The sequence below is a fragment of the Homo sapiens genome, chromosome 5, assembly GCF_000001405.40.
Source record: "Homo sapiens chromosome 5, GRCh38.p14 Primary Assembly".
Classification (NCBI taxonomy): Eukaryota; Metazoa; Chordata; class Mammalia; order Primates; family Hominidae; genus Homo; species Homo sapiens.
The window spans coordinates 181,022,133-181,092,472 of NC_000005.10; the positions used below are offsets into that span (position 1 = coordinate 181,022,133).

General features: G+C 45.6%; 1 protein-coding gene, 1 non-coding gene and 1 pseudogene across 14 annotated transcripts, besides 4 other annotated features; 2 read left to right on the top strand and 1 right to left on the bottom strand.

Moving 5' to 3' along the window:
* Positions 14,028–14,406: a silencer, noted in NCBI's record as "fragment chr5:180463160-180463538 (GRCh37/hg19 assembly coordinates)". NCBI's record gives its function as "represses an EF-1alpha promoter that drives an FKBP-Casp9 reporter gene in an ReSE screen in phorbol 12-myristate 13-acetate-treated (for megakaryocytic differentiation) K562 erythroleukemia cells {active_cell/tissue: K562(+PMA)}" and the evidence as "EXISTENCE:reporter gene assay evidence [ECO:0000049][PMID:32094911]".
* Positions 14,651–15,577: an enhancer, noted in NCBI's record as "H3K4me1 hESC enhancer chr5:180463783-180464709 (GRCh37/hg19 assembly coordinates)". NCBI's record gives its function as "activates a minimal SCP1, AML or CMV promoter by ChIP-STARR-seq in naive H9 embryonic stem cells {active_cell/tissue: H9 hESC(naive)}" and the evidence as "EXISTENCE:reporter gene assay evidence [ECO:0000049][PMID:30033119]".
* Positions 18,134–39,389, top strand: BTNL9 (butyrophilin like 9). 13 transcript variants are annotated; one of them, XM_024454380.2, is made up of 11 exons: positions 18,134–18,300; positions 23,335–23,466; positions 25,795–26,139; positions 27,956–28,237; positions 31,068–31,184; positions 31,337–31,369; positions 32,107–32,127; positions 33,301–33,321; positions 33,857–33,883; positions 36,220–36,246; positions 37,018–39,389. In XM_024454380.2, the coding sequence occupies exons 2-11, from the start codon at positions 23,358–23,360 to the stop codon at positions 37,728–37,730; spliced, it is 1,695 nt and encodes a 564-aa protein (XP_024310148.1). In that variant the 5' UTR covers positions 18,134–18,300; positions 23,335–23,357; the 3' UTR covers positions 37,731–39,389. The 13 variants fall into 13 exon arrangements, with proteins under 13 accessions (XP_024310148.1, NP_689760.2, NP_001295174.1 ...); NM_152547.5 differs by having other exon boundaries at positions 37,105–39,389; NM_001308245.2 differs by lacking the exons at positions 36,220–36,246; positions 37,018–39,389 and adding exons at positions 34,406–34,530; positions 34,723–35,037.
* On the bottom strand, positions 21,271–21,352 carry MIR8089 (microRNA 8089). Its single transcript, NR_107056.1, has one exon. It is a non-coding gene; the product is annotated as a microRNA 8089 (primary transcript).
* Positions 23,750–24,277: a silencer, noted in NCBI's record as "fragment chr5:180472882-180473409 (GRCh37/hg19 assembly coordinates)". NCBI's record gives its function as "represses an EF-1alpha promoter that drives an FKBP-Casp9 reporter gene in an ReSE screen in K562 erythroleukemia cells {active_cell/tissue: K562}" and the evidence as "EXISTENCE:reporter gene assay evidence [ECO:0000049][PMID:32094911]".
* Positions 31,278–31,842: an enhancer, noted in NCBI's record as "H3K4me1 hESC enhancer chr5:180480410-180480974 (GRCh37/hg19 assembly coordinates)". NCBI's record gives its function as "activates a minimal SCP1, AML or CMV promoter by ChIP-STARR-seq in naive H9 embryonic stem cells {active_cell/tissue: H9 hESC(naive)}" and the evidence as "EXISTENCE:reporter gene assay evidence [ECO:0000049][PMID:30033119]".
* Positions 43,023–43,548, top strand: RPL13P10 (ribosomal protein L13 pseudogene 10; annotated as a pseudogene).

Sequence of the window (70,340 nt, forward strand, 5' to 3'; positions counted from 1 at the left end):
ACATTCAGGTACAGGAAGCTCAGGGGTCCCCAATTAAATTTAAACTGAAGAAGAGTTCACCAAGACACATAATAGTCAAACTACCAAAAAGCAAAGGAAAATTCAAAGCAAAGAGATTAGAAACATACCACATACAAGGAAATATCAATACAGCCATCAGCAGATCTCTCAGCAGAAATACTGCTGAGGAGAGAGTGGGATGATACATTCAAAATGAAGAAAAAATAACCAAGAATACTTTACCCAGCAAAGTTGTCCTTTAGAAATGAGGGAGTGGCCTTTCGTTTCAGTGTAAAGCACTCTCTTTCCTGTAAGTCAGGCATAGTAGTGATAAATTCTCTTAGCTTTTGTTTGTCTGGGAAATATTTTATTTCTCCCTCATTTCTAAAGGACAACTTTGCTGGGTAAACTAGTCTTGGTTATTTTTCTTCACTTTGAGTGTATCATCACACTCTCTCCTAAGGCACAGTAGTGATGAATTCTCTTAGCTTTTGTTTGTCTGGGAAAGATTTTATTTCTCTCTCATTTCTAAAGGACAACTTTTCTGGGTAAAGTATTCTTGGTTATTTTTTCTTCACTTTGAATGTATCATCCCACTCTCTCCTCAGTAGTGTTTGTGCTGAGAGATCTTTCCCAGACAAACAAAAGCTAAGAGAATTCATCACTACTATGCCTGACTTACAGGAAAGAGAGTGCTTTACACTGAAATGAAAGGCCACTGATGAATACCATAAAACACATGAAAGCACAAAACAATGGTACTGGTAACCGAGTCATATTCAGAAAACTCTAGGACTAGAAAGGTGGTGTTAAAGCAATTTTATCTCTAGTATGACGGTTAAGAGACAAAACTATTAAAAAATAAATTGTTAAGGAATACAAATTACAAGATTACATAAATTCTGATATCAAAAGATAAAATGTGTGTGTGTAGGGGACAAAAATGTACAACTGTTAGATATTTTAGTTAAACCTCATGATAACCACAAAGCAAAAACACATAGTAGATGCACAAAACAAAACATAAATAGGATTCAGAGTATACCACTACAAAAGAACTATAAAACTACAAAGGGAGACTAAAAAAGAAAGAAAGAAAAAAAGGATCTACAAAACAAAAATTACAAAACGGTAATAGTAAATACTTAACAGTATTTACTTTGAATGAAAATGAATTAAATTCTCCATTCAAAAAAAGTAATGGCTGAATGAATTTTTTTAAAAAGGCCCAACTATATACTGTGCTATAGTTTAAATGTCCCTGCCAAAATTCATGTTGAAACTTAATTGCCATTGTAACAGTGTTAAGTGATGGGACTTTTAAGGGGTGATTAAGTCATAAGGACTCTCTGGTCTCATGAATAGATTAATGCAGCTATTTTTAAAAATTTATAATTGCCTTGTCTTATGGTTCTGAGATTAATGCTATTATCACAGGAGTGGATCAGTAATCACAGCAGTGAGTTCCTGATAAAAAGGATGAGTTCAAAAGATGGTTTGCTAGAGGACCCTAATGCCTGTACTCCCCACACCAAAAAAAAAAAAAAAAAACAGGACCCAAATGATGAATAAATAACTACACTTGCACTGTAGTGTATAAGGGAGAATGCTGGCGTACAGCAGGAAAAGACAGGAAACATGATGTAACTAGACCGTTTGGAAGGGCTGCATAGAAGCAAAATGAGGACACTCAGCCTCTGCTACACTGTCTTCCCAGCCAGGATTAACTCAAAAAAAAAGGCACTTCCCCCAGCAGGAAAAAGGTAACCAGGAGGCCCCCAGGAATCCCCACTGATATCACAGATACCTGCAATCTTTGCTGCTAGAGAATCCTGCAGCGCCCACAGGCCCTGAGCCCCGTTGGGGGAGCTGCCTGGCATCCCTGAACTGCACTACCCCAGAGAAGGAGCCCACATTGTAGCCCACTCCCTAACACATTACCAAAGCTGCAGCTGTATGGCACCATCTTGATACTGGATCCACAGCCACAGTGCATCCTGCTGCAGGAGCCTGTAACCACTGCACCTTTTCATCTCTGAGGGTATGCAGCCATTACATCATGTTTACACATAGTACTGCACCATTCCCCAGCCAAGCTTCTACAGGTTACTACTTCCTGGGAATAAGCTACCAAGGAGGTGCCCCACCTTCTGCATCCTAATGACTGCAGAGCCCCAACTTCAGCTCTTCAGAACCTAGGCCCAGCACCCCAGCACCAGAATCCACATGACACTCTGCCTGTAAAAGTAGAGACAATCCTGCTCAGCAAAGAAGCTGAGTCTTTACCAGCTGTGTACACATTCAGCACACTCAGTAGCCAGGTGAGCTGGTGAATCTGAGCCAGGAGGCCCTCATGTATCCTGGTGCAATCACCAGTCTGGTGCACCACTTCTAGGGGGACCTCATCCCCAAACTGGCAAACTAGCTCCTGCATGCCACCTGCATGTTCACCAACTGTGCACATCACTTCCAGGGGGACCCCACCCCAAGCCAGCAAATGGCATATGGATCCCCATATGCCACCACCATGCTCACCAGCCAAACATGCCACTTCCACGGGAGCCTGGCCCTGAGCCAGTAAATTGGCCCCCATGCACTGCAGGCATACTCATCAGGCCAGTGTGCTGCTCCCAGGGAAGCCCTGCTATGAGCCAGCAGACCTGTCAATGCATGCAGCCAGCATGTTCACCAGCCAGGCACTCCACCCAGGGGAGCCTGGCTATGAGCTGATGGACCTGTCAATGCCTGCAGCCATGTGCTCATCAGTCAAGTGAACCACTCCCAAGAAAGCCCCACCCCAAGCCAGCAGATCAGCCCCTGTGCACCACTAGCACACTCACCAGCCAGGGTGTTGCATCCCTGGTGGTCCCAATCATAGGCAGGTTGGCCCCTGCACTTACTGGTGAGGCACACAACTCCCAGGCAATCCCCATTCAGATCTGGCAGACCAGCTGCGTAAACTTCTGCAGCCTAGACCACTACAGCTGAAAAACTGCACAGAGACTACTGCGCCCATTCAAAACCAAAGCCAATGAACCCTACCCAAATGACACTCTAAGACATATCTGCAGGCAAAACTTTCCCTGCAAAAGCCACTCCATAATATCAGAGAAGGCAACCATTGCACCAGATCCACAGGTGTTAATGCAGGGACACAGGAAACATGAAAAAGGAAACATGAAGTCAATGAAAGAGGACAATAATTCTCTAGTAACTGACCCCGAAGAAATGGAAAGTTATGAATTGCCTGAAAAGGAATTCAAAATAATGATCTTAAGAAATGCAGTGAGAAGCAAGAGAATACAGATAGACAATAAAATGAAAAAATAAGCTATGACCTGAATAGAAAATTCAACAGAGATAGAAATCATAAAGAACCAAATAGAAATCTTGGAACTGAAGAATTCGATGACAAAAAAAAAAAATGTAATTGGGAGCTTCACAACAGGCTATATCAAACAGAAGGAAGAATTTCTAAACTCAAAGACAGGTCTTTTTTTTTTTTTTAATCATACTTTAAGTTTTAGGGTACATGTGCACAACGTGCAGGTTTGTTACATATGTATACATGTGCCATGTTGGTGTGCTGCACCCATTGAAGTAACCTAGTCAGAGGAATGAAAAAGGAAAAAAAATGAAAAAGAACAAAGAAAGCCTACAGGACTTAAATGACTATTAAGCAAAGAAACTTTTGCATTATGAGAGTTCTAGAGGAAGAAGAGATGGTGAAAGGCACAGAAAGCTTATTTAACAAAATAATAGATGAAATCTGCCCAAGCCTTGGAAGAGATATGAACGACCAGACCCATAAATCTTAAAGGACCCTTTATAGATTCAATCCAAATGGATCTTTGAGGTATATTATATTCAAACTGTCAGAAATCAACAACAAAGACAGAGTTGTAAAATCAGCAAGAGAAAAGTAACAAATTACATATAAGGCAAGCTACAATAGACTGTCAGCGCATTTCTTAGCAGAAATCTTGCAGAATAGGAGGGAAAGGGATGATTTATTCCAAGTGCTAAAAGAAAAATGTTAGCCAAGAATAATAGACCCAGCAGAGATATACCTCAGAAATAAAGTATTTCCCAGACAAGCAAAAGCAGAGAGAATTCATCACCACAAGACTGGCATTACAAGAAACGTTTAAGAAAGTGCTTCATCAGCCGGGCACGGTGGCTCACTCCTGTAATCCCAGCACTTTAGGAGGCCAAGGCGGGAGGATCACGAAGTCAGGAGATCGAGACCATCCTGGCTAATACGGTGAAACCCCATCTCTACTAAAAATACAAAAAATTAGCCGGGAGTGGTGGCGGGTGCCTGTAGTTCCAGCTACTTGGGAGGCTGAGGCAGGAGAAGGGTGTGAACCCGGGAGGCAGAGTTTGCAGTGAGCAGAGATCACGCCACTGCACTCCAGCCTGGGCAACAGAGCAAGACTCCATCTCAAAAAATAAATAAATAAATAAAGTGCTTCATCTGGAAGTGAAAGGACAATAACTACTAACATGAAAACATATGAAGGTATAATCCTCACTGGTAGACATAAATTAATAATCAAATTCAGAATACTATATTACTGAAATGGAGATCTTTCAGATCTCCAGTATAAAACATCAAAACGATCAGTGATAACTATAAATTGTTAAGGAACACACAGTATAGAAAGATCTAAATTGAAGCCACAAGATTATCAATTGTGAGAGAGGAAAAGTCTAGAGTATTTGTGACAAAAGTTAAGTTGGTATCAGTTTAAAAGTCTATTAAAACTGGAAGATTTTTATGTAAGTCCCAGAGTAACCACAAAGAAAAAATTACAGCAGATACACAAATGAAAAGTAAAAGGAATCAAAGCTTATCACTACAGAAAACCAACAAATCGCAAATGGAACTAATAAAAAGAAACAAAGGATCTATAAAACAATCAGAAATTAACAAAATGGCTGGGGCAAGTTCTTACCTATCAATAATAACCTTGAATATAAATGGATTAAATGCTTCAATTAAAAGATATAGAGTGGGCCGGGCGCGGTGGCTCACGCCTATAATCCCAGCACTTTGGGAGGCTGAGGTGGGCGGATCACGAGGTCAGGAGATGGAGACCATCCTGGCTAACACGGTGAAACCCTGACTCTACTAAAAATACCAAAAATTAGCCGGGGTGGCAGGCACCTGTAGTCCCAGCTACTCGGGAGGCTGAGGCAGGAGAATGGCGTGAACCCGGGAGGCGGAGCTTGCAGTGAGCCGAGATCACGCCACTGCACTCCAGCCTGGGCGACAGAGCGAGACTCCGTCTCAAAAAAAAAAAAAAAAAAAAAAAAGATATAGAGTGGCTGAAAGGATTTTTTTTTAAAAAAGATCCAACTATATGCTGCCCACAAAAAACTCACATCACCTGTAAGGACACATATAAATGAAAAATGAAGGAATGGAAAATAATATTCCACATAAGTGGGAAACAAGAATAGGAGTAGCTAAGTTCACGTAAGATAAAAAGAGACAAAGTCATTATATAATAATAGAGGTCAATTCAACAAGTATAACAATAGTAAATACATGTACACCCAACAGTGAAGCAAATAAGCAATCATTATTAAATTTAAAAAGAGATGGCAATAATACAGTACTACGATACAATAATAGTGAAACGGGGAAAACGCCCCTTGTCCCCAAAGCAGGGCTTGTGGCTCACTCCTTCAGTGCCCCGCTGCTCATACCTCTAAGGGAGCATATGAGACGGGCAGGCTGTGGGGCTCCGAACCCAGGCAGTGTCTAGAGGTGAACGCTTACAGCTCCGGAAGCCCCAGTGGACGTGTGTTAGAGGGTGTTCTTTTAGTTTTGCAGTCTATATAGGCGGCTTGTGTTAACCAGCTCAACTTGGAGTGGGAAGGTTTTCCCCTGGAGTCAGGCCACTCAGCGTCCTGGGCTCATTTCCAACTGCCCCAGCAAAACTCTGCATCACTGTGCTTCTGCTGGTCACTGGCCTTCCGCGCCAGTTTCTCCAGACGTCCACCCCACCTGTGTGTCTGCCTGCTGGGGTCTGGGAGGTTTATAGGCACAGGTTGGGGGCGTGGCAGGCCAGGGTGGTCTTGGGAAACGCAACATGTGGGCAGGAAACGCCTGTCCACACCTAGATCCTTAGGGGTGGAGCCCTAGTCACGCCCTCCTCTACCCAGCGCTTCCCTTCCCCCTTCCGTATCATTTAAAGGGACCATGCTCTTCCCTTCCCAGCACTTCCCTTCAGTCTCAATAGCGGGAGACTTCAGCATCACGCTCTTAGCAATGGCCAGATCATCAGACAGGATACAAACAAAGAAACATCAGATTTAAACCACACACTAGACTAAATGAACCTATCAGACATTTACAGAACGTGCCGCTCAAGGCCGGGCGCGGTGGTGCATGCCTATAATCCCAGCACTTTGGGAGGCTGAGGCAGGCGGATCATTAGAGCCCAGGAGTTAGAGACAAACCTGGCCAACATGGCGAAACCCCGTCTCTACTAAAAATACAAAAATCAGTTGGGCATGGTGGCGCACTGCTGTCATCCCAGTTACTTGAGTGGCTGAGGCACGAGAATCGCCTGAACTTGAAAGATGGAGGTTGCAGCGAGCCAAGATCGCACCACTGCACTCCACCATGGACGACAAAGCAAGATTCTGTCTCAAACAAACAGACAAAAAAATGACACTCAAAAGCTGCAGAATACACATCTGTCTCAATAGCACATGGAACATTCTCCTGAACAGATCATATGTTAGGCCACAAAACAAAGCTTTAACAAATTTAAGATCTAAATCATTTCAAGTATATTTTCTAACCACAATGGTATAAAACTAGAAGTCAACATCAGGAGGAAATTTGTAAACTTTGTAAATACATAGAAATTAAATAGCATGCTCCTCAACAACCAATGGATCAATTAAAAAATTAAAAAAAAATTTAAACAGGTAAAATTGAAAACACAACATACGAAAACCTTTGAGATGCAGTTCTAAGCAGTTCTAAGAGGGAAGTTTATAGCAACAAACACGTATATTAGCCATGTGTGGTGGCTCACGCCTATAATTGTAGCAGTTTGGGAGAGAGAGGCAGATGGATCACTTGGGGCCAGGTGTCTGAGACCAGCCCAGCCAACACGGCAAAACCCTATCTCTACTAAAAATACAAAAATTAGCTGGGCATGGTGGCACATGCCTGTAATCCCAGCTACTTGGGAGGCTGAGGCACAAGAATCCCTTGAACCTGGGAGGCGGAGCTTGCAGTGAGCCAAGATCCCCCCACTGCACTCCGGCCTGGGCAACAGAGTGAGACTCTGACTCAAACAAACAAACAAACAAACAAAAAACCCACATTAAAAAAAGAAGAAAGACCACAAATAAACAACCTAATATGCACCACAAGGAACTAGAAAAATAAAAACAAACTAAATCCCAAATTAGCAGCAGAAAAGAAATAATTGCTATTAGAGCAGAAATAAGTGAAATAGAGACCAAAAATACAAAAGGTCAATGAAACAAAGGCTTAGTTTTTTGAAAACATAAACAAAATCAACATACCTTTGGCAAGACAAATACAAAAAAAAGAGAGAAGACTAAAATAAATAAAATCAGGGATGAAAAGGGAGACATTACAATTGATACCACAGAAATACAAAGAATCATGACAGAGTGTTATAAAAAATTGTATGCTAAAAATTGAATAACCTAGAAGAAATGGATAAATTCCTGAACACACAACCAAGACAGAATAATGAAAAAATAGAAAATCTGAGTAGACCAATAATGAGTGAGGAAATTGAATCAGTAATAAAAAAAAATCTTGCATCCAAAAACAAACAAACAAAAAAGCCCAAGACTAATGGTTTCATGGGTGAAATGTCTTTTTTTCACAGAAATAGAAAAAATATCCTAAAATGTATATGGAACCACAAAAGACAAAACCCAAGGCAATCTTGAGCAAATAGAACCAAGGTGAAGGCATCCCAATAATTGATTTCAAACTGTATTACAAAATGATGGTAATTCATCATGGTCCTGGCATAAAAATAGACATGTAGACCAATGGAACAGAATAGAGAGCCCAGAAACAAACCCATGATGTTATGGTCAATTTATTTTGGACAAAGGTGCCAAGAACACATATCAAAAAAACAACCAGTCCCTTTAATAAAGGCTATTAGGAAATCTGAATACCCACATGCAAAATAATAATAATAATAATAATTAGACCCCTGTCTCACATCATATATCAAAATTAACTCCAAATGGGTTAAAGTTTAATTATAAGATCTGAAACTATAAAACTACTAGAAGAAAACATAGAGGAAAACTCCACAACATTGGTCTGGGAAATGATACTTTGGGTATGACCTCAAAAGCATAGGATAACCCAATTTAAAAGTGGGGAAAGGACTTGAATAAATGTTTCTCAAAAGAAGACATACAAATGGCCAAGTACATGAAAAAATGCTAATCCTCGTTAATCATCAAATAAATGCAAATTAAGACAACAATGAGATATCACTTTCTAGCTGTTTGAATGGTTATTTTCAAAGAAATGAAAGATAAGAAGTGTTGGAGAGGATATAAAGTAAATGGAATTTTTCTACACTGTTGGTGGGGATATAAATTACTATAGCTATTATTAAAAACAGTATAGAAATTCCTCAAAAAACTAAAAATACAATTACCGTATGATCCAGCAACCAAGGAAATCAGTGTGTCGAGGAGATAGCTGTAATTGTGTTTATTGCAGCATTATCCACAATAACCAAAATATGGAATCAACCCAAGTGTCCATCAACAGATAAATTGATGAAGAAAACATGGTGTATATATATATTATATATATATAATGGAATATTATTCAGCCATAAAAAGAAGGAAATTCTATCATTTGAAACAACTGGATGAACCTGGAGGGAAATTGTGCTACATGAAATAAGCCAGGCACAAGAAGGACAAACATTGCATGGCCTCATTCACATGTGGCATCTAAAACAGTTTAACTCATAGAAGCAGAGAGTAGAAAGCAGTGGTTACTAGGGACTGGGTGGGGGATGATAGGGGAGATGTGGGGTCTCAGAATACAAAATTTCAGTTAGATAGGAATATGTTCAAGGAGTCTATTGTACATAATGGTATTTGCAGTTAATAACAATATATTGTATATTTGAAAATTGCTAGGAGTTTTTAAGTGTTCTCATCATAAATATTTGAGATGACAGATATATTAATTAGCTTGATTTAATCATCCTATATTGTCTATGTGTATTCCTATGCAATATATATGCAATGATTCTAGGTATGTGATATATATAACAACCTCACTTTGTACTCCATAAATATATAAAATTATAATGCTACTCTACAATAAAAATAAACTGAAAAAAGTAAAACATGATAACATAGAGTGTGGAATAATGGACATTGGAGACTCAGAAGGGTGGGCAGATAGGAGAGGGACGATGGATGAGAAATTCCTTCATGGATACCGTGTACACTATTTGGGTGATGGCTACACTAAAAGCCTACACTTCACCACTGTGCAATATATCCATGTATGAAAACTGCACTTCACCCCAAGTTTATATAAATAAATTTTTTTAATTGAAATAATTTTTTCAAAAGGAGTTAGGCCCACTTATTGTGCCTGGGGAAGGACAGATGGCCCTGAGGAGCCTCAAGGAGAGGAAGCAGAGTGGGTTGTAGAGGCTGGGCTGAGTCCAGGGACCAGAGGGAGCAGAGAGTCTAGGAGCATGCGGTGAGTGGCAGAGGTGATGGCCGGTTCCCTGTGTGTCCTGCAGGGAGTGGTAAATATGAGTCCAAGAACTGGCAGGTGATAGTCACGAAGGACATGAGTGTAGGCTGGGGCAGGCAGGGGCATTGTGTAGGAACAAAATGGTCAGCTCAGGGAATGTTGCTGAAGGAGGCATCAGAAACTTAGCTCCTGGGAGGAAAGGAAGAAAAAAAAGGTCAGGGAGGGTCCTGACCAGGGAACGGGCTGGCTACACACATACAGACACAAACACACATACAGAGGTATTTGTGTGTTTGTGAGGAGAGATAGAGAGAGAGAGAGAGAGAGGAGAGAGAAAGAGAGGAGGGAGAGAGGAGGGAGAGAGAGAGAGATTGATTTTGTGGGCTCTTCTGCGGTTTAAGCTCTCTTAATACTGAGAGGTGACAACGTGCTAGCAGCCCTGGTTCGCTCTGGGCGCCTCCTCCGCCTCGGAGTCGGCTCTGGCCGCGCTGGAGGAGCCCTTCAGCCCGCGCTGCGCTGTGGGAGCCTGTCTCTGGGGCTGGCCGAGGCCGGAGCCGGTTCCCTCTGCTCCGGGGAGTTGTGGAGGGAGAGGCCCTGGCGGGAGCCGGGGCTGCGTGCGGCGCTCGCTGGCCGGCGGGGGTTCCGGGTGGGAGCGGGCTCTGCGGGTCCCCACACCGGCCGGCGCCTACTGGACTTGATTGGGGAACTAGCTCCCTCTGGGCTGCTGGAGTGCCCGGGCTGGGTGCCGCAAAGTCTGCGCGGAGTGCCATTGAGAGGTGAAGCCAGCTGGGCTTCCGGGTCCGGTGGGACTTGGAGAACTTTTATGTCTAGCTAAAGGATTGTAAACACACCAATCAGCACTCTGTGTCTAGCTAAAGGATTGTAAACACACCAATCAGCACTCTGTGTCTAGCTAAAGGATTGTAAACACACCAATCAGCACTCTGTGTCTAGCTAAAGGATTGTAAACACACCAATCAGCACTCTGTGTCTAGCTCAAGGTTCGTAGATGCACCAGTCAGCACCCTGTCAAAATGGGCCAATCAGCTCTCTGTAAAATGGACCAATCAGCAGGATGTGGGAGGGGTCAGATAAGGGAGTAAAAGCAGGCTGCCCCAGCAAGCAGTGGTAACTCGGTCGGTTCTCTTGGACGCTGTGGGAAGTTTGTTGTTTTGCCGTTTGCAGTGAATCTTGCTGCTCACTCTTTGGGTGCATGGTGCCTTTATGAGCTGTTACACTCACAGGAAGGTTTGCAGCTTCGTTCCTAAAACTAGCCAGATGGCGAACCCACTGGGAGGGACAAACAAATCCAGATGGGAGGAACAAATAACTCCAGACGCGCCGTGTTTGTGAAGTGTAACACTTTGAAGGTCTACAGCTTCACTTCCTAAGGCTAACAAGACTACGAATCCACCGGAAGGAACGAACAACTCCAGACACAGCATCTTTAAGAACTGTAACACTCAGCGCGAGGGTCTGCAGCTTCATTCTTGAAGTCAGCGAGACCAGGAACCCACGAATTCTGGACACCGTACAGCCAACAAAAACCTAGCTGAGTTACTCACCTAAAACCTGACTTGACATCCTAGATTGGCTAGGACTAAAAAGTCTCATTGAATTACTGGAAACTTATTCCTATGAAAGTAATGCATGCTCACGTTTAAAGAGTAAAATTTGACAAAAAGCACTGTAGTAAAAAGCAACAATCTCCTAACCATGTTCCGTTCTGCATCTTTTCCCTATCTTTCCAGGTCTTGTTTTACCAGAGAAATAATTGCATGGCTTCTGTCTTGTGTTTGTCAGGTACTTCGTTATCTTTAAGTTATCTGTTTATATCACCACTTTCTGTTCACTCGTTTTGGTGGTTTTGTTCACCACCGGTTCACGTGTTATATGTCTCATCACTTTATTTTGTTACAGGCTCATTTTGCTTGAAATGTTTCAAGTATTTTATTTCCACAATTGTTAATGAGTAGTATAATTTTTTCCCTTCTGAAGTTTTGTAAAAGTTCCTTAGTTGAAAGGTATTTGTTCAAAAATGTAGCTGTAACCCTGGAGGAAGTGTAAATAGTAAGGACCCAGTAAGTCAGTGTTGATGACTCGCAGCCCTGACTCTCACAGCGTGGTGGTGCACACCTGTAGTCCCAGCCACTGGGGAGGCTGAGGCAGAAGGAGCACCTGAGCCCAGGAGTTCGGAGAGTGCTGCGGAGAGCTAGGATCACTGGACTGCATTACGTACAGCCTAGTTGGCAGAGTGAAATCCTGTCTCTTTAAAAAAAAGCCAAGGCCAGGTGCGGTGGCTCACGCCTGTAATCCCAGCACACTGGGAGGCCGAGGCAGGTGGATCACCAGGTCAGGGGATGGAGACCATCTTGGCTAACACGGTGAAACCCCATCTCTACTAAAAAAAAATACAGAAAATTAGCCGGGCATGGTGGCGGGTACCTGTAGTCCCATCTACTCGGGAGGCTGAGGCAGGAGAAGGGCGTGAACCCAGGAGGCAGATCTTGCAGTGAGCCCAGATCACGCCACTGCACTCCAGCCTGGGCGACAGAGCAAGACTCCGTCTCAAAAAAAAAAGCCAAATGATAACTCCTAATCCCCAAATCTAACATTTTAGAAAGTAATAAAATAATAACAGTACTCTTTTAAATACTTTAAAAAGTACTCTTTTAAACATTTCTTGCATTAAAGGACCTCTAGTATTTAGAAGGAAGGCACTGTTTGAAGCCCAGTTGACAATATTTTCCATATGATCTTATTTGATCCTGGCTCTGCTGGGGGTGTATTGGGACGCAGGGAGCACACAGTCCTGGTGAGGCCAGGCCGATGGGTCCTGACAGGCACTGCTCATTAAGACCAGGGTCAGAGGACTTGTAAGAAAAGCTGTTTCTAGGCTGACAACTTGTCAAAGTACAATTTTCAAAAAACTTTTAAAACATGACTCATTCAATTATAAAATGATCATGTGTAATAGATTTTATTCAGTCCCTTAATTTGAGGTAACCAATGACGTGGTAAAGACTAGTTCAGGAAGCACTTCAGGAATTATTTTTTAAAAAAAGGAATTAGATATTTAGAGGCAGTTTAATACAGAAACGTTGTGGTAAGACTGCTGCCTTATCTACAGAACTGGATAATCTCTTAGAAGGCGATACACCATAACCTTTTGGGTTGTATTTTTCTACTGGATAGAAATTATCTGGATGCATGCAGTGGCTCGTGTATATAATCCCAGCACTTTGGGAGGCTGAAGGGGGAGGATTGCTTGAGCCCAGGAGTATGAGACCGGTCTGGGCAACATAATGAGAACCTCATCTCTATAAAGAAAAAATTAAAAAATTAGCTGGTCACCTGTGGTCCCAGTGACATGGGAGGCTGAGGTGGGAGGATCACTTGAGCCTGGGAGGTTGAGGCTGCAGTGAGCTGTGACTGTGCCACTGTACTCCAGCCTGGGTGACAGAGCAAGGCCCTGTCTCAAAAAAGAAAAAAATTATTTGCAACTCTACTGGGCAAAAGTCTACAAGTTAATTATGCAAATTCACTAAATCTGGGGTTTTTAAGTAATGGCAAACAGTAATCAAAGTACACTTCCATAAGTAATCTGTGGCTGGGCCAGTGCCCACATGACACTGAAAGGACATGTTACCTACCTTTTTGCCTTATTTGGAAATTTAACATAATTTTTTTCTTCAAAAGTTCTCCTCCTGTTAAAGCAAACAGTATTATTTGTTCCCTAAAGGTGCCTGGAGAGAGTGTGGATGAAACAGGAGAACCCACCGTCTGCCGGGGACAGCAGGTTTGAATAACCAAGAGCACCCTCTTTAAGAAACGACCTGGTTATTTGTTTTTAATTTGTAATGGAGACAAGGTTTCACTGTGTTGCCCAGGCTGGTCTAGAACTTCTGGGCTCTCGAACTCCTGGACACAAACAAGACCCTTGTTTCAGCTTCTCAAAGTGCTGTGATTACAGGCGTGAGCCACCACGCTCAGCTCCCCCTAGTTTATTATTATTATTATTACCACCTGTTTATGCAACTCAAACCCTGTCAAACTGCGTTTTGGCTGGCTCTCTGAAAAGGTGTAATATAAGGGCACCAACCCACTTCCCTCCTACAAATGGTCGGGACTCAGATGAGCACTGTTTTCACAGGGTCTCCTCCATAACCAATGGTCGGGACTCAGATGAGCGCTGTTCTCACGGGGTCTCCTCCATAACCAATGCTCACTCTACCTGGCGTAAGCCCGCAGCTGGAGCTCCTTATTCTACCCACTTCTGTGTGTCAGGAGAAGGTGCTGGCTACTTCTTGCAGTGAAGGAATTCCTCCGAGCTAGGGATGCTCCGTGCTGATCCCTTTGGGCAGCACCACTCAAGTCACCCTCGAAAATGGCTTGCCTTGGCGAGGTCAGGCTGTTTGGGAGTAGAGGGTGTGTGTGGCTCCTGCAGCCCCCACAATCTCAGGAGCCAAAGATGAGCACCTGTGGCTGTGAGGGCAGCAGTGGGCCTCTCCTATCTCCCAGTGCCTGTGCACGTCTCTATCTGTGTGACAAAGCACAATGGGGGGCACTGTGCCAGCTGACAGGCACAAGAATGTCAGTGTGAGCTCCCTGGAGAACGGAACAGGAGAAAATGAAAATGCAGTAAGGAAGCTCAAGGGCCATGTTGTGGGCTGCCGGGGAAGGTGGATGGGGGATCGTCAGAAAAGGAGGAATTCACTACTTGCGAGGCTGGCATGACTTTGCTTCTATCTCCACTGGTAGCCCACGCTGGGCGTGAGAATAGCCTTTGCCCTGGGGATGAGGATTCTCCCATTAGCCCCTCCAGAATTCCCTCAGACGACCTCATGGTGAGGGCTGCTGTGCACCACGGAAGCTATATAATGGGGCATGTTCTCCGCTGTCCAAGTGATGGCTCCATGCTGGCCTGGCTAGCCCCTAGCCTTTCCTACCCCACACGTGCCAATCACCTCCCTCCACGTGATGGCCGCTGCCATCACAGGGGCTGCAGCAGGGAGGCCTGGCTGGGGCTGCATACTTCACGGAGCCAGTAAGAGCTCTGCCCCTTCTGAGATGGGGCGGGAGCTCCCCGGGTACCGCTGCAGTCACCCAAACTGTGACTGCAGACCCAGGCCTCCTGCTGTACAGATCAGGCAGGATCCCAACCCTCCTGTGTGGGTCTACAGCCACCCAAACTGCAGCTGTGGATCCAAGCCTCCCTGAGCTCCTGGGTGGGAGCCAGGGGCAGGCAGGATCTGCCCTTCTGCGTGCAGCTGCAGCCACCCAACCCACAGCTGCAGACCTCAGCCTCCTGCTCCACGGAGGAGGCAGGAGCCAGGACAAGCAGGAGCCCTGCCCCTTCCGAATTGATGGGGCAGGAGCTCCCCGGGTGCAGCTTCGGCCACCCTCCCAGGAGCAGGACCCCGGCATCTGTGCATTCTGCACCTCCAGGGCCTGGGAAGAACCACCCTGTACCCAGCCCCCCAACCCCCATCCCTGCAGGCTCAGGGCTGTCTGCTTCCCACTGCCTGGCCTCTCTCTGCTCCCACTCTCAGAGCGGGGTTGGGGCCTAGCCAGGGACCATAAATGGCAGTGGGAGGCAGACAGAGTCCCTGGAGGGAGAAGGCGGGTCCCCAGTAAGGCCCCGCCTTCAGGCCAGGGAGGGCCTGAAGGCCTGGCTGCCAGTCCCTCTGACTGGAGTGGGGACTTGTGGTGTCTCCCTCTGGCTGCCCATGGACCAATCAGCATGCACTTCCTCCCCTCTGAGGTGCATAAAAGCCTGAGGCTCAGCCAGAGCAGGGCAGAGGATGGAGAAACGATGGGATGGCCAGCTGCAGAGAGGAGCTACCCTCTCTGCTGAGAGCTTCAGAGACCTGCAGAGGTGTTCAGAACAACTTGCCTGTGGAGAGGAGCCACTCTCTCCAGGGACTTCTGTCTGCTGAGAGCAGCAGGTGGCAGGAGGACCAGTGGGCAGAGAGGAGCTACCCTCTCAAGGGCCTTCTCTGCTGAGAGCTGAACACTCAGTGGGAGGGGAGGACTTACCTACAGAGAGGAGCTCACTGCAGATCACCTCTGAGCTGTTCTAGCATTCAATAAAGCTTCTCTGCATCTTCTTCACCCTTCACTTGTCTGTGTACCTCATGACCTCATTCTTCCTGGAGGCAGGACAAGAACTCAGGTGCCACAGAGGTTTCTGGGAAGAAAATTGACACCCAAAAATCCCACACAAGGACAGATGAGGGTCCATTCTCTCCAGTGGCACCTATAGTCCGCCAGGGGTTCAGCACCTACCTTCATTTTGGATCTGAGCCTTTATGCATTTACTGGGTCTTGGAATGGGAGGTTCGGCTGGCAGGGACAGCCGCTGTCTACATCTTTCCTACTGCATGATGCGCCTGATATGCAGGCGGTGGTGGCAGGTGGGGTCCCCCTCCCACATCCCACCAGGGCTGTGTCTAGGAGCCACAGAAGTGGACTCTGCCCATTTCTCTCTCTCTTTGCATTTCTGCTGTGACAATCTCACCTCTCCCCAGGCAGCATGGAGGAATCCAACCTAAGGGCAATGAAAAGTTTAGGCCATGTTCTCGTTTTCGAGCAGCCCCTCTCTACAAGTGCAATTTTCCTTCTCTTTCACTTCCCTATGTGGCATGCAAGGGCCTCTGCAATGTGGTCCCATCCACTTCTGTTCAACCTTCCCTTCCACTAGTGAGCCACACACTGGTCTGGCTAACCCCTAGCCTTTTCCTACCTCCCACATGCTAATCACCTCCCTCCACGAAGAATGTCTGTCCTCGCAGGCTCTGTCCTCCCGGGCTGCCCATGGCTTCCCTGATCCTACTGTTTATGCAGCATCCATCTTAAGTATACCCTGTCCTTGAGCCCTCCTCTGTCTCCCCAGGCCCGGGGAACTGCACCCACTGTTTGAGCTCACTGTTCAGCCCCTTTTGCTGTCCTAGGGACATCTGTTCACATTAATAAGCCTGGGTGCCCAGTCTCACCAGCCTGTCTGAGCACAGACAGTCACCTCCAGGTCCATGCCTGAAGCTTGCTGGCTCCCGTCTCCCACCCATGTAGCGCCCTGTCACCTGCAGAGGCCCCTCTACAAACACAGGCACTTCTGGGAGTCCCTGGGGTGTGCTACTGAGGCAGAAAATTTAAAAATACATATGCCTTCATTCACTCCAAGAAAAGTAACAGGCAAGGCAAGGGTTAAAAAGTAAAGGACAAGTTTTCCTCTGCCTATAGCAAGCCCACTGCAAGGACAGTTATAACAGTGTCCAGAAAGCCAAGGCCAAAGGAATGGGCTCCAGATACCCGCCGCCCCACTTCCAGAGCAAGGTTGAAGGAAAAAGAGAGAAAGACAAATTCTTTTACTGTTACTGTTTTCCCAGGCTTCTTAAGCATGATTGTGTTTTACAAATGTCTGTACTTAGCCAGTTCTTGTTTTTCTTTCAATGCAGCTACAAAGTCACCCGCTGTGCAAGGCCACAAGTTATGCTATGCTATAGATTATGTGACCTATCATGATTAGCTGCTTTTGTTTTATTTATTGTAAGTCCACTTACAAAAACCCCGCTCTGTCTTTGTTTAATGCTCAGCTTTTTGGATGTGAGTCCACTGAGCCGGTGTGTACCTAAAATAAACAATCCTCCTGTTCTTCACATCGGTCTCTCCGGTCCTCAGTTTCCCACAACACTGCATGTGCTTGAGCTGCTCGTGCCTCAGCTCTGGCCTGTTCCCTGGAGGGGACGTCAGTGTGGGCTGCAGCTGGGTGGCTGGTGCCTCAGTCCGCTAATGCCCAAGTTGCACCATGGCCTACAGTAAGATGGGGTGGGCTGGGCTGGGGTAGTGCTTGCTGCTTCTTTTCTGACCTCTTCTCCACTAGAGAAATCCCAATCCAGCACCCTCCTGCATTTCTAAGTTGCACGTGAACAGGTTTTGCAGGTTGCCTCACGACAATGCCCCCAGGATTTGTTCCTTACTGACCTTGTCCTGAGGAGAAGGTTATGGTGGGTTAAAAATTGGTCATCAGCCCCTTCCTCGTGGTTAGTTAGTGGAGACTGCAGTCTACTCTCTTTCACTGTTCGGGGACTGCTACCCTGCCTCCTTGGAGTCCGAGCTTCACTGGCACAAAGACCCTGAACCCAGCTGGAGCGTTTTCTCCTCACTTTGAGCCTCTGCAGCTGTCGCTCTCTACAAAGCTCTCAGATACCTTTCCCCTCCTTCTGTGACCCTGGAGAGATATTTTACATGGGAATTCAAGATTTTTCTCAGAGACAGGATGTGACGACTTCCTTGTTTTGTTCTATCCATCTTGGTTTCCATAGCCAAGGGCAGAGCAAACGGCATATATCTTAGGGTGGAAGATGGATAAATAATTCTGTCACACGTGCCCTGGCCTCTGGAGCTCAGCTGCCAGTCCACGTCTAGGGAATCTTAGCATCTGGGACCAAGACACTTTACAGCAATCATCACCCTTTGCAGAGGAGGTGAGCTCACCAGGACTCATCTGCCATTTCAGACCTTTTGCTGCTACCTGCCAGGTAAGTGGCTCATTCTCAACAGCTGCCTACACCTCCATCTTTCAGAAACGGCAATCAGAAAATGAAGGTGGGAGGCTTTGGGAAGGCGTACAATTAGTGGCACCATTTTATTATCCGAGCTTGGCCGCAGCATGGGATGTTTCGAGTGTGGCCAAGAGGAGATGTCCACGCCCGTTTAGGTGGGCCGCATCTCAGGAGGCAGGATCCTGATACATCCCATTGCCCCCACCAGACGAAAAAGATTTCAAGCCTCATTGCGGTTCCCTTCTTGGGGCAGTCCATCTTCCTTAGAGACTAAGAGGGTGGAAATCCTCTTGTGGACCTATCGAAATCAAACCAGCGCAGGCAGTGAGCACTAGCTGGGGTCTGCCGGGGGGAAGGGCATTGCAGGGGGTGTCGGGGAGGCCCGTGGGAGAGGGCCAAGGCCCCACTGACACCTGCGGACTTGCAGCTTGGGGAGTGGAGGACAGGAGACAGGCAAAATTCACCAGTTACACAGCTTACAGAAGTAGCAAAGCAAAGACTATACTTCAGGGATAATTTCTGTACTTTGTTACTAGAGAAGTTTTCCACTCTGGGACCCCACAGTCTCCGCAGACATATGCAGAGCAAAAAATACTTCCTGTGTTTGGGAGAGCAAGAGACATGGCATTTATTAATAACATGGATTTTCCTGCCAGGTTTCATAACGTGGTCATTTAAGTGTGAAATGTAGTCTTAAAATTATGTTAGAGAATCCCCAAGGTTTTGCTCTGCCCCCATGGAAACACTGGGATCGCTCAGGACGCCAACAGCTGCATAGCAGGCGAGGGACTCCTGTGGGAGGACGTGGCCTGTGGACACTGCCAGGTTCGGAGATGTCCTTGGGAGATTTACTATTTGTCAGGAAGATAGTGTTAAGTTCAGGCAAATAATTATATGTGTGGACAGAATCTGAAATTCACCAATAGAGTAAGTAAGAGTGAGAGATTGTGAATGTGTAATACAAATGGAAAAGCAGGTTTTATTTTGTTAAGTTATTCACCAGGGAACCAACTGAAGTTCCTTCTAATCCTCTTTTTCTCCATTCTTGCTTTGCTGAAAGTTGGAGAAAAGGACATGTGTAGAGAAAATGGGATGCTTCAGGGTGGCTCAGAGGACACCAATCCATAGTGATTCGCCTGAGTTTGTCAGGTGGAAGCAGTGATTTTTAAGAGTCACTGATTAAAAACAAACAGTCCTAAGTGTATTAGGGAGATGCCATTTATTTGTGAATCAAAAACTTTTCTCAGTCTCTTAAATTATGGTTTTCCTGTAATAAGAATGATTTATATTTTTAGTGAAAAGTTGTTTTCCTTTCAAATACAGACTTTTTAAAAAGACTTAGTTTGAGTAAGTACCTTTTCATTTGATGCTTTTCTTGTGCCTAACCTTAGGAAATCCAGAATAGTATTTGACAGAAATTATGTTTTCAACTTGCCTTTGACATCTGTCCCACTGCATTTTGCTTTAAAATTCTTTATTTAACAATAAATTATCTAAAAAAATAACAGTAGCAAAGCAAAAAGTACTCATCTTTAAAGACAGACTCGACGGAGGGACCGGAAATCAGAAAAACATCAGGGTTGTTTAGGAATTGCAGGTGCAGGAGGAGAGAACAGGAGTGGGGCGGGCTGGGGGCAATGAGAGAGCAAGAAGAAAAGAAAAATAAAAAGAGAAGGAGAAGAAAGAAATGGGCTTTTGCTGGGTGCAGGCAGTGACATTTCTCAGGACCCCTTATTTCTCCCTGTGCCTTCCGGAGGGAGCAGCCCAAGGCTCCTGGGAGGACAAGCAGCACGTGCCCGCCGGCAGAGCTCAGCTCCAGCTGGAGGACCCCTTTGTGGTCCTTGCGCACACTGGGTTTTCCTTCTTCCCCAAATATCCGACGCGTCCAGTCCCTTACTCCTTCCCCAGGCAAAACCTCCTCACCAGGAACAACCTGAAATCAATTTACACTGTAATCAAAATAGCAGAGGGTGGAAAGTGTTTCCTTCGAGGAGGGGACTTACGCTTCAAGTAAGGATTGAGCACCCTGGATCCTTAACTGAAGAGTGAGGTCAGAAAGGGCGGACGCACAGCAGCAAACGGGGAGGAGGGTGCTGTCCAGGAGCCGCTGACTTTTCCCTTCAGGAAGCTGCCAGACCATCTCTCTCTGCTAAAGGCTTTCAAGATGATACCCTTGAGTGTTGGGAGCAAAGGGACCAGGTACCTGTTCCTCCTGGCTCAGAAGATGCTCTTGACAAAGTCTTAGGGAGACCTCAGCTTTAAGTTGTTTTATCTGGCAGCGGGATTTTAAATTTTGTATTCATTAGTTGGCTGGTTGGCTGGTTTTGTGGCTGGCACCGTGTGAGCCGGTCGCTTCTTCAGTGCCTCTGTGTGATGGCAGGTTAGGGTGAGTGTTTGGTCTGTGGCCAGCTGGTTCCTGAGACGGTCATGGTTTTGGGTAACAGGAGTGACGGAAGGGTGTACCCAGACACACGACGTAGCTGGTGAGGAATCTGAATTCGAGAAGTGCAGAGCGAGGCTCTGGAACCAGACAGTGGGTGGAACCCCACCCCACCACTCACCCACTGTGTGCAGGAGCAAGTCACTCAGCTCCTGGGCCTCCGTTTCCTTATCTATAATTTGGACCTATTAGTAATAATAATAATAAAAATAATAATACTGAGGTATAGATAAGTGTTTGATAGATAGGAAGTACCCAATGCATGTTAGTTTTATTACTGTCAGCACGTGTGTGTGTGTGTATGTGTCTGTGTGTGTGCATCTGTGTGTGTGTCTATGTGTGTGTCTGTGTGTGTGTGCATGGGTGTGTCTGTGTGTGTGTGCATGTGTGTGTGTCTGTGTGTGTGTGTGTGTGTCTACAATCCTCCTCCCCTGAAGATTCCATGATGGGAATCACACGGGTGTATCACAACAGAGAACTGAGGTCCCTCTAGCACTTCCACGGTTCTGGAACATCCTGCCCCAATCCCCTGTCCCCAGGAGGTGGCAGCCTGCCCCCAGTCCAGGGAAATTGGAGTGAGTGCTCCTTCTGTGAGAAGGCCAGCTGTGGGACCTGTCTCGCGCCCCATTACCACCTTATGAGCAGACCTGTGTCACAACCTAACACAACCTCGACTAATTCCCCAGAACCCAACCCATCTGAATGGATGCATAAACACACCCTGAGCCCCTCTTGGTTTTGGAAGTTACTAGCTGAACACTGACGTGCCCCTCCTGGTTTTGCTGTCATGGAGCTCTAACCTGTGTCTAGAATCCAGAAGAAAAGACTGAAGTATAAAGGAAAAGAGAAGGGAACAGAAGAGAGGGTGAGAAGGTGCACAACCAGTGTAGACCCCTTTGCTGGAACCCTTCCTTGCCAGCTTCCCCACCTGTCGCAGAGAGGCTTCCACCAGTAGCCACAGAGGGTGAGAGTCTGGACTGTCCAGCCAGGGCCTGGACCCTGCCCGAGGCCTCTGCCCATGCTGGTTATTGTGTGAATCGTGTTCCAATAACTGAGAGGTGTCAACACGGCCCCGCTTCGGGGGGACCCCACCTCCTGTCCTTGAACCTTCTTGAAACACACCTGGAGCTGTCCCAACCTGTCCTCTGTTTGTCCCCTCAATTTTAGCTCTAGGAGACAGGGCCATCAGCCCATGCGCCTCACAGGCCACCCCTCTTCCCTTGTATTCCTGCCTGTCTGGGTGCCTCCTAGCCTAAGGGTCCCTGGGGAGCCTCTACCACCTCATTAACTCACCCTGCACACCTCCTCTGATCCTTCTGCCTCTGCATGGCCCAGCAGCTTTGAAAGTCCTTCCTTCACACCTGCTGATGGTGTTGCTGACAGTGTGGCCAGTGCCCTGTGGCCACAGGACACCGGAAACACCTGCCATGCCAAGGTCTCGGAAGAAAAGCCAAGCCGTGGGGGCCGACGGGGAGACAGAGAGGGTTGGAGAGAGGAGCCCACCGTGGCCTTCCAACAAGGGCACTGTGATGAAGTGAAAGGCAAGGGGTGCAGTCCCAGGACGAAGACAGTGCGTGGGCGTTGGGAAGGCAGGGGGAAGGGAGGTGCTGACTTTGATTTCAAGAGCTCCTAGCAACCCATGGGAGTGGGCATTGGTTTCTTCCATGGTTCAGGCAGAGATTTCGGTCCAGCCAATGACAGAATCTGCCTAAAATCTTGCAGAACTAAATGCAAGAGAAATATGGAGAGTTTTGTGTATCTCCAGAGACTCATTGGCAGCAGCACACTCTCTGGCCGTGAGTCATTAGTGGGTCCCAAGGGAGCAGAGCATCAGGAGTGAGGGGGTAGCCCTTGTCTGGGCCAGGTCTGGGCCTCCTGGGTCATAGATGAGGAAGGGGTGGCTAGATGGGATGACTCCATCACTGTAGCCCCGAAGATGCTATCGACACAGAGACAGTTACCAGCTGGCCTCCTGAAGGCACAACTTGAGGTCCCAGGCCTGGAGGAGAGTGTCCTAGGATGTCGTTGGGGCTGGCAGGCAGCCACCTGCATGCACTCCACTTCTGAGAGAGCAGAACTCTGTGTTTGTTCCTCTGTTTTGCGGACTCGATGTTCCAGACCAAAGGGAAGTGGGACGAAGGTTGGGTTGGTGGTGGTGAGGCAGGAAGAATGAAAATGCATCTGAGATCTTCAGAGATTGCCCTTTGTTTGAGGAAAGTCGCTAAGCCCAGAAAAGGGGGGGCGCTGAGCCCCCACACATTGTGTGGCTCTATTCCTGGCTCTAAACAATAAGCAGCACAGAAGCTGCTTCCTCTGGGATCCTTCAGCCTCGTCCCCTTGCAGCTCTGTGAACCTGGGCAAGGCCACGGATGCCATTAACAGTGTCCCCTGGGAAAATTAGAAGCAGCTCTCCCCTCTGGCCATGGAAGAAGCCAAGCGCTGAGGCTTGTAAGGAATTTGAGAACTAGACAAAAATAACTGAGGCCACAACAGACTTCAGGTCTGATGGAGTGAGTTCCAGCTCCCCCTACCTTTGCACGTCGCTCCAGCACCCCTTTGTCCCTCTCCAGGTGGCCCCCACTGCTGACGAGAGATGGTGGACCTCTCAGTCTCCCCAGACTCCTTGAAGCCAGTATCGCTGACCAGCAGTCTTGTCTTCCTCATGCACCTCCTCCTCCTTCAGCCTGGGGAGCCGAGCTCAGGTATTGTGTCTGCAGCCTAGCTGGCCAGGATGTGAACGCCACCCCTCCTGCCAGGTGCTCCCCAGGGCTACGATCTTAGCACAGTACCAGGGCGTGCCAGACGCTAAAATACAAAAAAGACTTCCATCCTGGTTGTTAAAGAGCCACTACCCCGAGCATTACCCAGCCTGTAGTGATGTTCCTCCACCATCTCCCCAGCCCCCGACACCTCCTCCACCATCTCTCCAGCCCTCAACACCTCCTCCACCATCTCCCCAGCCTGTAGTGTTCCTCCACCATCTCCCCAGCCCCCGACACCTCCTCCACCATCTCCCCAGCCCCCAACACCTCCTCCACCATCTCCCCAGCCTCCAACACCTCCTCCACCATCTCCCCAGCCTCCAACACCTCCTCCACCATCTCCCCAGCCCCCAACACCTCCTCCACCATCTCCCCAGCCTGTAGTGTTCCTCCACCATCTCCCCAGCCCCCAACACCTCCTCCACCATCTCCCCAGCCCCCAACACCTCCTCCACCATCTCCCCAGCCCCCAACACCTCCTCCACCATCTCCCCAGCCTCCAACACCTCCTCCACCATCTCCCCAGCCCCCAACACCTCCTCCACCATCTCCCCAGCCCCCAACACCTCCTCCACCATCTCCCCAGCCTGTAGTGTTCCTCCACCATCTCTCCAGCCCCCAACACCTCCTCCACCATCTCCCCAGCCTGTAGTGTTCCTCCACCATCTCTCCAGCCCCCAACACCTCCTGCACACTTCCCAGCACTCCGAAATCCACAGGCATAGCAGGGAGCAGAGCAAGACGGTGCCAGGAAACTCACTGGCCTGTGTTTGTGCTGAACCCATTGATATACGTTTTTAATTTTACCCCTTGCAAATCTTCTCTCATGAAAGATGTAGCCAACAGAGGGTGCAAACTAATAATTCAAAGGTAATTTCCTAATTTCCTGGGCTGGAAACCAGGAATACCAAGGTGACTGCAACATAGCCCAGGTCTTCAGCAGTCTGTAGTCAAGGGAGGGGTGTGGATGTGGCATAAATGGCTGTCCATTTATGTGACCATGGCTGAGAGAAAGAGAGAGAGCGAGAGAGAGAGAGAGCGAGAGAGAGAGGGAGAGAGAGAGAGAGAGAATTGTGTCCAAAGACCTTGGGAGCACAGCTAAGAGCAATGATTTGTTCCCGGAAAGCTGAGGAGAGCCGTAGAGTGGGAATATAGTTGGAGCAGAGGCTTACAGGATGCACGTTCCCCAGGAAGTTGACAGGTAGGGGATTAGCTGAGGTAGGGTGTGCCCAGGGAAACAGTCAGACATCGGTGTGTGGAGAGAGACAGCCGGAGAGAACCTGGAGAGGGAAACTTGTAGGAAGGGTATTGGATACTCACCCAGCGGGCAATGAGGTGCCTCAAATAGTGTGAACAAAGGAAGGTCCCTCCATTTCCTGTGGGCCAAGTGCAGGACAGGGGTGTCCATGACAAGAGAGCTTTGGGATGGAGTTTTAGCTGAACTTGGAAAGAAAGGAGAGGAGAAGTACAGAGGCCAGAGAGAAGAGTGAGTGCCTGTGGGGTGGCAGGGAACCGTGCGTGCGGAAGAACTGTGCAGGAGCAGCAACTCTCATGGGAACTGCAGACAACAGACCAGACCACAGGGAGCAGAGAGGCCCCATGAAGAAGCCGTCAAAGAGGAGGGTGATCAAATGAAAGATCCCAACAAATGAGTCTCAAAGGAAGGATTTGGTTGGCCTTTTGATAAGAAAACCTGTGGAGCAGGAAGCCCTCATGGATGATTTTTGATACCCTTTGTAGAAGCTGTACATGTGAATTATTTTTTAAACTTGGAAAATCAGACAAGCAAAAATGAGAAAATATCTATTCTCATCATGCAGAAATTATCACCATCAGCAATTTGATGTCTCCTTTCAGGTATTTTTCTCTGCACATTTATGCAAATACGTATGTTTTTTACTTAAGATAATATTCTACAGATTATTTTGACACTTGCTTTTTTGATCAAAGATTCCATTTCGCTTAATGCCTTGGTCATATTTACATAATTGTCCCCAAAATAACATTTGTACCTGGTTGGATGAAACCAGTTACCAGCTCAGCACCACAAATCTGGTTGTGATGTCACCTGTGTATTTGTTTAATCGTGCACTCAACGTTTTTTCGTAAAAATTACTTGTTCAAGGATCTAGGCCAGTTGTCCTGTAGAGTATCTCACCTTTCTTGTTTTTATGGTTTACTGTAGATTCCTCAGCTATAAAGGGGTGTGATAACTTTTTTAAAAATTGGATGAGGGTTGCTTTTGCCTGTTCTGACTTGTCATCCTAGAGGTCAAGGTGCTAGGCCCTGAGTATCCCATCCTGGCCCTCGTCGGGGAGGAGGTGGAGTTCCCGTGCCACCTATGGCCACAGCTGGATGCCCAGCAAATGGAGATCCGCTGGTTCCGGAGTCAGACCTTCAATGTGGTACACCTGTACCAGGAGCAGCAGGAGCTCCCTGGCAGGCAGATGCCGGCGTTCCGGAACAGGACCAAGTTGGTCAAGGACGACATCGCCTATGGCAGCGTGGTCCTGCAGCTTCACAGCATCATCCCCTCTGACAAGGGCACATATGGCTGCCGCTTCCACTCCGACAACTTCTCTGGCGAAGCTCTCTGGGAACTGGAGGTAGCAGGTGCGTGGACTGACCTAAGGCCCTGCAGAGGAGAGGGAGATCCAGGTGCTTTGCCAAGTAGAGGTGGAGTCACAGAGAACAGAAGAATGTCGGTGATTTTTAAAAAACATAAAAGCTGATGGATAGGTCCATTCTCAAATGAACAAACAAAACAAACAGTTCACCAAAAAATACACAAATAGCCCTTAAATATATGAAAAGGGCCGGGTACAGTGGCTCAAGCCTGTAATCCCAGCACTTTGGTAGACCGAGGCAAGCAGATCACTTGAGCTCCAGAGTTCGAGACCAGCCCAGGCAACATAGGGAGACCCCATCTCTTAGCCAGGTGTGGTGGTGCGTGCCTGTAGTCCCAGCTACTCAGGGGGGTGAGGTGGAAGGATCTGGCTGCAGTGAGCTTGACTTGCCACTGCACTCCAGCCTGGGTGACAACTCTGTCTTGAAATATATATATATATCTATATATATATCTATCTATATATATAGATATAGATATATATAGTATGCTATATATTAATTATATAGTTATATATTATATAATTATATTAGTTATATAATATTATATAATTATATTAGTTATATAATATTATATAATTATATTAGTTATATAATATATCATATATATGATATATAAATATATATAATATAAAAATAATATATATTATATAATATATATAATATATAATATATTGAGTAACAAAATTACTCATAGTGAGAGAAAGGCAAATCAAAGCTATGTCAAAATGCAATTTTTTTTTAACTGTCAGACTAGCAAAATTTCAAAAGCTCTTCCATGTACTGTTAATGGAGCTATGGAGAAGAAAGCTGTCTTATACTATGTTAGTGGAATTCAAAGTTGGAAAGCTCCCGGACAGGGAAATTTGGTAATACTTAAGAGGACTAGCTGTGTGGCTACCCTCTGACACAGCAATCCCACCTCCAGGAACTTACTCCACCTCCGATACCTCCAATATGAAAAAAGCATATGTATGAGTTTAATCTTTGTAAAGCTTTTTAAAAACAATTGCAAAATAGTGGAAACCACCTAAATGTCCAAGCATAAAAGCTGAGTATGCTCTATCCACCCAATGGAGTAATCTGTATTATGCATCTGAAACAATGATGAGGTGGTCTCTGAATGGATGCAGAGTGATTTCTAGTATTGTTAAGAGAGAAAAGTAAGATGCAAGGTTCGATAACATACACTTGCTTTGTAAGAAAGAAGGAGAAACATTGCAAAAGGGAACATAGGAAGGATAAACTAGAAGCTGATGAGATTGGCCGCTGAGGGTGAGGTGTGATGACGGGAAGGATGGCGCTTTTTTCCTGATACACATTTCTGTACAGCATTGGCATTTATGCCACATTAATGTTTTGCATACTCAAAATATAATGCTAGTTCCACAAGGATGGAGAGATAAGGGAGTGTGTATAATGCAGGCACTAGAGCTCTGGGGGAATTCAAGAGAAGGAGAAGAGTCACAACTCTAATTATTAGAATTTAGGGTGCTGCTATTCTTCATTCTAGGGAAACTGTCCCTTGCCTAACATGATTAAATGCCAGGAGCCCTTCCCCACCCAATGACCCCCTTCACATTTCCAAATGTCCCTCAGGGGCATTACTGTCCCCACATGCTACCACTGATTTAGACTGTCATTTCCCGTCCATGGGCGGGGAGCGCCAAGCCCACACACGTCTTAATAGCAGTCACACTTCATGATGCTTTATGGTGACTGCAAATGCTGAACAGTGGCAGGAATGTTATGCGTGATTTCTCAGAAGAAGCCTGACCTTTCCCACTCCTCCTGCCTCCACCAGGGCTGGGCTCAGACCCTCACCTCTCCCTTGAGGGCTTCAAGGAAGGAGGCATTCAGCTGAGGCTCAGATCCAGTGGCTGGTACCCCAAGCCTAAGGTTCAGTGGAGAGACCACCAGGGACAGTGCCTGCCTCCAGAGTTTGAAGCCATCGTCTGGGATGCCCAGGACCTGTTCAGTCTGGAAACATCTGTGGTTGTCCGAGCGGGAGCCCTCAGCAATGTGTCCGTCTCCATCCAGAATCTCCTCTTGAGCCAGAAGAAAGAGTTGGTGGTCCAGATAGCAGGTCAGTGGCTGTTAGCTCACACCCATCTTCCTAGTCCTCATGTGTACATACACATTGGCCCAAAGGCAGTCTATAAAGACACAATGGTACTGCGCCTGTCTGCATATAGGGTGTGTTGGCCTTGACACCTGAAAAGTCAGCACCTTGGATATTAGGAACACACTAAGAACGCTACTGAGAACCCAAACAGTCAGTGAGAGAGGCCCCAGAGAGCCCGCCTTTCTGTGCCTAAGGCCATACACTAAAACCCATCAACTCTGCTCATCAGAGGCATCATGGGAGCCAATAGATTCGTAATGCTGTCTCTCAAACAGTATGTATTGAGTTTCCACAACGTGACCCCAGTCCCTACCCTCAGGTCCCCATGCCAGTGGGGGATACAGACAATAAGCAAAAGAAGTGCATCCTGTCACATCACGTTAGAAGGTGGTAGGTGCAGCCGGGTGCAGTGGCTCACGCCTGTAATCCCAGCACTTTGGGAGGCCAAGGCGGGTGGATCATGAGGTCAGGAGTTCAAGACCAGCCTGGCCAAGATGGTGAATCCCCATCTCTACTAAAATTACAAAAATTAGCCCGGCATAGTGGCAGGCGCCTGTAATCCCAGCTACTCGGGAGGCTGAGGCAGGAGAATCGCTTGAACCGGGGGGCAGAGGTTGCAGTGAGCCGAGATCTGCACTCCAGCCTGGGCAACAGAGCGAGAATCCGTCTCAAAAAAAAAACAAAAAAAAAAAAAACAAGAAGAAGGTGGTAGGTGCCGTAGAGAAAAATGAAGCAGGCTGAAAGCAGTGAGGCATGTCCACAGATTACAAAAGGCACGTCCAGGAAGTGGGCGTGTAGGCAGTGAGCTGAAGGCAAGGTCATTATTAAAGTCTTATTATGAGGCAGCCACTGAAGGGTTTCAAGTTCATGGTTCTAATTGTTTTACATTTTAAGGACAAACCCAACATACGGGCCACTTTTCACACGAGTCCAAATCAAAAGCTATTTTATTATAACAGAAAAAAACTCCCCCTTTGATATAGTCAGTCAGATACAAGCCAATGCACACATGTTCTCAAGATAAATGATAACTTGTCTGCAAGTAGGAGGACCTGGCAACACCGCTTACCACAGCAGTTCTAAATTCCGTGGGAATTGGGATGGCCATCTGTGTGAGCCAACTGTCTTTAACCAAAGGAAAAATCAAGCATGTGATACGTCTAGGGCATACAACTTGGAGCCACGCAGCTAAGCTAAACTCCCATGAGACAGGGATCTCCACGGCAGTGCTCTCTCTTTTATGTTTACATTTCAAACAAGTGGCCCTTAAGGAAAACATTATTGGGTTGTAAAGAAAGAACTGATATATTTTCTAAGGAAAATGAACTAAGAGAGGGGAAGAGGAAAGAGTCTCTCTTTTTGCACCAGGAAAAACCCAATATTTTCTTTTTAGCTTTTAATATAAATCTTAATTTATATTATTGATATTTATTATGAAACAAGTTTATATAAAAATTTTTAGATGGGTAAATGTTTGCATGCGCGGACCCCTCTACAGAGGGCGTGACTCACATGGATACCTTTGGGAAGGCATTCTGGTGGCGGGAAGGGCAAAGCCAGGGGCCTGAGAGGGAAACTGCCGGCTGCTGGCAGAACAGCGAGGAGGCCAGAGGGTCGAGGGGGAGGGTCACAGGTCAGAGAGACAGTCCGCCCTGAGCCCTTGCCCTTGACCCCAGGCCATTGCTTCAGACACCATCTGTTGTGAGGACCAATCCATTGTGACCCAGTGTTTTTGTACCATACAATAAAAATGCACTGCTAGAAAAACAAAATTAAAAACCACAGTCCACTGATGTCACTTATAAGCCAGACACACAGAACAAATGCCGTCTGATTCCACGGATGTGGGATTACCTAGAGGAGTCAAGTCCACAGGGATGGAGAGTATACGGAGGGCGCCAGGGGCTTGGGCGTGGGAAGAGGAATTACTGTTTAATAAGTACAGAGTTTCAGTTTTGAAAGATGAAGAAACTTCTGGAGATGGGCGGGGGTGATGGTTGCACACGACATGGTGAATGCACTTAATGCCCCTGAACTGTACACTTAAAAATGGTTAAGATGGGAAAGGTTGTTACGTATATTTTACTACAATAAAAAGAACATTTTTTAAAGATCTGAGATAAAAGCACCATTTTCTAATAACTAGATGACACAGACAGAAAGTTACTCTATTCAACCGCCACAGGGTTTGCGAAGGGCCGGTGGGTTCTGCGCGTCCCTGCGCCGCTGGTGCTGTCGGCGCTGCCCCCGGCCACGTCCTGCCTGCGGGCGGGTCCTCCCTGGGGAGCCGGGAGGGACGTGGGAGCTGCGAGGCCGCGCGCACGTGGTTCGGTTCTCACTTCTTCCAAAAGCGTGGTAAGAACCGAGGGAGAAGCCGGATGTTTGCAAACAAGCGAGGAGACGACTTGCGGACCAGACGGCGCGGGTGCGAGCAGGAGCTCCCCGGACATCCGCCGCCAGCCAAGCCCCTGGGACCCTCCCGCCTGCGGACGCGGGGCGAGGGCGGGAAGACGCGGGGCGAGGGCGGCGCTGCGGCCGCAGAAGCCTCGAGCCGGGCTGGGGCGCGGTTCCCTCCCGCACGCCCCGCGGCGCGCCCCCGCCCCCTCCGCCGCGCGCGCCCCCGCCCCCTCCGCCGCGCGCGCTCCCGCTCCACGCCCGTTTCCCAGGCGGCTGCGGTGGCGCCCGGAGAAGGTCCCGCGGGAGGTTTCCCGGCACGCGGCGGGCAGGCCGGTCTCGCCTCTCGGTGCTCAGCGGCGCCTGGACCGACACGGCCCCCGCGGGTGTTTTCCAGACGTGTTCGTACCCGGAGCCTCTGCGTGGAAGAGCGCGTTCGTCGCGACCCTGCCGCTGCTGTTGGTCCTCGCGGCGCTGGCGCTGGGCGTCCTCCGGAAGCAGCGGAGAAGCCGAGGTACCGGCGCGGGCGGCGGGGCGGGGAGGGGCACCGGCCGGTGCTGAACCCCGGGGCCGCGGAGGCGCCTCCCCCCAGGACGCGGCGCGGGAAGGCGGCCTGGAAGGGGCGGGGGCGCGCACTCAGCCCTCTCCGCTCCCGTTTCCCTTCAGAAAAGCTGAGGAAGCAGGCGGAGAAGAGACAAGGTGAGCGGGGACAGGGCGTTCTGCACGCACCTGCCCAAGTGCCAAAACCCGCCGTCATCTAAAGGCTGTGGGTCCCGTTACGAGGGTTTATTCCAGCGCGAGGTGTCAGGGCGGCCACCGGGGAACGGGGATCGGTGACCCCGGTGGGGAAGGGGGAAGATCGTTCATATGGACAAAAGCGGAGGTGCGGAACGGCTGCATTTTCCACGGAGGCTAGTGCACAGATGTCAGGGTTGACCGGCTGCTGTCGTTACGCCCTCGGAGCTTCACATCACACTGTACAGAGGGAGCGGTGACCAGGGTCTCTGCTGCCAGCGCCACCTCGTCCAGGTTTTCATAGCGCACAGGGAGTCGGGCGGATGCGCAACATCTCCGCACAGGGTCAGGAAGCGGCGGTCAGGCACCGAGAAAACAGCCCAGTTACGTGAGGCAGTGTCCGGGGCTTAACGTTTCCGCCGAGCTAATAGATTTGGGAGGCTCCGACCCTGATTTTCACACTAGCAGGAGGGAGGGCGCTGGGTCACCCTCCTATGCAGAAGGGCAGCCAAGGGTGCGCACTTCCCCATCCCCTGCCTGGAGCCTCACTTCCAGCCCAGCCTGGGCCCGCAGACCACCGCGGGTGGGAGTGCCGCATCGGAGGTGAGGCCTCAGTGTTCACCCATCTGTTCTGTCTGCCTCATTCCCCAACCTGAGAGTCTTTCCCCTTTTCTTCATCTTTTTTTTTTTTTTTTCTCTAGAGAAACTCACTGCAGAGCTGGGTAAGTTCTGGGTGCGGGGCCACAGTGCTGCCTGTCAGCCGGACCCTGTGCCTGTGCAGTGGGAGGAGGGGCTCCCTTTGGACAGCGGCTGGCAACTATCTAATTCTAAACCATCCCTGTGAGCCTCCACCTCTTCCCTTGCTAAGGGGCTGAAAGGATGGCTGCCTGCCACCGTGCAGCTGCCCGAGACCCTCTGCACAGACCCTGCCAGCTCCTCCCCTGCAAATTAGACAATTCAGTTAAAATTCATCATAAAACGTTTACTGTCTCCGGTTCATCTTCTTAAAATATCCTTTTCTTTTTAATGCAAATGGCACTAGGAAGGGTGGCACCTTTAATTTGCACCAAAATGGAAATAATTTCTCAGATCCACTTTTCTCCCCAGAGGGACTCAGAGACGTGAAACCATGGGATGTGTCTCTGTAGAGAGGAAGAGAGAGTGAACCCAAGGGAGGGGGAATGGAGGAAAAGGCCATCATGGTGTTGGGGTTGGGGGGGCAATTCAGATGAAACTGTAAGGTTGGGAAAGCTTGTCTGGCAGTCTACCTCGCCCTTCAAGGGGAATGAGAAAAACATAGCCCTAATAAGTCATTAAGGCTATAGTCTGAATTGTAAGTCATAACACTATAGCATGAATGCCTCTCCCAGGAGCATTTACTTTTGAAAGAGCTTGACATTGGGTGGACAGATCAAAGGAATGCATTTTTAGTAGCAAAATGTTGGAGTCCTTGGTAATTATTTGGGGAAATAATTGGGTGTGATGTCCTTCCAGTCCTTCAGATAACGCACCCGGTGAGTGACCGTGAGGCTCACGTAGGCGGCCCTCAGTGCCTGCACTTAGGCGGGAGCTCCGCCCCAGGAAGCTTGTGATTTCAGGCAGAAGGAACAACCCCAACCCTGGGAAGAGGCCTGTCAGTACTAAGATCTGGTATCCCTTCTAGGCTGTGTGCAGATTTCCACCTTTGAGCTAAGATAGGATGAGGCATAAGAGTCCTGCAGATGGGCCTCTTTTTGAGGGCAATGAAGGGGCAAAGAGGAAGCTGTAAAAAAAAAAAAATGAAGCTGTGATTAGCAGTGGCTTAAGACTAAGGAAGCTCTTCCCAGTGGCCTGTCTTGGGAAGATGGTTCCACCCACCTGCAGGCTGAAGTTTTCTTTGTGTGTTCTGCTTGCAGAAAAGCTTCAGACAGAGCTTGGTAAGTGACCCCTCTTAGAACTATTTCTCCTCAGGGCCGGGTCCAGTGGCTCACACCTGTAATCCCAGTACTTTGGGAGGCCGAGGCGGGTGGATCACGAGGTCAGGAGATCGAGACCAGCCTGGCTAACACAGTGAAACCCCGTCTCTTCTAAAAATACAAAAAATTAGCCCGGCGTGGCGGCATGTGCCTGTAGTCCCAGCTACATGGGAGGCTGAGGCAGGAGAAGGGCGTGAACCCGGGAAGCGGAGCTTGCAGTGAGCCGAGATGGCGCCACTGCACTCCAGCCTGGGCGACAGAGCGAGACTCTGTCTCAAAAAAAAAAAGAACTATTTCTCCTCATTCATCATTTTGCATCTGATTCCCCATATATCTTCTTCTCATCTCCCAACCAGGTATGATGCCCAGGCAGGACCCCTGCTGGCTATGTGGGTGGTGGGGGGTGCGGGACAGGGTGGGTGCAAGATGTGATGTGTGAGCAGGGAAGCTTGGGGTCCTGATGTGCTAATTTCCTGTTTTCCCTTGGTTGCTTCAGACTGGAGACGGGCTGAAGGCCAGGCTGGTGAGTGGAACCCATCTCTCTCTGACTCCTCCTCATTTATATCTGAGCACCCCAGTCCAACTCACCTGATTAACCAATCAGGCTTCATTCTGGTTGCATTCCGTGGCCTCACACAGCATGTGTTAATCTATGTCACTGGGTAGAGGTCATACTCTGTCCTGAGGACTAAGTGTACTGCAAACCACTAGTTCCAATCCTGGTTACATATCAGAGTTACCTCGACTCCTGGTGCCCATCCTCCAAGACTCAGACTCATGGTTCTGGCATGAGTGTGTTGCTGTACATGTAAATACTTCTCTGCATACCTCCCTCTATTCACCCATAATGCAGACAGTCTAATGTATATATTTTGTATATATTCTTGCAAAATGTGAATATCGATGTATGCATATGCATCTTAGTTCATGTAAGTGACATTTATGGTTCTGTGATGTTCCTTGCTTTTCCCGTATGCATCATCATGCTTTAATATCCATCGCTGCCACTCGTGTGCATTCAGTCTGTTTTTCCTCCTTACTGCAGAGTGCTTCGTTTTAGCCAGCCACCCTCCTGGAGAAGGTATCCAGGCTGCCTCTAACTCCACAACAACACTGAATGCATAGTCTCAAACGTGTTGCCTTACGGCGCTGTGTGGAGATTTCTCTGGGGTATATAACTAGGAGGGGGACTGCTGGCCCATGGTGGGTATGTCCACTAAGGGGATAGTGGGATCCCAGGAAGGCAGTGTCGTTATCCTGCCACCAGCCATGCAGTGAGATTCCATGTGCCCACATCTCATGTGAACCAGCATTCCAAGTTTGCCAATCAGTGGGGATAAGTGATGGCTCATTGTTCTTTAGGTTTGCAACCTCTGAATGCTGAGAAGATTGAGCATCTCTGTATATGCTAGTTGGCTCTGGGGACTTCCTCTACTGAAAATTGCCAGCTCACATCACTGACCCATTTTTCTTATGGGATGGCTGTCTTTTATTATTAACAGGAATATTATATATCTGTGTGTGTGTGTGTGTGTGTGTGTGTGTGTGTGTGAGATTAATCCCTCATGGGTAAACATCGTGAATTCCTTCTTCTGTTGTGCCATCTGCCATTAGCTTTGTCCATAGTTCCCCTTATTGAAAAGGAATTATTAATTTTGATAAAACATAATCCATCAACTTTTTCTTTATGGTTTGTGTTTTTGAAGTTTTGTTGAAGACCTTCCTCACACTTAGGTCACAAAGATTCTCTTACACTTTCTTCTATTTTTTTTTTCTTTATGTAACTACAAAAACCTTTCAACTATCTTTATGTTATATTTGCATCTTTAATCCCTCTAAAATTTGCCATTTTATGAGGTGTTGGGTGAGAATCCTGTGATTTTTCTCCATATAGTCAGTTGGGCTTACCAACGCCATTTACTCCACCATTCCAGGGCTGCCACTGATGTGGGGAACCACCTTTGATGCATATTGGATTCCCATCTCTATATGAGTTTGTCCATTGGCCACCTATTACATCATTGTTTTTACTGCTATGGCTTTTGTAGTAGCTGAAAGTACAAGTTTTCCTTCTCCATTTCCACTTCCTTTTTTAAAGTGAATGAACATTTTTAAAATATAAATTTTAGGATAAATTCATAAATCTCCCCAAAAAATGCAAAAGGAGTTTTACATAGGATTACTTTGAACTTACAGATAAACTAGGGAAAATCAACATCTTTGTAGAACTGAGATATTCCACACAAGAGCTAGGGTGTTTAAAGCTTCACCAGTTATCCTGACGCAAAACCGGGGCAGCAAAGCCTTGCTGTAAATATCTGGAGCTCTGAGAACGTCTTGTGTTGCTTTTGCTTTTGTGACTTGGTGATATCTTTGTTGCAAAACAAAACAAGATAAAACACAACAGAAATCCACTCAGATTGATTCACATTAAGAATGGAGGCATGCCAGGAAAAGACAGGACATCTGGAGGGCATCTTTGGGACCCGTCAGGCTCAGCTGGGCCTCCTGGGCACAGCCTGGCGGGTCAGAGGCTGAGGCTCCACTTCTGTCTCTCAGGGCATCCAGGCTGCTTATAGAGTCTCTTTACCTACATGCTCCACTCTCCTGCTTTTTCCAGCAGAATTTCAGCCTGCACGTAGCTCTGGTATCAATGACACAGGCCTCTACTCAATCTAAAATTTCTCAGGAAAATACATGGTGAACCCCAAGACCAGTCTGGATTCAAACCAGTTGTCACAGTGGGAATGGGGTCATTCGATCTGCATGCATCCCTCATACATCTGGAGACTTCGTTAAGGTTCCAGAGTTACTGACTGAGATTTCTGAGCTTTTTTCCCCTTTTCTGTTTGGTTTCAGAGTGGAGAGCAGCCCAAAAATATGCAGGTAACTGAAGCCAGGAAACTGATTTGTGTTTTGGTTTGGCCGGATCTTAAACAGAAGGGAGGTGGAGAGATCTGAGATTAGAGGACGGGGCTTTATAGGAGCCAAGTATGGGGCCTGCACACACAAGACACACACGCACACTTGCAAACACGCCACACGACACATATGCCTGCATGTGTATGCACACACATGCACACGTGAGCTCCCAAACACATCGCTCCTTGGGGTTACACTAGGTTTGTTTCCATCTGGCTTGAGGCTATTTGCAGGCGAGAGTGCAGAGTCTGTAATGAACCTCCCAGATTCTCTGACGAAGGGGTCCCCTAGGTTCCCATCTGTCAGATGGCATGGGGTGTTGAAATGTGGGGCACTGGACTAGATGATCTCAAAGGTCCTTTTAAAATCCTTTTAAAAACTTTTCTGAAGGACTGTATGTAAAAAAAAAAAAAAAAAATCCAAAATTTCTGTAAAATGACGCTCAGCGCTCTCCTGATTATGCCAAGGTCACGCAGGGTGGTGCCACCAGCAGGAACTAGAACCAGCCCATAGGTCCTTCCCCTTGACCGGGACGTGGCTCCCTCCCCGCCAGCCTACTTCCTTTGCTATCTCTGGTATGGAATTCAGGGACCTTCCAGTTCAGGAAAGGACAGGATTCCTTGTCACTATCAAACACTCAGGAGTGACTGACACATGCCACTTCAGTCCTGGGGAGGGGGTTTGCAGGGGTGAGGGTCGGGGTAAGGGGTTCATTTCCTCGATTATTCCACCAAGAGAAACGAGAGGTTTGTCCGCCTTGGGGAAGACACGGACGGGGCCCAGACCGTCCCGGGCGGGCACTAACGCTGTGGCTCTGCGCAGTGGATGTGACGCTGGACCCGGCCTCGGCGCACCCCAGCCTGGAGGTGTCGGAGGATGGCAAGAGCGTGTCTTCCCGCGGGGCGCCGCCAGGCCCGGCGCCTGGCCACCCGCAGCGGTTCTCGGAGCAGACGTGCGCGCTGAGCCTGGAGCGGTTCTCCGCCGGCCGCCACTACTGGGAGGTGCACGTGGGCCGCCGCAGCCGCTGGTTCCTGGGCGCCTGCCTGGCCGCGGTGCCGCGCGCGGGGCCTGCGCGCCTGAGCCCTGCGGCCGGCTACTGGGTGCTGGGGCTGTGGAACGGCTGCGAGTACTTCGTCCTGGCCCCGCACCGCGTCGCGCTCACCCTGCGCGTGCCCCCGCGGCGCCTGGGCGTCTTCCTGGACTACGAGGCCGGAGAGCTGTCCTTCTTCAACGTGTCCGACGGCTCCCACATCTTCACCTTCCACGACACCTTCTCGGGCGCGCTCTGTGCGTACTTCAGGCCCAGGGCCCACGACGGCGGCGAACATCCGGATCCCCTGACCATCTGCCCGCTGCCGGTTAGAGGGACGGGCGTCCCCGAAGAGAACGACAGTGACACCTGGCTACAGCCCTATGAGCCCGCGGACCCCGCCCTGGACTGGTGGTGAGGCGCCCTCGTGGCCGCGGGACTGGCCCCGGGGGGCCCCCTGGATCCCAGGCCAGCGCTTTGCTCTCCTGCTCCGTCTGAAGGGAGCAGGTGCACCAGCCAAAATGTCAGCGAGGGGGACAAAGAGAGGGACCTTTGCCTACGTAGATGTGTATGTGTAGTGCGATTTTCTTCAAGGAAAGGAGACAAGTCCAAAGCTCGTTTGTGGATTGTGGGACTGAGCGAAGGAGTACAAATATATCCACGTCGCTCAGAGCTGGGGTGCTCACGGTGGGCGGTGGGCAAGAAGCCAGCATGGAAGAAAGAAGGGAGAAAACTTTGGTGACTGCCTTAGAGGGATCAGTTAATTTGTATAGTTTTATATTTTTTGTATATGTTTGCTAGCTCTAAAAAGGTCGAGATGCAATAACACTTCGTAAGCAACGAGTTCACCTAAGTAAGGCTCAGATCCTAGTTTTAAAAACCATTTCCCATTAAAATGAAGTTGGAGGAACAGCTGCTTCTGGAGCCGGGGCAAAAATTTCAAGGTGAGCCTGGAGCATTGTGTGTGGTGAAGTAAAATAAAGGCTCAAAACGTGACGGCAACCCGGCAAAAGGGTAGGGAGCCAGGCCGAAGGGGCCTCACTGACCAATTGTGGGACAATTTGAACATCAGGATGAATAATGACAGGAGAGATTATAACACACTGAATAAAAACATAATCCATGAGTTCATGCTGATACTCAAATTTCTTTTTAAAAAGGAGAAACAGGAAGGTTTCTTTTGGAGGTGAAATCTAATTATTGGTGAGAGTCTTGGAGAACAGGCTGTTTCCAGTCTCAAAGCAGTAACCTTATACACTACTTATAAGTTTGAAAGGGGAAAGGTTACCTTTACAATGGAGACATCTACCAGATCATCCAAGTGATTAAATTTAACATCATCAATGATGGGACCAAGGACATTATTAGTTTGACAACTGGGGAAAGAAGTGTTCTTCACCCCCTACCCCCAAGACATTGTCTCTGTCGGCCAGGCTGGAGTGCAGCCTCAACCTCCTGGGTCCAAGTGATCCTCCCACCTCAGCACACAACACCATGCCCAATTTTAAGTGCGTTATAGAGACGGGGGTCTCACTTTGTTACCCAGGCTGGTCTCAAACTCCTGCGCTCAAGCAATCCTCCCACCTGGGCCTCCCAAAATGCTGGGTGTACAGGCATGAGCCGCTGTGCCTGGCTTCATTTTCAGAGTGAGACATTTGTACTGTGGCTATGTAGGAGAACATTCTTGTTCTTAGCAAACATACTGAAGTTTTTAGATATTAATTACCACAGTGTCTGCCACTGAATTTCCAGTGACTAAGTGGAAAAATATAAAACATATGAATATAAAGAAAGAAAGAGACAAGTCAAATGTAGTAAAATGACAACACTTGGTGACTCTAGGTGACTGGTCGACAGATGTTCATTGTACTATCAATGTGGCTTTGCTGTGGGTTTGAAATTTTGCAAACTAAGAGTTGGGTGGCGGGGAGAAGGATACACCAAAAAACTAAGTGATTATCTTTGGATGGGAAAATGTTTGGTAATTGCATTCTTAAAATGTCTTCTTTGTATTTTTTAATGTTCAATAATGTATATGTATCAGTTCTGTAATAAAGGGGAAAACACTTTTTTTAAATACTCATATTCAAAATCATTCATTTGAAAGGAGCTATAATGAAACTGCTGGACGATCTCCTAGGCCATTGTTTCAGAGTAAGTAAATATGGCTCTCATCCCCTTCCCCTTAATCCAGGCAGAGCTTTCCTTGCCCGTCTTGTTTGAAAGGGGGAATGAGGAAGGGAGACTGGTCCGCAGCCAAGCTTTCTAACTGGTCTTTCCTCCTTCTTCCCTCTTTCCCTCTCCTTTTCTTTTCCTCTTCATGGGGACTGAGATTTCTACTAGGGCCTTTAGCACCAGGATGGGAACGGATGGGGCAGGGACACCTCTGGGATGAGCTTTCGCCCCACAGGCCCGGGAGTTCGGTTACGTACCAGAGGGAGGTGGCACAAATAAAAAAATTCACTAAGTGGCGCTGAGAGTCGGGAATTCACTAAGTGCGCTGAGAGTCGGGTTTCGCTGTCAGTGAAGGGAAATACGAAATACGGAAAGGGGAAAGGAGAGGATGAGGGTGACTCTGAGGTGGACTGGAATGAGATGTATCAATGTGAATGCGTGGGTTTTACTGCATGTAGAGAGATGGAATGCACGCACACACGTGGACAGATACACAGATATGTGTGGGTGCATGCAGATCGTTCCCAGCTCTGTCTTGTTTGAAGGCTTAGCAACAATAACACCCCAGTACCAACGGGCACACCGAGACCCAGAACTTAGTTTTTAGTACGATTTTCAGTAAAAGGAATAAAGTCTCCTTGGAGAAATGGTTGAGTCCAAGGCTGGGGCAGGGAAAATACAAGGAGAGCCTACAATATCCTACACCAGAAAATAAGGAAGTAGGTTGCACAGAAGAGCCATGTCGAATGGATTTAGACGTCAGAATGGATTTTGAACCCCTGAATCAAATAGGAATCCATATGTATATTTCCCCACTGATATACATACATACATACATACATACATAAACAAATTCATGGAGAGAAGAGAAAGCTCTGCCCTACAATAGGAGTCTGAAAATATTACTTCTTAACTCATAAGTACAAAACACGTACCAATTAACTTTACAGTGGAGGAGGCTGGCAGGCGCCACCTTAGCCAAATGACAAAAGTTAACATCACCAGATGCGAAAACAGTTTACATCACATTCTTCCTGATACAATGCAGAATACAAACGGCATCACTTTTGAGGTATTCCTGCACCCAAAAATGCATAAATCAGGAGGAAACATCACAGAAACTGACTGGTACTCTTCAACAATGTCAAGGTCATGAAAGACGGGACAACACTAAGGAACTGCTTCAGACTAAAGGAAACAGGACAACTAAGTGCAACAGGTGACCCTGGATGGGATCCTGGATCTATAAAAAACATCACTGGGCCAGACAAATTGGCTCAGGCCTGTAATCCCAGCACTTTCGGAGGCTAAGGTGGAATGATTGCTCGAGTCCGGCGGGGGGAGATTATTGGGGGAAAAAAGGGCATTTTGAAAGAGGTGTGTGGATTAGATAATAATATTGGATAAATGTTAATTTCCTCATTTTGATGTAGAAGAATGCTTTTAAGAAAATGCACACTTACATATTAAGGGGTAAAGGATTATGATGTTTATACCTTATTTTCAAATGGTTCATTAAGACATATAGTAATATAAACAAAAGAGAGAGAGAATGATAAAGAAATGCAGTGGTGTCTGATAAATGTTTAATAACTGGCTTTCTAGGCTGGGCGCGGTGGCTCATGCCTGCAATCCCAGCACTTTGGGAGGCCGAGGCGGTGGATCACAAGGTCAGGAGATCAAGACCATCCTGGCTAACACGGTGAAACCCCGTCTCTACTAAAAATATAAAAAATCAGCTGGGCGCGGTGGCGGGTGCCTGTAGTCTCAGCTACTCGGGAGGCTGAGGCAGGAGAATGGCGTGAACCCGGGAGGCGGAGCTTGCAGTGAGCCGAGATTGCACCACTGCACTCCAGCCTGGGCGACAGAGTGAGACTCTGTCTCAAAAAAAAAAAAAAAAAAAAAAAAAACTGGCTTTCTGAAAAAAAAAATATTGAGCCAATTTCCCTGGTGCAAGTCCTCCCACTATGGTTGATTTCAAGCTAAAGATGTGACACCACTGAGGGCAGACTGGGAAGTGCCTTAGTCAGCTCTCGCTGCTGTAACAAGATGCCACACACGGGGGAAGTGCCTTAGTCAGCTCTCGCTGCTGTAACAAGATGCCACACATGGAGGAAGTGCCTTAGTCAGCTCTCGCTGCTGTAACAAAATACCACACACGGAAGAAGTGCCTTAGTCAGCTCTCGCTGCTGTAACAAAATACCATACACGGAGTGGCTTGTAAACAACAGAAATTTATTTCTCACAGTTTTGGAGGCTGCAAGTCCAGGATCAGGGTCCCAGCACGGTCAGGGTTGGCGAGGGTTCTCTTCTGGGTTGCAAACTGCTGCTTTGCTTTGTATCCTCACATGGCAGACAGCAAGAGAGTTCTCCAGGGTCCGTTTATATTTTTGTCTTTTAAATTGAGACAGGGTCTTGCTATGTTGCCCAGGCTGGTCTGGAACTCCTGGCCTCAAGTGACCCACCTACCTCAGCCTCCCAAACTGCTGAGATTACAGGCATAAGTTACCTCATCCAGCCCCTACCAGGGTCTGTTTCTGTTTTTTTTGTTTGTTTTTTGTTTTTGAGACAGTCTCACTCTGTCGCCAGGCTGGAGTGCAGTGGCGCGATCTCAGCTCACAGCAACCTCCACCTCCTGGGTTCAAGTGATTCTCCTGCCTCAGCCTCCAGAGTAGCTGGGACTGCGGGCATGCACCACCACACCCAGCTAATTTTTGTATTTTTAGTAGAGACAGGGTTTCACCATGTTGGCCAGGGTGGTCTCGATCTCTTGACCTCATGATCTGTCCTCCTCGGCCTCCCAAAGGACTGGCATTAAAGGCGTGAGCCACCCAGCCTCTAACAGGTCTGTTTTTACAAGTGCATTAATCCCATCATAAGGACTCCACCCTCATGACCTAAGCACCTCCCAAAAGTCCCACCTCCTACTACATTGCATTGGGTGTTACGATTTCAACATGTGAGTGGGGCATGGTGGAGAGGGACACATTCAGACCATAGCAGGAAGAGACACCCATGATCAGCTCTCATGAGATGCCAGCTCCAGAGACCATTGTTTGTGCAATTCTAGAGGGAGATTGTAATTTGTTTCTCCATCAAGTCAGATAAGTGCATTTTAAGCTTATGAAAATATTCTTGGTCACCTGTTGGGAGAAAGCTATTCCCCTTAATTAACACATGATATTCAGAAAATGGAAGTTTTTTTTTCTAGAGTCATTTGCATTAGTGTGAGAATATTTAGGGTTCTTACTCATGAATGTTTTTGTGATAACATTAAAAATATGTTCCCTCTCCATCTGTAGCTATTATTCCTTTAAGACTGTATTTATGTGATAAATAAGAAAAGCAAACATACAGCTAATATAAAAAACAATGCTAAACTGTGTTTAAATAATCAGTGGACACCATCAGCCCACTTTAAATGATGGGCAGGCTGTTTTCCAGTGCAGGAGGGCTGTAGGCAGCCAGGGGCCCCAGCTGGAGTGGCATTAAGTTCAAACCCCTCTCTCACAAGGGCTGACAGCGGCACACAACCATGTGGCTCAACCAGCCAGCCAAAGATCCCGTCACCCCGACCCCCGTTCCTGGGCCCATCCAGCCCATAGTAAGGTGTCTCGTGGTAAGGCATCATACCAAAGTAGGCAGGGTCTGCAGCTTGGAGGAGCTAAGGGTAGCTGGCATTCACAAGAAGCTGGGCCAAACCATTGGCATCTCTGTGGAGCCAAGATGACAGAACAAGTCCACTGAGTCCCGCAGGCCAATGCACGGCACCTAAAGGTGCATGGGACCAAACTCATCCTCTCCCCAGGAAGCCCTTGGCCCCCAAGAAGAGAGACAGTTCAGCAGAACTGAAATTGGCCACCAGATTGACCAGACCCGTTATGCCCATCAGGTATGTCTACAGGAAGGAGAAAGCCTAAATCATCACCGAGGAGGAGAACTTCAAAGCCTTTGCCCCAAAGCCTTTGCTAGTCTCCACATGGCCTGTGCCAACACCTGGCTCTTCGGCATATGGAGAGCTGATGCAAGCTGCAGAACAGGATGTTGAAAAGAGAAAATAAATACCCTCCGGGGACTTAAAAAAAAAAGGGGGTGGGAGGGTCCAATACCCAGCCTTAAACTGAGAGAGACCTGAGACATTCAGGTATACATTTTGTGAACCATGAAGGCCCCGGGAGAGGCTGCCCAGAAGGCTGGAGCATGCAGAGTAAAAACCCACGTTTCCCTCCTGCAAGCGGCCCCATGCAAGTGTATACAAATAGCACATGGTGGATGTCCTTCTCCCTATCGTTCACATTTTCCATGCAGCTAACCCTCAAAAGTAGGAAAAGGGTGATTGCAGCACTTTCGTGTGTATCTCCGTCCAGTGTACAGAATACACCAGTGCTGAACCTGGTTGGGAGGCTTCTGCTGCTTGAGGGCGCCTGAGGATGGGAAGCTCTTTGGTGGTAGTGTTATGGGATCTCTGGGGTGTTGATTTTGCTGGTGTATCTCCTGGAAACCTCTGTGGCTGTGGCACTTTGCCCAAATTCTTGTTCTTTTCCTGTATCATACACAGACAAGTGAGGGGTGAAGAAGAGTTTTATTTAGTGTTCCAACAGCTCAGAGGAGTGAGTAGCTCCTCACTGTAGGCTGGTTGCCCATGGAGTGTTCAGTCCTCGGCAGAAAGGAGGCCCTGAAGAGGGTAGCTCCTCTCCACAGGCAAGTCATTTGGATGTCTCTACAGGTCTCTGAAGCTCTCATAGCAGAGAAAATACGTCCTCTCTGCCGGCAGGTCTCTGAAGCTTTCAGTGGAGAGAGTACTATTCTCTCTCCAGCTGGTCGTCTGTACAGTCGTCTCTCTGCCCTCTTTGTTTTGTGGTCCTTCTCTGGCCTGCTCTGGCTGGTCTCGGGACTTTTATAGGCCTTAGAGGGGAGGAAGTGCATGCCGATTGGTCCATGGGTGGCCATAGGCGGGTCCAGAAGAGGCACCACGAGTCCCCACTCAGGTCCGCAGGACTGGCAGCCCAGCCTTCAAGGCCCTCCCTGGCCTGAAAGTGGGACCTTTCCACAAAAAGATATGTAACATTTTCAATTTTCTATGTCATCTGTAAATTGTTACAACAAATCCAGGTAGACTGAAGTATATGGAGACTGCATAGTGTGAATTCTAAAGTTAAGAAAAAAACAATAAAATAAAATGCCAAAAGATGAAGATTTATACTGAAAAAATCAATAGAGGTGATAAAATAAAATACCAAACAATTTTGATTAGTCCAATAGGATGCAAATAGGAGGAATTGTGTTTTTTGAAAAGGGTACAGATACGTAGAAAACAAAAAGCAAATGTTAGATTTAAATCTTACCAGAGAGATAGCTATAATGACTACAAACAGAATAAACACTTCTATTAAAAAGAAGAGATTGACAGACAACTCACTTTAAAAATAAAGAATTGATAGGGCAGTAAAGTAATAGACAAAAATACAACTTGCAAAAAGATATTCCATGTGCATGGATACACAAAGATAGCAGGGTTAGCTATACTTGTATCAGACAAAATAGTCTTTAGGTCAAAAATTGTAAAAAGAGATTAAGAAAGTCATTATGTAATAATATTTCAATATTAAGAGGATATAACAATTATAAATATATATGCGCCCAAAACTAGAGCACCTAAATATATAAAGCAAATTTAAAATAATTTAAAGGGAGAGATAAACTAAAATGCAATTGTAGGAGATGACTTTAATACTTTTTTTTTTACTTTTTGTTTAGAAACAGGGTTTTGCTCTGTTGCCTGGGCTGGAGTGAAGTCACACAATCATAGCTCACTGTAACCTTGAATTCCTGAGCTCAAGCAATCCTCCTGCCTCCAGCCTCCTAAGTAGCTAGGACTACAGGCGTGTGCCACCACCATGCCTGGCAATTTTTTTTTTTTTTTTTTTTTTGGTAGAGACAGGGTCTAGTATGTTGTGCAGGCTGGTCAACTTGAACTCCTGGCCTCAAGCAATCCTCCCTCCTAGACTTCCCAAAGTATTGGGATTACAGGTGTGAACCGCCAGCATGAGCCTGGCCAATATTTCACTTTCAACAAGGAATAGAACATCCAGACAGAAAATCAAAAAGGAAACATTGGCCTTCAAACCAAGTAGACCTCATAGATGTATACAGAACATTTCATCCAACAGCAACAGAATACACATGCTTTTCTGGAGCACATGGAACATTGTGCAGGATAGATTCTATGTTACAGCACAACATAAGAAGACTGAAATTATATCAAGTGTCTGTTCTAATCACAATGGTATGAAACTAGAAAATAACAACAGGAGAAATCTTGCAAAATGCACAAATATGTGGAAATTAAACAACCTGCTCCTGAATAACAATGAGCCAAAGAAGAAATCACAGAGAAAACAAAAAATATCTTGGGACAAATAAAAATGAAAATATAACACAATATGAAAATGGAAAAATCACAAGAAGCAACCTAACTTTACATCTCAAGCAACTAGGGAAAGAACAAACTAAAACCCCAAGTGAGCAGAATAAAAGAAACAATAAAGATCAGTGCAGAAATAAGTGAAATTGAGACTAGAAAACAGCAGAAAAAAATCAATACACAATTGAGAACTGGATTTTTTGAAAAGATAAGCAAAATTCACAAACCTTTCCCTAAACTATAAAAAAAGACAGAAGACTCAAATAAAACCAGAAATGAAAGAGGAAACATTACAATTGATACCACAGAAGTAAAAAAAAGATCATAAAAAGCTACTATGAACAGCAACCAATCAGATAATCTAGAAGAAATGGATAAATTCCTAGCAACATATAATATACCAAGTATGAATCATTAAGAAATAGAAAATACAGGCTGGGCATGGTGGCTCACGCCTGTAATTCCAGCAACTTTGGAAGGCCAAGGTGAGCGGATCACTTGAGGCCAGAAGTTCAAGACCAGCCTGACCAACATGGCAAAACCTCATCTCTACTAAAAATACAAAAATTAGCCGGTTTCAGGGCATATGCCCTAATCCCAGCTTCTCGAGAGGCCAAGGAATGAGAATTGCTTGAACCTGGGAGGCAGAGGTTGCATAGCCAAGATTGTGCCACTGCACTCCAGCTTGGGCAACAGAGCAAGACTCTGTCTCAGAAAGAAAGAAAGGAAATAAGGAAAGGAAGGAATGAGAGGAAGGAAAGGAAGAAAGGAAGAAAGAAAATGTAAAAAGTATAAGTAAGGAGATAAAATAAAAAGTCTCCCACCAAAGACAAGCTTAAAAACTGATGGCTTCACTGATGAATTCTACAACAGTTAAAGAGAATACCAGTATCTCTGAAGATCTTCCAAAAAATTGAAATGGAAATAGAATTTCCAAACTGACTTCATGAGACCAGCATTACTCTAATACCAAAGCCAGACAAAAACACTATTAAAAAAACTACAGGCCAATATCTCCAATGAACATAGATGCACCAATTCTCAATAAATACTAGCAAAACCAAACTCGACAACACATCATAAACATCATATGAACAAGTGGGAATTATCCCTGGGATGGACAAAGCAATGCATATGATACCCCACATTAACAAAATGAACGATAAAAACCACATGGCTATCTCCGTTGATGCATAAAAACTATTTGACAAAATTTAACATTCATGTTTTCTTCAAAAAAGCTCTCAACAAAATTGGTACAGAAGAAAACTTCCTAAATACAGAAAGGTCATTCATGAAAAGCCCACAGCTAGTACCATAATGAGGAAATACTGAAATATTTTACTCTAAGATCGAGTGCAAAGCAAAGATGCCCCCCTCTCACCACTTCAACACACAACTGACAGTAATAGCAAGAGCAATCAGAAAAGAAAAAGAAAAACATTTGAGGTAGCAAAGAAAAACTAAATTATCCCTATTTGCAGAAAGCATTATTTTATATGTAGACAACCTTAAAAACGCTAATTAAAAAAAGTTAAAACCAATGAATTCCATAACGTTGCAGGATAAAAAAAACCAACATACAAAAAGCAATAAGCATTTCCATATATTTAACAAACTATCTGCAAAAGAAATCAAGAAAACACCACTTTCAATAGCATCAAAAAAATTTAAATACTTAAAAATAAACTTAACCCAGAAAAACGAAGTATCTGCACACTGACAACTCTAATACATTAAGGAAATAAATTGAAGACACAAGTAAAAAGATATCCCACGGACATCATGACAAGTGAAGTGTGAAAAAGAGTTTTATTTAGTGTTAGAGCAGCTCCGAGGAGTGGGTAGCTGCTCACTGCAGGCTGGCTACCCGTGGAGTGCTCAGCTCTCAGCAGAAAAGAGGTCCTGCAGAGGTTAACTCCTCTCCACAGGTAAGTCATTCAGGTATCTCTGCAGGTCTCCGAAGCTCTAAGCAAAGACAGTAGCTCCTCTCTGCCGGCAAGTCCCTGCATCTCGCAGTGGAGCGAGTACCCTTCTCTTTCCAGCTATTGGTCTGTCCAGCAGCCTCTCCGCCGTCCTCTCTGGCTGGTCGTTCTCCTGCCGAGTCCGCCTGGTCCCGGGACTTTTATAGGCCTCAGGCGGGGAGGAAGTGCATGCCGATTGGCCCATGCGTGGCCATGGGCGGGTCCAGAAGAGGCACCACGAGTCTCCACTCAGGTCCGCAGGACTGGCAGCCCAGCCTTCAAGGCCCGCCCTGACCTGAAAGAGGGACCTTTACTGGGGACCTTCCCCCTTCCGCCAAGGACTCCGTCTGCCTCCTGTGGTCATTCAAGGCCCCCAGGGCTCGGCCCCAAATCCGATCCAAGATCGGAGCAGTTGCCAGGAGTGGAGAAAAGCCAGGTAGTGGGAGCAGACGCCCCAGAGCCTACAGGGACAGAAGTGGGGGAAGGGAGGGGTCCTTTCTGGGGCCCCCGAGGGTGCAGGCTGCAGAGATGCCCGGGTCCTGCAGGTAAGAAGGCAGCTGCAGCGCCTAGGAGGGCAGACGCAGCCACACCCCTGAAGGCAGACCCTGTCTGCTCCCAGCCCTCCCCCAAGAGCACAGAGGGGGCTCGGATCCACAGGTGCAGTTTGGGCTGCTATGGCCCCGGCCCTCCCGCCTGCTCCGTACAACAGGAGGCCTGGGTCTGCGTCTGCAGTTTGGGCGCCTGGAGCTCCAGTCCCAACTCAGAAGGGACAGGGCTCCCACCAGCTCCCTGGAGCGTGCAGCTCCAGCCGTGCCTCCCTGCTGTAGCCGGCATACTGGCAGCAGCCACTGCCATCAGCAGAGTGGGGGAAAGACCTCCTCAGCCAAGCGGGCATCAAGTTATCCCCAGCTCGCCAGGGAATCTCAATGGGAAGACAACGATTCCCCAAGAATTGGGCATTCCTGCACATTTTTGGTGGGCTTATAAATTGGTGCAGCTTCTTAGAGGTCAATTTTGGTATTATCTACCAATTTATAAATGTGAACATTCTTTGACCCAACAATTCCACTCCCAGGAATCTGTTCTACAGAAATATTTGCATTAGCACCTAAAGACATAAGATATTCAATGCGTCAGTATGTACGCAGAGGTCGAAAACCATCTACCTGCTACCAGGGGAACAGATATAGTTTATTCATACTATGGGGTACTATGGCACTGTAAATTTTATGATACACATAAATTTTTACAGGGAGCATGTATTGCTTTGCAATTAAAAAGGAAATGAGGTGGCTACACCCTCCCCAAGTCCTCCTTATTCCTCAGCTCCCTCAGCTGTGCTTTGGCTGAACCCCCAGCCTCTTTTCCATGCCATTTGTGTCAGGACATTCCCATGCACTCCCCACCCGGCAGACGGCCTGGGAAGGAGGCAGCCAGATAGCTCGACATGGCTCGCTTCCCAGGTAATCTGACCCAAGGGAAACACAGGCTGGCACTGGGGAGGGTTAAGCGGGCTCTCTCTAAGGTCTTCATCTCCCAGTTTTCTTTTCCTCTGGGCAGGTCGTCCAGCCCATCAGAACAAGATACCAAGCTCCTCTTCTTGCAGACATCCCCCAAAGTTCCATGTGATTCTTTTAGGGGCTGCTTGGGGAGTGGCAAGTACTCCTAACTCCATCCCCATGGAGGGCAGGGAATCACCTCTTTCCAGGAGCACCATGCCCAGGGCCATGGTGACTCCCTCTCCAGCCTACTTCCCACCCCCAACCCCTCCCAAAGAAATGACCTCCTCTTTGGACCACTTTTTTATTTCACATTTATTTCTTTTATTTATATTTTATGGTCAGTGCAAACAATTCCATAAAGTAAAAACTTATGAAGAATCAAAGCATGATTATTTAAATTCAAAATAGACAGTTGATGCAAAATAATACAAGTATAAAAGTGGCTTCATTTGCACACACAGCAGCATGCGTTTCAACACATATCAAGGATGGTGAATGGTTGTTTTTTATTCTCTTGAAGACTGTGACAACATCAGATACTACAATGAATCTGTGTTCACATCAGCCAAAATTTGTTTCTAAAAATACTTTTTCACATTTAAACTACTGTCAAGATATGCTTTCCAGAATTAAGCCTCTAGTTTCTACCATCTAATAACTGATACAAAGCTGGGTACAGTGGCTCATGCCATAATCCCAACACTTTGGGAGGCTGAGGTGGGAGGATCACTGGAGGCCAGGAGTTCAAGACCAACCTGGGCAACAAAGCAAGACCCCATCTCTGTAAAAATAAATAAATAATTTTTAAATAAATAAAAACTGATCTAGAAAGTGTTCCAAATGTAACTCTTCTGGTTATTAACGGTTAAAAAATAAGTATTTTCAAAAGTAATTTAAAATAATTGTTTCAAGTTTAATAATGCTGGTGCTCTTCCACCCTAACTCCAGGATGGGAGCCTCTGGTTTGGAATCTGTAGGCCCGGGCCAGGCCTCCCAACAACTCCACTTCCTTTCTTTTTCCTTCCCAGGATCTTTGTCTACCCTGGCTCCAGGAAGTGCAGTGTCTGGGAACTGTGCTGCTTCCAAGGCCCAGAATTCAGTCCATCAGGGGCCAAGGCTCAGGGGATCCTCCACACTGATGAGACTTAGGGGGCTCCTCCTCTAGCCAGCGGACCCCTGAGTACCGGCTGCCACAGTCCACATCAGGCTGAGGACCTCTCACCTCTGTTCCCAGTAACAATGCGAAGATTTTGTAGACAAAGGTCCAAAACCATGTCATTGCTGGGGCCCCACGCAGTGGCGGCTGTGGCTGCCTCCCTGAGATGTTCTCCAGTCCTCCCGTGGAGTGTAGCCTTGGAAAAGAGCTGGTCAGCAGGGGCCCTGGGGGAGCCCTGGAACTGGGAAACAGGGAAGCAGCAGGTGAGCTGGGCAGCACTGGCATTGGCTGGGTCTTTGTTGGGCCCGAGGCTGGTTTTGGAAGGGTGAACCCCACACAAGCTGGAGCCCAACTGTCATCTATTACTAACTGAGAGCTCACTGTAGGGCCAGAGACTTAGTGCGTCTGACCACAGCTTTTAACTGTCACCTTCTTGCTGAACAAGTTACTCTCAGTGTGTCGGAGAAGCAGGAGGATGGACGGAGATCACGAAACTAAGCAAGGTCAGTGCAGAGAAAATGCTGAAGTATAATTAGGTTTCTCTGTTGACCGTCATGGGAGGGAACCTCTAGCATAGTAAAAAGGCATCCTAGACTTCTGATTTTTGCTCTGCCATATGAAGAGCTCAGCGGCATCACTCCCACACTTACAAGAAAACAACTGAACAAAGTAAAATACAATAGCTCCTCATAAATCACAGGGCAAACTGCTGCCCTGAAAACTGGAGAGAGAGAGGCTGATACAAAACATCACAGCTCACCATGAGCAGAAGCCTGAGAGGAGAAGCCTCCCTGGAGCCAGAACGAGCAGGAACAACTAGACTGAAATAAACCAGCTGCTGGAGGCAGAGGCTGGACCAGTTAGAGTTAAAAACCCCAGCCTTGAGGGCTCCCACACTTTCTTGAGTTTTATGTCCAGGGGCCCCAGCAGGTCCCCACTGTGAGGATTGGAGGGAAATCTCATGCCTCCAGCCAGGGCAGAGGAAAAGCAACCATTTGGAAATGCAGCAGAGCATTCTGTTCTCCTCCAGTTCCCTGCAACAAAGGCTGACACACGTGGGAGTCTAGACGAAAGCCTGACCTGACCCAGGGAGGGTCGATGACCCAACGCCAGCCCCTATAGCCACCCTGCCACATCTAAGTGGGAGGGGAGCTGAGCAGCACTTGCGGAGGTCATACAGCAAGAGCAGAGACCACAGAACCACTGAGACCTAATCACAAGATGGGGGAATACTCCCCTCCCCACCTCCCACCTCCACGGCAGCAGGTCCCCTGTACAGCAACGGGGGATCACAGTAGAGAACTGCAAGGCTCAGACTATTTCAGAAGGGCTTTCCAGAGGAGGCAAATGCAACACTAGAGGAAATTGGAGCCTCAGACACCTACAGCTACAGCAAATAGTAAACACAGCATAATTCTCCTAGCGAGATAAACACCAACCATCTCCCTATAAGCCAATATATCTAAGTTCCTATTACCCAATACATCATGTCTGGTTTTCAACAAAAATGTACAAGGCACGCTAAAGTGTAACAGAAAACAATCTAAAGAGGAAAAGAAAGCAGGAGAACCAGATTCAGATATGGCAATAATTTTGGAATTATCAGAACAGGCACTTAAAATAAGTATGATCAACATGCTAAGGATGCTAATGAAAAAAGCAGACAATATAAAGAACAATGGATAATATAAGTAGAAAGATTGAAACTCTGAGAAAGAATAAAATAAAAAGAGGCTGGCTGCGGTGGTGCACACCTGTAATCCCAACACTTTGGGAAGCTTGAGTCCAGGAGTTCGAGACCAGCCTAGGCCACAAAGTGAGACCTTGTTTCTATTAAAAAAGAAAAAAAAATGCCAGGTGTGATGGTTCACACCTCTAATCCCAGCACTTTGGGAGGCTGAGGTGGGTGTATCACCTGGGGTCAGGAGTTCAAGACCAGCCTGGCCAACCTGGTGAAACCCCGTCTCTACTAAAAATACGAAAATTAGCTGGGCATAGTGACGGGTTCCTGTAATCCCAGCTACTCGGGAGAATGAGGCAAGGTAATCACTTGAACCTGGAAGGCAGATGTTGCAGTGAGGCGAGATAGCATGATTACACTCCAGACTGGGCAACAGAGCAAGACTCCATCTCAAAAAAGGAAAAAAAATTAATTTCCAAAAATATTTTTTTTTAATTTTAAAAAGAAACACTAGAAATGAAAACCCCATAACAGAAATGCAGAATGCCTTTAATGGACTTAGTTGTAGCCTGGGTATAGCTGAGGAAAGAATCTCTGAACTTAAGAATATCTCAAAAGAGAATTTGCTACAGAGAATATCTCAATAGAAACTTCCCAAACTGAAGTACGAGAAAACAGCGGGAAAAAAGCCAGAGCAGGGCCAGGTGTCGTTGCTCACGCCTGTAATCCCAACATTTTGGGAGGCTGAGGCAGGAGGATTGCTTGAGTTTGAGACCAACCTGGGAAACATACTGAGACCCTGTCTCTACAAAAAGTAAAAGTAAAAAAATAGCCAGTCATGATGGCACGTGCCTGTGGTCCCAGATATTTGGACGGCTGAGCTGGGAGGGTCGGTTGAGCCCAGGAGGTCCAGGCTGCAGTGAGCCATGTTTGTACCAGTGCACTCCAATCTGGGCAATAGAGAAAGACGGGACGAGGAAAGAGGGAAGGGAAGGGAAGGGGAGAGGAAGGGAGGGGAGGGATTTGAAGTAATAATGGCTACAAATTTCCCACAATTAGTGTCAGACACCAAACTACAGATCCAGGAAGATCAGAGAATACTAAGTAGAATAAAAAACAAAAACGCTTTACCTAGATATATAATAATCAAAACCAAGGACAAAAAGGGAAACCATGAAAGAAGCTGAAAAGGTGCAGGAAGGTTGTTGGGGGGGGAACACCCTACTGGTAGAAGAACAAGGATAAGAATTATATCGGAATTCCTATTGTAAACCATGCAAACAACAAGTGAGTAGTGAAATATTTAAGTGTTACAAGAAAAAAAATGCCACCCTAGAAACCTATATTCAGTGAAATTATTCTTCAAAAGTGAAGAAGGAAGTAGGATTTATTCTTGGGATGCAAGGTTAGTCTAACATATGCAAATCAATCAATGTGATACATCACATCAACAGAATAAAAGGGAAATAAATACCAAATCATCTCCATAGATGCAGAAAAAGATTTGATTCCGTACAAGGCAAGGATCCACACTTGCCACTTCTAGTTAAAAAGCACAAGAAACAAAAGGCATCCAAATCAGAAAGGAATGCTGGTGCGATGGCTCACACCTGTAATCCCAGCACTTCGGGAAGCTAAGGTGAGCAGATCGCTTGAGCCCAGGAGTTTGAGACCAGCCTAGGCAATATGATGAAACCCTGTCTCTACAAAAAAATTCAAAAACTATCTGGGCATAGTGGCACATGCCTGTAGTCCCAGCTACTCAGGAGGCTGAAGTGGGAGGATCACTTGAGCCCAGGAGGCAGAGGTTGCAGTGAGCCAACATTACGCCACTGTACTCCATCCTGGGCAACAGAGCAAGACCTTTTCTCAAAAAACAAACAAACAAAACAAACAAATAGGCAAGGAAGAATTAAGTTATCCCTGTTTGTAGATGACATATTCTATATGTAGAAAACCCTAGGGACGTCATTAAAAAATGGTTAGAACTAATAAATAAATTCAGTAGACTTGCAGGCTACGAAAATCAACATAAAAAATCAACAGCATTTTTTTTTTTTTTTTTTTTTTTGGAGACACAGTCTCACTCTGTTGCCCAGGCTGGAGTGCAGTGGTGCGATCTTGGCTCACTGCAACCTCCACCTTCTGGGTTCAAGTGATTCTCCTGCCTCATCCTCCCAAGTAGGTGGGATTACAGGTGTGCACCACCTGTATTTTCAGTACAGATAGGGTTTCACCACGTTGGTCAGGCTGGCCTCAAACTCCTGACCTCATGATCCACCTGCCTTGGCCTCCCAACTGCTGGGATTACAGGCGTGAGCCACTGCGCCCAGCAGAAATCAACAGCATTTCTATTTATTAACAATAAACTGTCAAAAAAGGAAATCAAGCCATTTACAATAGCTACCCCCCAAAATACGTAAAAATAAATTTTCCCAAGGAAGTGAAAGATTTGTACATCAACTATATAACATTGATGAAATAAATTAAAGACCACAGAAATAAAAAGATATCCCATGTTCATGAATTAGAAGAATATTGTGAAAATTATTATACTACCGAAAGCAATCTACAGATTCAATATAATTCCTATAAAATTCCAATAACATTCTTCACAGAAATAGAAAAAAAAATCCTAAAATTCATATGGAACCACAAAAGACCCCAAATAACCAAAGGAATCTTAAAAAGAACAAAGCTAGAGGCATCACACTACCTGACTTCAAAACATACTACAAAGCTGTAGTAATTAAAACAGCATGGTACTGACATAAAACCAGACATATTGAACTGACTAGAGAGCCTTGAAATAAGTTTTATGTATTTACAGTCAATTGGTTCTCAACAAAGATGCCAAGAACTCACAATAGGGAAAGGACAATCTTTTCAATAAATGATGTTGAAGCAACTGTATATTCATGTGCAAAAGAATGAGATTAGACTTTATCTCTCACCATATACAAAAATCAACTCAAAATGAATTAAAGATCTAAATGTAGAACAGTGGTTACCAGGGGCCAAGATGTGGGAGAAAATTGGGAGACATTGGTCAAAGGGTGCAAACTTGCTGTTATATAAAATAAACAAGTCTAGATATCTAACACACTGTATGAGGACTACAGTTAATAATATTGTATACTGAAATTTTGCTAAGAGTAGATTTTAGATGCTCCTACCATACAAAATGTAACTATGTAAAGTGATGGATGGGTTCATTTGCTTGACTATAGTAAATAATTTCACTATGTTTGTATATATGAAAACATCATGTTGTATGCTTGAAATATATACAATAGAAAATAAACAAAAATTTTTAGAAAATGAAGGAGAGTTAAGGGCTTTCTCGGACAAACAAAAACTGAGGGAATTTGTTGCCGGTAGACCCGTCTTGTAAGAAGTGTTAAAGTTCTTCAGAGAGAAGGAAAATGTTATATTTCTGAAACTTGGAGCTACATAAGGAAGGGAAGTGTGTTAGATAAAGAATAAATGAAGGTAAAATAAAACCTTAATTTTTCTTATTATTAATTGACCTAATAAATAACTTCAAAATAATAATAGCAAAAATGTTCTGGGTAAATATAGCTTATGGATAAGTTAAATGAATGATAGCAATGTGAATGCTTCTGTTATAAAGTACCCACACTACCCATGAAGTGGACTTGAGAATGGATTTAAATTACTTATAAACTAGCCAGGTGCAGTGGCTCATGCCTGTAATCTCAGCAATTTGGGAGGCCAAAGCAGGAAGGCTGCATGAGCCCAGGAGTTTGAGACCATCCTGGGCAACATAATGAGATCCCATCTGTACAAAAATTGTTTTTAAAAAATTAGCTGGGCATGGTGGTGCATACCTTAGTCTCAGCTACTTGAGGGGCTGAGGTGAGAGGGCTGCTGGAGCCCAGGAGTTCAAGGCTGCAGTGAGCTATTATTGCAGCACTGCACTCAAGCCTAGGTGACAGAGCAAGACCTTATTTCAAAAATAAACAACAAAAATTACCCATAAGTTTGTTGCAAAAGTATCCTGAAAACCCTAAGGAAGCCTTAATTTTTTTAAATAGAGATAGGGTCTCACTCTATTGCCCAGGCTGGTCTTGAACTCCTGGGTTCAAGCCATCCTCCTACCTTAATCTTCCAAAGTGTTGGAATTCTAGGCATGAGCCACCAAACCCAGCCTAAATTATTTTAAAAAGAAGTTTAATTGCTATGCTAAGAGATGAGAGAAAATAAAATAATACAAAATGCTCAGTTAAAACTGGAAGACAGAAGGAAAGAAAGGTTTTTAAAAAAAGAAGTGAAGAACAAGTGAATGAATAAAAAAGTTACAAATGTGGTAGATATTAATCCAACTATACCAATAACCGCTTTAAATATAAATGGTTTAAATACACCAGTTAAAAGGTAGAGACTCACGGAGTAGATAATGAGACTCAACTACATGTTGTCTACAAGAAATTCACTTTAAATATAAAGACGCAGATAAAGAATAAAGGGATGAATGAAAATATATAATGCTAACACAAATCAAGAAAATCCTGGAGTAGCCATATTAATTTCAAACAAGGCAGACTTCAGAACAAAAATTATCAGGGATAAATAGAAGCATGACATTACAAAGAGGTCAATTTCCATTAAAACACAACAATTCTTAATGTGTTCCCCTATGAAGAGATTGTCCAAATACATGAGGCAGAAGGTAATATGTCAAACAACTCAACCATAGTTGAACTCAACCATCAAATAACTGAACTTGACAATTACAGAATATTCATCCACTGACAGCAGAATACACATTCTTTTCAAGTTTACATAGAATATTCAGAAAATAAATCACATTCTAGGCCATAAAAAACACCTCAAAAAATTTAAAAGAAAAATATACAAAGTATGCTCTTGCACCACAATGGATAAAAACTAGAAATCAGTAACAGATAGCTGGAAGTTTCTCAAATATTTGGAGATTAAATAAGACACTTCTAAATAATACATAGGTCAAAGTCTCAGGATAAATTAAAAATGTTTTCACCTGAATGAAATATGAAAATAGAACTTACTAAAATGTATAGGACGTAGTGAAAGCAGTGCTACAAGGAAAATTTATAGCATTAAATGCCTATATCAGAAAGGAACAAAGATCTAAAATCAATAATCTAAGCTTCCATCTTAGAAAACCAGAGAAAAAAGCATACTATAAGCCTGGAAAAAGCAGAAAAAAAGAAATAATAAAAATTAGAGCAAAAATCAATGAAATTGAAAACAAAGACAAATAGAAAAAAAAAAATCAATAAAATCAAAAGCTGGTTCTTTGAAAAGACCAGTAAAATTGGTAACTTACAGTGAGGCTAACAAAAAACAGAGAAAGGACATAAATTGCTAATATCAGAAATGAAAAATGGGACATTACTACTGATCTCAGGGACATTAAAAGTATAATAAAATATGTTCAACAACTATGCTCACAAATTTGATAACTTGGATGAAATAGACTAATTCCTTAAAAGATACAATCTACCGAAATTCACACTAAGAAAAGAGACAATATGAAAAGACTCATATGTATTAAATCAAATCAAGGCCGGGCAAGATGGTTCACACCTATAATCTCAGCACTTTGGGAGGCTGAGGCAGCCAGATCACTTAAGTTCAGGAGTTCCAGACCAGCCTGGCCAACATGGCGAAACCCTGTCTCTACTAAAAAATACAAAAAATTAGCCACGCATGGTGGCATATCCCTGTAGTCCCAGCTACTCGGGGCTGAGGCAGGAGGAAGTCTTGAGCCCGGGAGGCCGAGGCTGCAGTGAGTCCTGATCGTGCCACTGCATTCCAGCCTGGACGACAGAGTGAGACCCTCTCTCGAAAAAAACAAACAAACAAAAAACTATGTAATTCATGCCATCACCAGGCTAAGCAAGAAAAATCATATGATCACATAAATAGATGCAGAAAAGCATTTGACAAAATTCAACACCTAGTTATGATACAAACTCTCAGTAAACTAGGATAGAGGGGAATTCCTCAAATTGATAAAGAACATCTATAGGCAGAGCATGCTGGTTCATGCCTAAAATCCCAGCACTTTGGGAGGCCAAGGCAGAAGGATTGCTTGAGGCCAGGAGTTTGAGATCAGCCTGGGCAACATAGAGAGATTCCATCTCTAAAAAGAAAGACACACACACACACACACACACACACACACACAGAAACATCCACAGAAAAAAAACTAGCTAACATCATACTTAATGGTTAGTGAGAAACTAGGTGTTCTCTCCTTAAGATCAGGAGCAAGGATGTCCCCTACTATCATTCTTATTCAACATTGTACTGAAGTCCTAACTAATGCAAGAAGATTTTAAAAAGGAAATTAAAGCTATACAGATCAGGGGGAAAAAAGAAACTGTCTTTCTTCACAGATGACATGATTGTCTATGTAGAAAATACCAAAGTATTGACCAAAAACTCCTGAACTAGCAGATGATTATAGCAAGATTTTTTCTTTTCTTTTCTTTCTTTTTTTTTTTTTTTTTTGAGATGGAGTCTCACTCTATTGCCCAGGCTGGAGTGCAGTGGCTTGATCTTGGCTCACTGCAACCTCTGCCTCCTGGGTTCAAGCGATTCTCCTGCCTCAGCCTCCAGAGTAGCTGGGATTACAGGCACGATCCACCACGCCCAGCTAATTTTTGTCATTTTAGCAGGGACCAGGTTTTACCATGTTGGCAAGGCTGGTCGTGAATTCCTGACTTCAGGTGATCTGCCTGCCTCGGCCTCCCAAAGTGCTGGGATTACAGGCATCAGCCACTGCACCAGCCAGATTACAGCAAGATTACTATGTAGTGAATTATCATAATTTTATGTTGCCTCAGCACCCATTTTTCAGGGAAGTTTAACTTTCCTATGCCGGAAGGAGAGCTCAGTCACCCTTGACACAGTTTTCAGGTTCTACATCTCCTCCCAGTTCCTCAAGGTGGTCAGTCCAGATATCTGCTGTGCACAGCTGCCTCCCGGTGCCCACCTCCGCATGGCACAGCTACATACAGCCCACTCGACTAGCCCTGCATACTCTATGTAGTGGGATGGATGGCTGCACGTGAGATTTCAAGTCATAGTGGGTACCTTCGGACTGCTTGTTTAATTATGCTCATCAGATGCCTGACTCAGGTTTCTCCAGTAGCCTTTAGTGTCTCTGCTACTCAAATGGCACCCATGATAAGGCACAAGGTCTAATGCCTAGACATTACAGGGTCAATTTCAATGGTATTGACACAGCAGAGGTTTCTGCCTACGTATTAGAAGAACACCACACCCTAATGGCCCAAGCCAGTGGCCAAGGATAAAAACCTTGGAGGAACCTCTTCTGCCTAGTTGACTGGGCTCCCCACTTTCCCACCGCTTCCTTTAAATGGACCATTCAGGTATTTGCCCTTGAACTTAAAGCCACCCACAGTGTATTCTCCAACATACACTTCTAATTTCTGCATTCTTTCTCCCTGCCTGTACTCCCTAAACTAACCTCTCTGTGTGGGGGGCCTCCAAGCATGTCATATACTACCAGAACCTATAAGTAATAAAATCTTTATTTCTATTTTGTGTCTCTCCTAATCATTGAAGGGTTGCTCTCCATTTTAAAGATCATAAGTTTTAAAATACAGGACACAAAGTTAATAAACAAAAGTCAATTGCTTTACTATATGCCAGCAATAAACAATTGGGATTTAAAAATTAAAAATACAATAACACTAACATTAGCACTTAAAAAGTACTTAATAATAAATCAAAAAAATGGGTACAAGGTCCATATAAGGAAATCTAATGAAATCAAAAAAAGTTCTAAGTAAATGGAAAGATATTCCATGTTCATGGATAGGAAAGCTCAATCTTTTAAAGATGCCAATCCTTCCTAATTTCATCTACAGATTCAATGTAATCCAATCAAAATCCCAGCAGGTTATTTTATAAATACTGACAAACTGATTCTAAACATTATATGAAAAGGCAAAAGACCCAGGAGAGCCAACACAGTATTGAAGAAGAAATAAGTTGGAAGACTAATACTACCTAAAGGCTTACTATAAAGCTACAATAATCAAGAAAGTATAGTGTTGGCAAAGGAATAGACAGCTAGATCAATGAAGAAGAATAGAGAACAAACAGATCCACACAAATATACTTAACTGATATTTTGACAGGAATTAAAAGCAATTCAACAGATAATGTATGGTCTTTTCAAGAAATGATGCTGGAATATTTAGGCATGCATGTGCCAAAAAAAAAAAAAAAGGAAAAAAACATGAATCCAGACACTGATCTTACACCTCTCACAGAAATGAACTCAAAATGGATTATAGACCTAAATTTAACATGCAAAACTACAAAACTTTTACAAGAGAACCCGGGGAAAATCTGGGGAAGTTTTTCAAAGCATGATCCATGATCTATGAAGAAAAACGGGTATGTTGGACTTCACTGAACTTAAAAACTTCTGCTCTGCAAAGACATTGTTAGGGAAATGGAATGACAAGGCACAGACCGGGAGAGAATATTTGCTGAATACATATCTAACGAGGCACTTGTATTAACCAGCAATACCAGCACTTAGGGAGGCTGAGTTGGAAGGTTCACTTGAGCCCAGGAGTTCCAGATCAGCCTGAGAAACATAGGGAGAAAATTTTTTTTTTTAAATGTGCTGTGTGTGGTGACACTTGCCTATAGTCCTAGCTACTCAGGAGGCTGAGGCAGGAGGAACACTTGAGCCCGGGAGTTGCAAGCTGCAGCAAGCCATGATCATGCCACTGTACTTTAAGCTGGGTGAAAGAGCAAGATTCTGTCTCATAAAATAAAACAAAACAAAACAAAAAAAACTGAACAATAAGAAAACAATTCAATTAAAAAATATGCAGGCTGGTGTGGTGGCTCACACCTGTAATCCCAGCACTTTGGGAGGCTGAGGCGGGAGGATTGCTTGAAGCCAGGAGTTTGAGACTGGCCTGCACAACACAGCGAGACCCCAGGTCTACAAAAAAATAAAAAATTAGCTGGGCATGGTGGCATATGCTTGTGGTCCCAGATACTCAGGAGGCTGAGTAGGGAGGATCGCTTGAGCCCAGGAATTGGAGGCTACAGTGAGCTATGATTACACCACTGCTCTCCAGCCTAGGCAACAGAGCAAGACTCTGTCTCAAAGAATAAAAATAATGATCAAAAGATCTGAAGAGACGTCTCACCAAAGAAAATGTACAGATGGCAAATGAACATATGAAAAGATGCTTGATATCATTCATTATTAGAGAATTGCAAATTAAAACAATGAGATTTCACTACATGTAAAAATGGCTAAAATCTAAAACAATGACAAACACCAAATGCTGACATGCACGGGGCAAGCGATAGTCACCTGAAGACAGTCTGACAGCTTTTTACACAGCTAAACATAACCTTGCCATATGAGCCAGCAATTATGCTCCTAGGTAGTTACTCAAATGAGTTGAAACATTTGCCCATATAAGCATCTGAACATGAATGTTTATAGTAGCTTTATTCATAATTGCCAAAAACTGGAGGTAACCAAGATACACTTCAAAAGGTGAATCAACACATTGTGCTCTGTCCTCATAATGGAATATTATTCAGCAATAAAATTAATGATCTCTCAAGCTATGAAAAGACACGGAGGAACCATAAATGCATGTTACTAAGGGAAAGAAGCCAGTCTAAAAACTGCATACTGTATAGTTTCAATTACACGAAATACTGGAAAACGCAAAATTATAGAAATAGTAAAAAGATCCGCGGTTGCCCCGGTTCAAGGAAAATGCATGGATAATAGGTAGAGTGCAAGAGATGGTCTGAGCATTGAAACTATTCTGTATGATACTATAATGGTGGATACATGGCATTTTGCACTTAGCAAAAGACTTTGTAACAAAAGAATAAACTCTAATGTAAACCACGGAGTTTAGTTAATACTTGTTTAGTTAATACTAGCGTATCAACGCAGGTTCATCAGTTCTAACAAAAGTACCATACTAATTCAAGATGTTAATAATGGAAAACTGGGAGTTGGGGAAAAAAAGGGTAAATAGGAACTTTCTGTACTGTCAGCTCAATTTTCTGTAAACCCAAAAGTGATCCAGAAAATAAAGTCTATTAATAAGACAAATGGTAGCCAAATTTGGGGAAAGCAGCTTTCCAAAAGCTTAGAGGAAGGAGGGCTAGGATCCCATGGCCCCATACTCACAACCACTCATAAATCGTTCCAGAACTATGGGAAGAGGGAGTCACCACAGAATTCGGAGAGAAACACGGCAGTGGTTCTGACTGCAAAGGGGGAGGATTGCAGGGAGCCATGTGGCAGCTCAAACAGCTCTGAAGAATCTGGCAAGGTGGACACAGAGTGCCGCTGGGCTCACCAGACCTCAGACACAGCAGAGGGCCCGGTGGACCACTTGGATCCCACCTTCAGAGAAGAGGCTTCACCTAGCAGCCGGTACTTGGCAAATCCATCTGTTTCAGGACTTAACTTGTGTTCCCAAAGCCTAGAAAGCACCAGGCCCTGTGCCTGGGGGCCAAGGATCCAGTGTGAACACAGACGAGACACCAGCTGCTGAAATAGCAGGAGCCTGCGGGCTCGGAACCGGGGGGGTGAAGGGTGCACAACGCGACAGGATCCCTACCTGAGCGGGGGACCGAGTGGGGACAGAGAGGGTCCTGGGAGGACGAGAGGCCTGAAGAACGAGGAGTTAGCTCAATGTGGAGAAAGCGCCAGGGACAGGGAAATGCAATCAGTGCCGGGGAGGCAGGAAATGCAGAAAGAAGCTGAAGTCACAGCAAGGCTGGACTACGAAGGTCTGTGAACCACACGAAGGAAGCCAGGCATTCCCTCAAGGGCAACAGGAGACCATGGAAGACTGGCCACACCCGCAGTTCAAATCAGACTTTGACTTTTGAGCACTCTTTCAGAATACAGAAGTTAGAACACGGACGGGCTGGATGTAAAAAATTGAGTGTGGGGAGATGGGTTAGGTCATTTCTCAGGCTTGGCAACAGGGGGTAGTGGCTTGGAGAGGGTGGCAAGAGAAACTAGTATGTCTAAGCGGCGTTGCAAGCCTAACCCGCACACAAGAGGCCCCTGCTGCTCCCTCCCCCAGCCCGCCCGCTCCTCACCCTTGTGGGTAACGGTAACGCACGTCATTCTTCCCATTGCTCAGGACACACACGGCCCTGGTATCACCCTTAACGCCTTTGTCACACCCCAATCTAGACTGTCAGCAAATTCTGCCAGCTTTACCCTCCAAATGAGTTCAGGAGGCCACTTCTTATCACCGGGTCCAAGACACCATCATTTGCACCTGGATTGCAGCACTAGCTCCCACCTGGTCTCCCAGCCCACCTCAGGCTAAATCCACTTTGATGTACCCTTAGAGCTTGTGGGATCCCTGACACCTTAAGCCTCTGTAGAATAAAGCAGAATGGCCATCACCTCATCCCAAAACCATTCAGGATGCGCGCTGGTCAGTGCTGCCCAGATTTACACTGGGGAGTTGGAGAATTCTGTTTGAGCACAGCAAAAGCCCTGTCCCTTGGCTCAAGTGGAACGTGTACTCAAATGCTACTCTGGGCGCCATTCTACTGCCTTCTTGCCACCCTGAGGATGTTCAGCTGGTTTTACAGCCACGTGGAACTCTATACTGAATCCCAGCACGTTCTTCTCCAATTTAAACCACTTTCACCAGGGATTCTGTTTCTGCTTTCAAATGGGGCCCTGTCCCGCCCCAAGGGCTGTCACTGACATGTTTTATTTGCAGGCTCGGCATCTCCTCCAGACTGTGGAGCGGGATGGGCCCCCTCCAGCAGGGCGCTGAGCCACTGTGTGAGTTGACCAGTCACAAAAATACAGCTACCTGTGCTCCCCCACCAGCTCACTCCCCCACCTCCCCCACACACAGGCAGGAAAGGCAAACATTAACTCAGGGCCCACTGAGTTCCAGGCACTGGGCACCAAGACAAAGCTGCTGTCAAGGAGCTCCAGCCACAGAAAGACGGCAAGAAATTCAGTAGGCAAGGCTCCAGGACAGGTGGCGGGTGGGAACAGCCAGGGTGGGCACAGCTTGGGAAGCCCCAGCAGCAGGCGGCACTCAAGCCTGGTCTTCACACTTAGATATCACGTGAGATCTTGTCATAAACACAGATCCCAGGCTGCACCCCAGATACTTATTCAGGCGGTCTGCGGTGGAGTCCTGGAACCCGCAAGTGTAACAGGGCCTGGGTGAGTCTGACTCAGGTGGACTCTGTTAGAAGCTGCAGGGAGAAGAGAGGGGCTGAGAGTCATCACCACTGCACATTTCCTCACAGTTCTGGGGAGCTGGGGGCAGCGGGGGGAAGTGCGGGAGTGTAGACAGGGAAGAAAGAACAAGGCCAAAGGGCAGCCCTGCTCGACAGAGGTCCGGATGTGGAGCCACGGTCTCTGGCATTATGTGCTAGTGAGGATATTGTGTGCCTCCCAGTGAAGACTCAGTGAGTGGCACCTGATCCTCCCATCACTTTTCTGGAGCAGATTATTGCTTCTTTCAGCCCACTCAGTTCTCCATTTGCACCTGTTTTCCAGCTGCAATGCAACACGAGGCTCCCTGACTTCCAAATCCAGTCTTCCACTCCAAAACGGCCTTACTCAGCGCCCCCGCCAGCTGCTGCTCTTTGAGCTACAAGGACTCCTGCCCGTGTCGGTCCTGGGGGATCAGTGCTAAGGGCTAGTATTTACTTATCTATTGTTAAATCTGCTGTATGGAGTTTCAGAACAAGAATCAGAAAATCTCAGGAGCTGCCAGGGCCAGACGATGGGCTTGAGGTCAGAGAACTGTTGGGTGTCAAACCCCAGGGAACAGACTCTCCCTTCCCCTTTTCTTCCCTCCCCTCCATTGGAGATTTTTCTGCCCCAAGAAAAAGAGCTGAGAAAGATGCCCACTGCCCCTGCTAGTCAGCAGCGGCAGTAGAGCTCTGCGTCCAGTAAGTGGAAGGTAAGATAAAGGCAAGGGAGACTCGGCCCTGGAGTGTGTACCCAGAATGCAGGATGAGGTCTGTGCTGTTGGAGCAGTGTGGGCCGATTACAAAGAGAGCAGGAGCAGGGACAGCAGGAGGGTGGGATGGATATCACCAAGTAGAAGCCTTGAGGAGATGTGAGGGCTGAAGGCCAAGGACAAGAAACTGGCCGCGGGTGCTGGGAAGAGGTCACAAGACAGAAGAACGTGGTTTTGTACTTCCCTTAGCTCTTACTTGACGTAATGTGTGATGACTGGGCTTTTCTCTCCGTTTGATGCACTGGTATTTTGATAAACAGATATTATGTTCAAGTACCAATCTTTGTGATTTCTTCGTTAATTTAGAAATGACCTTTTAGATCATTCACTTAGAATGATCTTCACCTATCAACTGAAGGTGAACATAGGCCTCAGCTTATTTGCTTACTACAAATTCTTTATTTTTTATAAGAGGTCTGTTTCTGGCTGGGTGCATTGGCTCACACTTGAAATCTCACTTTGGGAGGCCAAGGCAGAAAGATTGCTGGAGGCCAGGGGTTCAAGACTAGCCTGGGCAACGTAAGGAGACGGCCCCCACCCCATCCCTATCTCTACAACACATTAAAAAAAAAATTATCTGGGCTTGGTAGCACACTAGAAATCCCCCGGAGTCCCAGCTACTTGGGAGGCTGAGGCAGGAGAACCACTTACAGCCAGGAGTTTGAGACCCGTGTGGGCAATATAGTGAGACTTTGTCTCTGAAAAATAAAAATGAAGAGGGCTGCTTCTTCTCTAAATAGTAAGCACATTATTTTATTATTCATCATGCTGAAAAATACTGGAAAAGAGAAAAGCACCCCTGACAATTCAAACCTGGCCTGGAGCTCTCAGCCAGGCTTTCCACTAGGAACATAAAACGCTCCACAGGAGCGCACCAAACACCAGACAATGCCACTCTGTAATTGTGATGAAATGAGGAAAAAACAAGATAATCTGTAATCTTTTCTGAGCACCGACAGAAACAAGGTCACTGTGCTAGCCACAAGAATATTAATACCGCAAATCCCTCCCCTGGCTAATGTGAATGGCTCTGGTCTGCCCCTGCTGGACGGGACTTATCGCCACAGCCATTGTAGAATCAGCCCTGCTTCTCAGGAGCGGGCAACCTAAGCAAAGCTCTGCGTCCTTCAATGCTCCCCAAGATCACTAACAAGAGTGCTAACCCCATGCTCAGTGTCCTCTAACGCTCTCTTACGGAGATGACCCACAGTTCCCATGGGGCGAGTTCTTCCTCACCGCAACAAGGAACAGACCCAACTTGTATCACTCAGTATTATATAATGAATGATAATGGCATCACTCAGTATTATATAATGAATGATAACGGCATCACTCAGTATTATATAATGAATGATAATGCTATCACTCAGTATTATATAATGAATGATAACGGCATCACTCAGTATTATATAATGAATGATAACGGCGTCACTCAGTATTATATAATGAATGATAACGGCGTCACTCAGTATTATATAATGAATGATAACGGCGTCACTCAGTATTATATAATGAATGATAACGGCGTCACTCAGTATTATATAATGAATGATAACGGCGTCACTCAGTATTATATAATGAATGATAACGGCGTCACTCAGTATTATATAATGAATGATAACGGCGTCACTCAGTATTATATAATGAATGATAACGGCGTCACTCAGTATTATATAATGAATGATAACGGCGTCACTCAGTATTATATAATGAATGATAACGGCGTCACTCAGTATTATATAATGAATGATAACGGCGTCACTCAGTATTATATAATGAATGATAATGCTATCACTCAGTATTATATAATGATAACGGCGTCACTCAGTATTATATAATGAATGATAACGGCGTCACTCAGTATTATATAATGAATGATAACGGCGTCACTCAGTATTATATAATGAATGATAACGGCGTCACTCAGTATTATATAATGAATGATAACGGCGTCACTCAGTATTATATAATGAATGATAACGGCGTCACTCAGTATTATATAATGAATGATAACGGCGTCACTCAGTATTATATAATGAATGATAACGGCGTCACTCAGTATTATATAATGAATGATAACGGCGTCACTCAGTATTATATAATGAATGATAACGGCGTCACTCAGTATTATATAATGAATGATAACGGCGTCACTCAGTATTATATAATGAATGATAACGGCGTCACTCAGTATTATATAATGAATGATAACGGCGTCACTCAGTATTATATAATGAATGATAACGGCGTCACTCAGTATTATATAATGAATGATAACGGCGTCACTCAGTATTATATAATGAATGATAACGGCGTCACTCAGTATTATATAATGAATGATAACGGCGTCACTCAGTATTATATAATGAATGATAACGGCGTCACTCAGTATTATATAATGAATGATAACGGCGTCACTCAGTATTATATAATGAATGATAACGGCGTCACTCAGTATTATATAATGAATGATAACGGCGTCACTCAGTATTATATAATGAATGATAACGGCGTCACTCAGTATTATATAATGAATGATAACGGCGTCACTCAGTATTATATAATGAATGATAACGGCGTCACTCAGTATTATATAATGAATGATAACGGCGTCACTCAGTATTATATAATGAATGATAACGGCGTCACTCAGTATTATATAATGAATGATAACGGCGTCACTCAGTATTATATAATGAATGATAACGGCGTCACTCAGTATTATATAATGAATGATAACGGCGTCACTCAGTATTATATAATGAATGATAACGGCGTCACTCAGTATTATATAATGAATGATAACGGCGTCACTATTATATAATGAATGATAACGGCGTCACTCAGTATTATATAATGAATGATAACGGCATCACTCAGTATTATATAATGAATGATAACGGCATCACTCAGTATTATATAATGAATGATAACGGCATCACTCAGTATTATATAATGAATGATAACGGCATCACTCAGTATTATATAATGAATGATAACGGCATCACTCAGTATTATATAATGAATGATAATGCTATCACTCAGTATTATATAATGAATGATAACGGCGTCACTCAGTATTATATAATGAATGATAACGGCGTCACTCAGTATTATATAATGAATGATAACGGCGTCACTCAGTATTATATAATGAATGATAACGGCGTCACTCAGTATTATATAATGAATGATAACGGCGTCACTCAGTATTATATAATGAATGATAACGGCGTCACTCAGTATTATATAATGAATGATAACGGCGTCACTCAGTATTATATAATGAATGATAACGGCGTCACTCAGTATTATATAATGAATGATAACGGCGTCACTCAGTATTATATAATGAATGATAACGGCGTCACTCAGTATTATATAATGAATGATAACGGCGTCACTCAGTATTATATAATGAATGATAACGGCGTCACTCAGTATTATATAATGAATGATAACGGCGTCACTCAGTATTATATAATGAATGATAACGGCGTCACTCAGTATTATATAATGAATGATAACGGCGTCACTCAGTATTATATAATGAATGATAACGGCGTCACTATTATATAATGAATGATAACGGCGTCACTCAGTATTATATAATGAATGATAACGGCGTCACTCAGTATTATATAATGAATGATAACGGCATCACTCAGTATTATATAATGAATGATAACGGCATCACTCAGTATTATATAATGAATGATAACGGCATCACTCAGTATTATATAATGAATGATAATGGCATCACTCAGTATTATATAATGAATGATAATGCTATCACTCAGTATTATATAATGAATGATAACGGCGTCACTCAGTATTATATAATGAATGATAACGGCGTCACTCAGTATTATATAATGAATGATAACGGCGTCACTCAGTATTATATAATGAATGATAACGGCGTCACTCAGTATTATATAATGAATGATAACGGCGTCACTCAGTATTATATAATGAATGATAACGGCGTCACTCAGTATTATATAATGAATGATAACGGCGTCACTCAGTATTATATAATGAATGATAACGGCGTCACTCAGTATTATATAATGAATGATAACGGCGTCACTCAGTATTATATAATGAATGATAACGGCGTCACTCAGTATTATATAATGAATGATAACGGCGTCACTCAGTATTATATAATGAATGATAATGGCGTCACTCAGTATTATATAATGAATGATAATGGCGTCACTCAGTATTATATAATGAATGATAATGGTATCGTTCAGTATTAGAGAACTGCAAGTTAAAACAATGAGATTTCACTACATGTTAAAATTTGCAGTTACAGGTGTGTTGCAGGCAGCCTCTGGCAAGAATCCAACAATGCTTTATTATTATTATTTTCGAGACGGGGTCTCTGTCACCCGGGTTGGAGTGCAGTGGTATGATCACAGCTCACTGCAGCCTTTGCCTTCTGGGCTCACATGATCCTCCCACCTCAGCACCCCCGAGTATTGGGACTACAGGCATGTGCCACCACACCTGGCCAATTTTTGTAGTTTTTGTAAAGACGAGGTTTTGCCATGTTGCCCAGGTTGGTCTTGAACTCCTGGGCTCAAACGACCCACCCACTTCAACCTCCCAAAGTGTTGAAATTACAAGCATGAGCCACCGTGCCCAAGCTATGCTTTCTTATTCTAGGATCCTGCGTGTTCTTGTTTCTAGTTTTCCAACATATTTTTTGGTTATATATTCCAGCGTTGGCATCATAGCTCACCTGACATCTATTTCCTCCTCCACATCAGGCACAGGGCTGGAGCTTGGGATATGAGTGTAAAAGGGAAGACAAGAACCCTCCCTCATAACAAACTTCTCCAGGGTTGTTGCATGGAGAAGGAGATAGACGAGGGCATGGGAGGCCTACTTGTAAAAACTGCCAAAAAATATGAAAAACCCTCTCGTGTGCCCCTCCCCACACATCTGTGCCAACGAAACCTGTTAAAGCTCTGGCATGAGGGAGGTAGGTCCACCCAATGCTCCCATCATCTCAGGGCCCTGCTCACCCCACCCCTGGCCCTCCTGAGGT

Excerpts from the sequence above, each read along its gene's own strand:
- BTNL9 (XM_024454380.2), top strand. The coding sequence starts at position 23,358 with ATGGTGGACCTCTCAGTCTCCCCAGACTCCTTGAAGCCAGTATCGCTG. Across the intron at positions 31,185-31,336 it reads GAAGCAGCGGAGAAGCCGAG|AAAAGCTGAGGAAGCAGGCG; the intron begins GTACCGGCGCGG and ends GTTTCCCTTCAG. Across the intron at positions 31,370-32,106 it reads GCAGGCGGAGAAGAGACAAG|AGAAACTCACTGCAGAGCTG; the intron begins GTGAGCGGGGAC and ends TTTTTTCTCTAG.